The sequence below is a fragment of the Caloenas nicobarica genome, chromosome 1 (genome assembly GCF_036013445.1).
Source record: "Caloenas nicobarica isolate bCalNic1 chromosome 1, bCalNic1.hap1, whole genome shotgun sequence".
Taxonomy (NCBI): Eukaryota; Metazoa; Chordata; class Aves; order Columbiformes; family Columbidae; genus Caloenas; species Caloenas nicobarica.
In genome coordinates, this window is record NC_088245.1 from 43,313,974 (window position 1) to 43,372,852 (window position 58,879).

The window sequence follows — 58,879 nt, forward strand, 5'->3', positions numbered from 1 at the left end:
ACGAAAAACATGACCACAAGATGGAAGTGGTGTTACAGAGAAGAATCTCAAATATCTGTATGACCACAATAAGAGAACAAATTGGCCTGGGTTTATGTTACCAATTGTCCACACCTGGGAACATCTGGAGTTGTAGAGAAGATGGCATTACAGGATTGTGTCCATGACCAGTGCCATCATAAGGTAAATACGTAATTGTTTCCACAGGCTCTGTTGAAAGACCGTTCTTGAATATGCCACAAGCTTTCTATTGTGTTCTTTTCTCCCTTTTAACAAGGCAATTTCTATTTAAATACTAAGCATTGATTCAACTCTCCCTCAATAAATGGTGTGATATATACACATATATCTATTTGACACACTTTCTTATTTAAGCCCTTTCTGACTGGGTACTGAGACACAGTCGAGATACAGAGGAGGATTTTCCTATTTTCTCTTAATAGAAATTTATGCAGAAAACCTTACATAATTTGATGGATGTTCAGCCAAAGCAAGTTTTATTGATCTGCTCTTTTTTAAGAGGCCAAAGATAATGCACAAATAAAGGGAAAAGATTATCTAACTGAATTCTCTCCCCACCTCAGCCTCACATCTCTTCCCCATCCCCACACCTTTCCCCAAGCCATTTTAGAGGTCTATCAGTTGTAGGAAATTACCTACCTCCTTTAAAACCCCCCTTCACCCCAGGAAGGGTGAGGAAGTTATCTTTCTGTTATTATACACATTCCTTGTGAATCAAATTTACCTTTTTGTGTCCATTTGAATACCTAGCAAATTCAAATCCTTTTGCCTCTGCCTGAAGACGAATAGATACAGCAGCAGGTGAGTGTTTGCTCTGTCCCAAAAAGAAGCAGTGCACCCAGTGTGAGAATACAGCCAAAGAAACACAAACAAAACAAAACACAAAAAACCAAACAAACAAATAAAAAGTCAAAAATATCCAGACTTAAGTGGAGGAACAGAATGAATCAACCAACTCCTGCAGGTTACTAACATAACCACAGGGCTGCCAGGGAGATTTCTTGACTTTGAATGACCTTGAATGGGAGGGAGGTCCTCATCCCACACCACAGTTGTTCTCCTCAGGCTTCTTCCTGGGAGGGTCAATACTATTACTAAACTGAGGGTCAGAGGTAGCAAAATGACACCCCCTTCCCCCAAAAATCACCATTCACACATTTCATTTATCAAAGAACAAAAACAATATGCATTTTTTTAAAAGCTGAAATAAAGAATATATTCCATAAATATAACATAAAAATATTTATATATTTAAGATAGTACCGACACAACTGCAATCAACCGCTGAACCAGGAAAAGAACTGTTGTACAAACCTATTTGTGCCCAGAATTCATGAAAACAGAATCAAAGTTTTCAAGTGTAAGTTTCAGTAGCTGATAATTTTGTCTCCTTAAAACAGATTCCACCTCAAAACATCGAGTATTCTGCTAAGTGTGAGGCTTATAGCCACCTAAACGTATTGTTCGAGATATCTACTAGTCTAGCAGTTTAACACATTTCCTTTATTAAAAAACTAAACACCCACAAGTCTGGATATAGTCACCTAGAAATTGATATGTTGTTAGAGGATTCACTCTTAATCACTAAGAAACCACAAGCTCTTCAACAAGGATAATGAAGGGTTTTCTCAGTTTTTCACACTATATTGTACTTACAACACTTTCTTCCTTTTTCTTTTTTTTTTTTTTTTTAAACAGGGTGAAGACACCTATATAAATAGCTAACTACTAGTATTAGGCCCCATGGTCAAATTCAGCATTCCAGACAAAACTTTGTATTTTTGAAATATTTTTTCTCTCTCTGAAGGAGCAGCTCATTTGGGAGAGACATTACCAACACAACTGATCTCACTGGTCTTAAAACTGATTTGTCTACAAGATCCCAGGAGATTTTGCAGTCTGTTTCAAATAAGAATAAAGATCTGTTTCTTGCATGTGGTAAGGGTTATTGGTATATTTGGCTGTCAGCATAGTAAATGAAGCTAAAGGAATACTTCTGCCAAAATAGAAAAATAAGTATTTTTTAAGATAGAAATGTCAGAGTTCCAAAAGTATCTGCACCTTACAAGCATTAAGTTATAGAATTTGAAATCAGAGACTTTCCAGATGAAAAAGTATCTGTCAGGGTCTTGGAATTAAAATTGTTTACCAAGTCTTAAGGTAGCCTGTCCAAGATTCATCCAGTGGGTATCGGAGGCTTGATATGAAGCAAATCTTTTAATAAGTATATAAAAGAAATCATTTTGTAATTATTAGTAGAACTTCAGTTTCTACCAGCTACCAACAAAGCTTGAAAGAGATGTTTGGGAACTTAAAAACAATAATATAGCAGAATTTCAGTTAAAAAGAATGTATTATTTATAATGTAGCTATTGCTTTTCTTTTCTGAGGTTCAGAATGCCTGTCTCTTCCCCCAAGGCCAAAGAACCTCCCCCTTTTCCATCCACAGGCTAGTTTTGGACAAATCACAAGGAAACAAGTATTTTGATACACTGAACATTTATTGTCTTTCACAAGACAAAATGAAGTTTCCCCTGCCGATGAAGAGCCATTAAGATGACCATAAAGGGGACAGGATGCAAAATTCCAGTGTACAATATACGCAACAAGTTACCTCCCTGACTACCCTGGAAGAAAGATGATTGATAATCTCACTGCAACTAAAAATCCAGATTATAAAATATTTACAGAAAAGAACAGTACAGAAAATAACTGGACAACCATATGTGTATGAAACGCTGCTAACACTTTTCTGGCTCCTTAGAAACCTGTTCCACTACTCTCACCAGAGCAATCCAGATGTGCAAGGATTCAGGCAGAGCACAGCCACCCCCACTCCCACACCCCGCTCCCCAGAGCACCATTATCTCCCTCCAAGGAAGAGGAAGGACTCAAGGGAAGCAGTGTCACCTTCTCGACTGTAACTTCCTTCCACAAGTGGACATGCTAGCTCTGAAAGGAGGCCCCCAGCCAAACCTCATCTGCAGCGGTCTCTATTCAGAGCACACTGGCAAGCTAACCTGTGGGTAGGGAACAATTCCCTGTTCTGCGAGCTCTTTCATCGCTTGCAGGAGGACTTTTCCTTCTCTGCCCTCCACGGTGGTCTGATCTGTGTTCAGAGGAGCAGGAAAGCTGACTAGGACTATGACAGGTCACAGGAGACCTTCCATTTCCTTCATGAAGGCTTCATACACGTCATCCTTTGTCTGTACAGAGATAGGGGCAGATGACCCAGCCTTAGGGGCAGCTTTGGTTAATGGGAGAGCAGGCTCATCATCCTGTTTTCTCTGGGAGGCAGCGGAAGCCCCTTTATTCTCCCGGCGCACTCGCAAGGCAGTGGGCACAAAGCGAGTGATCTCTGCCTTGGGGTTAGTGATCTGCGGCTTGGCACTGATGGTGGCCGTAGCTTTCTTCTCAATGGTGGCCGCACTGGTGTCATCTGCCTTGGGGCGCTGAATCAAGCTGGGTGGGGCACTCAGTACCCCGGGATTTGGAATAGGAGCTGGTGGGAAGAGGCCAGGTGGGGCAGGTCCTAATGGAGGCACCAGAGGTGGCCGTAACATGCCTGGGCGAGGAGGAGGGATACCTGTGAGAAGAAGAGCAAACATGAGCTGACTCCACACCTGGGAGTCTTAAAATCTTTGACCAAAAAAGATGCACAGGCTCAGAAAGAAGGAAAAACAAAACAACAACAAAAAACCAACAAGATACCGTAGCACTGTCTTTGGAGGAAAAAAAAAAAAAAAAAAAAATGTTTCAAACGTTGCACCAAATTCTGGGTTGAAAATGCTGCTGATCATCAGACTTTGAAAGCTACAGGTGCCTGTGTATTGCTCCCTTTCAAATTTTGAAGTTATAATCTGAAAATAAAGTTTCTTGATGATCCATCCCATTGGAATTTCAGTGATCAGAAATGTTTGGTCAAGCAGAAAAATAAATAGCCCTATGTCCAACTCATTAAGTGGAGCACCATTATAGCACCCTGGGGTTATTCAGGAACAGTCCAGCAGGAGTTCATAATCTAAAATTCCCTTTTTGAGGACAGATTTCTTGCTGCCAAACTACGTACAGTAGTATGGAATTACTTGTTATTACATAGAAAAAGATACAGCACAGTGCAGCCACACTGACAGGAACAAAGACAAACTAGTAACCGCTTATACTTCCTGTCTTGGTCACCACAAGCAGTAACTGGGAAAATAAAGCAGGGAGAGACTTGGCACTGAGGCAAACAGAACACTTTACCTGGTGGGGCAGGAGGGGGCAGGCGAGGAGGAGGCCCACGTGGAGGAGGACCTGGGGGCAGACCTGGTGGTGGGCCTGGGGGAGGGCCAGGTGGTCGCCCAGGTGGAGGGCCTGGTGGCAGAAGTCGAGGTAAAGGCCCACGCAGTCCTGGTAAACCAGGAGGTCTCAGGAAAGGAGGAGCTCCTAAAAGCATGCACACAAATGACGAGAAATTTAGTTCACGGTTAAGAAAACCCAAAACTATTCCATCAGCTAAAATTAAAAATCTTCAACAGGAACTTGAAAGCTGTTGTAATGCTAGCCAGCCACCACACTAAATAGATCTTCTAAAAAAAAAAAAAAAAAAACCACCTCCAAGATAGGCAGCAGTTTTTAGACTCAGAGAAAAGTTTCTTCATAATAGTCAAGTATCTTTTCTCATGTGTAAAAAGGGATCTTCTCCATGTAATGAAACAATAGCAAAGAACAGCCACTGAACTGAGGTGGTTAGAATTTAAACAGCTACAAGAGAAAGAATTTTTCACTCTGGCATCTGATTGCTCTTTTTGCCTGAAGGGTAGTTTTGCTCTATTGAAAGTAACTGTTTTGAGGTTTGAGGTTCCCCCTCTAGGGAATATCAGAAATAGAACTGTGGGGAAGACAATGGAAACAACTTAGCTCTCCCCCTACTCCCCATTGCGGGGGGGGGTGGAAAATCACATTGTTAATGTACCCATATAGAATAAAATACATTAAAATCATAGTATATACTGCTCCTCACTGTAGTCCAACTATTGACCTTTGCAATGTTAAGAACCGAAGAGACAGATTTATACACTCTTAAAATTACAAAGCAGCTTGTTACTGTTACCCAGTTCAACTATATGATAATTCTGCTAATTTACAGAAAATAAATTGCTGTCTTCCTCTAAATAAAAAAATTCAAGTGTTTGCCCTCAAAAACAACATACACTATAAAAAAAAAGTTATTGACTGGCCCCATTGCTAATAGTCTCCAGGCAGTCTAATATTGTTGTAAATTCAACTTAGTACTTATTTCGTCTGAGGAGTTTTCTGCCCTAACAAGACTAAAATACATTCAGGTGGTAAAACAGCAGAAGCCTTCACACTGCAGCTTGTTTAAAAAAAAAAAAAAAAAAAAAGAGAAAGAAAAGCCAAAGCCTGTATCTCAGCAGTGGCTCCCAAACCTCTTTAGCATGTCTTGCTCAGGACAAGGTGTGAGCAGAAGAACACAAGAGAGGAGAAAAAAAAACAAAAAAACAAAAAAACCACAAACACACAACACAACACACCACCATGCTGAAGAGGCACATGGCACCAGGCCTTCTCAGTCTTCATACTTCAATGCTGGCCTCACTGCTGCCAGTCAGTGTCAGTGCCAATGAACAAACGGCCATCAGCCTGACTACAGCTACAGGTGCCTGATGCCTCAAAAGCTCAGTACAGTAACAACAGATTGACCACAGGAGAGACCAGACAGGTCTCAGCAAGTACAACACTAAGCTTCTGCACCTCATCTGTGACACATTCTTCAGCATCACAACTCCCAAACTGATAAACTGTCTTCAGTACCAATAGCCTGCATCCTTCAAATCTAAGCAAATTGAGTATTCACCTGGTGGAGGGCCAGGAGGAAGGCCGGTGGGTGGGCCTGGAGGCCTCAGTGGAGGGGCCGGAGGTGGTCCTAGTGGAGGTGGCCCAGGCATAGGAGGTGCCTGTATCTGAGTTGAAGGAACTGACTGTGAAGACTGTTGCTGCTGTTGTGTCTGGGAGGTTGCAGTAGATGACCCCGTCTCTGCAAGAGCTTCCTCACTGAGTTGTTGCTGCTGCTGCTGTTGCTGCTGTGATGTCTCTTCAGACTCCGAGTCATCTTCCTCCTCCTCCTCCTCTTCTGAATATTCCTCCACTTCTCTCCCTTCTTCTGGAATTTCCTGACCTGGAAATGGAGACATACTTACAAAAAATCAGTCCACAGGTAATATCTGTGAACATCACAGATAAACCTTAGCACACAAAAAAGATAAACTTCACTTCAAAGGAAATAAAACTGACCATATTTAGTTATTAAACAGAAAATGAAAAAAAACCCACAAAAAAAGTCACAGTTCTGGATAGCTCTGCCACCAAGAGCTATGTGTTCCTGTGGGAACTGAAACTTCTACCAAATGCAAATTGCAGCTATTTGATCTACGGTTTGTGGGAGCTTGAGAGGGGGAAGGGGTGTGCACAAGGAACAGGAAAAGAACATGAAATAACTTCCTATGATCATTTGAACACTTCCAAAAAAAAGGGGGGGAAACTGGTTTTTAATTAAAACAGAACAGGTTTTATTTAGACCTCAAAACAAACATAATGCCCATCTCCAAGAAATGCTAGTGCCTCTAAAAGATACTGAGGTGTCTTTCTGAAACAAATATACAAAATCTTCACTCTATGGGTTGTTTCTGCAAAAGGATATTTTTAGGGAGTATTAATTCCTACAGGTTACAGGCTAAGCCCATAGACAATGTCACCTTTTGTTTCACTAAGAGGTTTGCATTTCATTTGAGCAATTGCTTAAAAGTTAAGCGAGATAAAATTTAGAAGAAAAAAAATCCCAGTACATCAAAAAACTTGTAAAATGCTACTAAAACTTCAACTCTGCTTTGCAAAACACACACATGACTAGACTAAAAATAACTTTAAAAGGTAAAATGACAAACACCTAACCACAGCTGATACTCCTAGCAGATCTTACATTATGACAGTAAAATATCTACTCCAAAGAAAAACTCTGCAAAGTAAGCTTACCAGAGAAACTTCACTGGAGGCCTAATGGCATACCTCCACTTAATATATCTATCTCACTCACCTGCCATTCGTAACATCATGGCCTGGAGCGGAGTCAGTTCTTTCATGTTCTTTTTCTTTTTTCGTGACTTCCCAGGCATGTCTGCAAACCGTACACTGTGACCTGGAGAAACCAAAGTATAAGCAAGGGTGGCCAGGAGGTGGGAATAATAAAAATCGGTCTAAGTTTTCTACCTGGTATGGATAATGTATCATTCTAAGATAATGATGCTCATTACATAAGAATTAACATTGATGTTACTGATTATCTGAAGTTTTGCTAAGCCAGTGTTGTCTATCAACTGGTCTCTGCTGAGCAATCAAGAAAGAAAATATTATCTAAAAGCATTAGCAGTATGAAATTCAGTTCTCTTAGAAGTATTGTTTAACTTACTGAAGAGTGAGTATATTTTACACCGAGGCTTAATTTTTGTAGGATACCTTGCAATTCAATGTTTCAGGTGAAACATGGCTTGCAAGCTTATTAAGCTAACTCTACTGTTAAGAAAACAGGTCCATCTGAAAAGATGCTTCACTTTCAGTTTCCTTCTGATTCATTTACTTATAGAAATTCTTCTGCTGTTAGTTAGAACAGTTAGCTGCCTAAACAATTTACTTCCCCCCCTGCCTCGGCCAGGATAAGACACAAACTCTGTTAAGTAGTGTTTCTCTTTTGAAAAAATCAAACCCCAAACTATAACTTCCCATCATACCGGATTTCTTTTCTTCACCACTTTCCCTCTCCTTGTCATTATCACGATGCAGGAAGTCCTCGCCTTCACTGTCTGCATCTGACCTATCACTGTCACTGTCATCACTACTCTCATCATGCTTGTCTTGATCCATATCCTCATCTTCACTGGTACTGGACATATCATCATCATGCCCTCGCTGTCCTGCAGGAAACAAAGTATTAGGAAACGCATAAACTCCAAATATACTAGTGTGAAAGGCAGAATATTTTCTATGTCTACAGCTGGAAAGATCCCCCTAGCAACAGCATGGACATGTTGTCAACCCTTTACTGTTTAGCACATATTCTTAAAGAATATTTTGCAGAGTCTATTTATAAGACTTTCTATTAACCAGCTGGTTAATTTGCACAGCAAACAGGTAAAGACAACTCCTATCTGCAACTCATTAGTTCACTTCTATTCAGCAACCACCACCATTGAAATACTTCAACGCTTTCTGGTATGCAATAAAGCTGTTCTACCCATTCGAAAAGGTTTCTGGGGATGATACAGTAACTGTGTTAAAAAAAGAGGATCTAGGTTCTCCTACCAAATCCATATCCAAGCTTGGTTTGGATTTGGGGGGGATTAGGTTTTTTCTGTTTTGTTAGTTTTAGTTGGTTTGTTGAGGTTTTTTGGTTATTTTTTTTTTAAAGGGAAGATTTCTCAGAGAAAGGGTTTTTCCCCTTTTTTTGTGTTTTGTTTTTTAAGAGATAATATGTAGTGTTTCAGTTTTGTTAAGACTACACAGAAAAACATCCAACGTGTGCAACATAAAAAACCCCCAGGTATCCAAAATTTGCAATTAGAAGTTTCCGCACTTAAAAATACAGCTGATAACAAAATTGCAGAGATTAGGAAATATACTAGAATCACCTCAGAGGTACGATCACTCAAGAAGAGTCCTTCAGGTAGTATTAACACCCATATTGCCAGAGAACAACTTGTCTCAGGGCACATTATGTTCACGATAGTACTATCCACAACAAAACAGAGAGATCAAGGAAAACCCCAGACAGTAATAGGAAAGTCTCTACCTGCTTCAGAACCGTAAGAAATCTCCTCTTCTCGTCTTCGAGGAGCCATCTCCAAAGTGAAGCCCACTTTACGGCCATACATCTGTAGGACCTGAGGTGGGGGTGGCCCTGGAGGAGGTCCAGGGGGCTTCCTGCCTGGAGGCAAACGTGGAACACCAAGCCCAGGAGGAGGAAGCATGGACCGAACTGGTGGTCTGGAAATAAAAAAGGGAATGAGAAATGTAGGAACAAACACAAATGAAAGCAAACGTGCACTTAATAGAATTGTGTAGCCTTCTCTCACTGTTGCTTACACATCAGCCTTCTAAAAAGAAACACAAACATTTATAAAATATAGATTTGTCCCAAAAAGGTTACAACCTCATACAAAGACATGATTGCTGAAGGTCAGACAAAAGCAAGCTTTTCAGAAGGCAACTGAAGACTGAATTCCACCACAGAAGCAGAATGAGGTAACCATAAAGTTGGTAAAAACAGAAGGCTATTCAGAAAGAAATAGAATGAACTAGTACTAAACACTTGACAAACAAGTAAACTAGGAGCTTAAACTGAATATACTAGCAAGACAAAAGAACACATATATGGCAGTTTAAGGGGAATTTTTGTTCAAAGTGGCAGGGCTTTAAGTTTTACTCATATGCAGAAAGATAAATGCTAGAAGGCAGTGTATTACTCCAAGCAATTTAAAGAAAAACCTGTAACAGAAGGAAAATAGTTAAAAGGGCTTTGGTTAAAGGAAAGTACAATTCACTCACACATAATTCCCAATTTCCACTAGACAATACCACCTCTGCTTCTGCCCCTCGCTCCTCCCCAGTAGTAAGAGTGCTCTTTTTTTACTTCCCCTCCAAGTTTCTTTTTCCACTTACCCATAGGCTGATGTCTTCTTGAGGATAGAAGGTGGTTGGGCCCCTGGAAGGGGAATGTCCTGTATGAGGATGTTGGAGGGAGCGTGTGGCATATCTGGTAAGGGGATACTTTCCACTTCAACATGCTGAGCATTCTGGGGAAGAAAAAAAAAATAAAGAAAAGGAGATAATGGATTACTCCCACAGAAGCTACTGCACAACCCCATTACCTTTCAGAGTACAGAACACACAGGACCTGCCATCACTTGCTAAAGGTGTCTGTTCTTAGGGCACGTTATCTTGCAGCACTCCATGAAAGACATTTGTGAAAAAGTCAATAGTAAAAGCTTTCAACGCAAAACAAAGCACATGCAGTGCATCCATGAAAGGCTTCAGCATTTCAGTCAAAACCCAGCCAGGTTACCATCTCCCTCTAGACCTCCAGTCCCCAAAGCAAAGGGGCTGCAGACAAGTATGCCTGTATTTTTTTAAGTATCCAGAAGGCACAAATCACAGCCTGGTGCATATTCTAAAGAAAAACATATCTTGCAGATACTTGCACTTGGGCAACACTATATTCTCCAATATGGTAGGGAAGAATGTCAAATAAAGCTCTTTAAAGGAATGCCAAAGGATTCTCATTATTTCCAGCAATGGATTTAGCAGAAATTCACAGAAATATCACGTGCACACTCACAAGCTTACTCTAAAATAGAAAACAAATTCTGATATTGTCAATTTGCAGCATAAATTTCCCTTTCCCCTGTAATTTCTTGTTGAATGAAATCAGTATATTGGAGACAAATGCAGACTTGACAACTCCCATGCTGTCCTCACTGAAATGCTGTAACTGGAGATACTACGAAAATTAATACACGTAGTTAATATGGGGCACATAATATATACATGGGTGTCTTATAAAGTTCCCTTCCCTCATAACTGTCAAACCTAATGAGCAGACAAAGAGTATACACTACCACAGATACAAGCCTGAACTACAGCAAGCATTACCTTGACAGCATCAAAATACTGGCTGAGTTGTGATCTCTTCTGCTCGTACTCCACTTCCAGCTTGCGCAGTTCTTTATAGATGTCAGGATTCTCCTTCTCATAGAGCCGCAAGATACGCTCAAAAGTTTCACGGAGTTTTTTGCGTTTATCCTTCAGCACTTTTTCATTAAGTTGTGGCTGCTGTACTGGGTTAAATTCTAATCCAAGACAGAAAAAAAAAAAAAAAAATCTTAAGTTACTCTAGTCCACAACTGTGAGGAATGAAACAACCTCGAAGTAAACAACTTCCAATCCCTATTTTCAGGAAGTCTTCAGCCTTATGACAATCACCTCCGTCGACTCCAAGTCACTATCACACACACTACTAATTCTTTATATCAGCCATCTTCTTGACCAAGAAGAAGTCCTATTTGATAGCACATCAATCATAATCAATTCCCAATTACTCATAGAATCTCCCCTTCTAACAGGAAGGTTACTCTATTTTAGCCTCCCAGTCATCCCTTAAAACTGTGTTATGCATCTACATAAACCACTGCCAAAGTCCAACACCTGGTAATTCTCACTTACCCATCTCATCCAATTTTTCCATGTCCCGGATAATCTGCTTTGGATCTTTCATCTTTAATACAGCTGCTCGTACCATCATTCGTTGCTTTTTGTTCTAAGACGACCAGAGATCAGGGAGGTCAGATAAGTGTCACAGGAGAAAGAGACAGAACCTTTGTACCAAATACACCCCTCTCAATATTCCCAGTCCGCAGAAAAAAAAACACATTCTTCAAAGTGCCCTGCAAATATTAACCATGGCATACAGCAGCAGTAACAGTAATTAAGACTTCTGGGAATTTTAACTCCACTATCTTGCTATTTACAAATGCTTCTATAATGCGTTCGCTCCAATTAAAACATATAATCAACAAGATAAACCAACTGACAAAAGGTATATAGCAAAACATGCTAAAATGTATCTGAGTTTTGGGTCGTTGATTTATGGTTTGTTTGGTTTGGGTTTTTTGTTGTTTGTTTGTTTGGGGGGGAGGGTTTGTTTGGTTTTGTTTGTGGTTTTGTTGGGAGAGGGTGTTAATTCCCAAGTACTTACAATAATGTTTCAGAAAACTGTAATTGTCACAAGCTAAAAAAACAGCAGATTATGAGATATGGTTGCTCAAAAAAATTTCTGTCTGTGTTTTCCTCAACTACTTGTTTGGACAGTATTTTCCAAAGTGAATCTCAGGATATTAACCAAAACATCTGTAGTCCATTCATCGGCTGTGGCCCATTACAATCACGAACATGATACATAGTGCAGGTAACGCCAAGTAAACATTCCTGATCTCTTTATTTACCTTCTTCAGCTCCCTTTTCCGAGCTTCCTTCCCTAGAGAGGTGAGAGAAAGAGAAAATAACTTGAAAGAGACAGCCAAATTCATGAAGAACCTTTCCTTCATCAAGATTAGTGCTATTTCTCAACAGTTCAATGTTTACAAAGACTGCGGCATTTAAACTCGTCTTCCCAGTGAAAGACAGCATGAAATAGATTTCTATTTCATGTGTATCATACAGAAATAAAAGGAGATACAGTAGTCTTCATATCTCCAGAGGCAGAGGTGTTTTTACATAGAAGGGAACAACAGGCAGCAAAAGTCATACTGATGCGTGCAGTCATGGAAGGACTGCTGCACAGAAGCTGAAATAGATCCAACAACAAACAGCACACTCTAAAAATATGCAGGCTTTGAACACACATCTGAAATAAAGCATATTCACAATGGAAGTCTGGATTTCCCTTATCTGCTTTGCATTGATAACATCTGGCACGTTACCAAAAGGAAAAACACAGTCAGAAGACTCCCTCATCTCCCTCTAACTTGCAAAATTTGACATGTTCCTCATATTCCAGCCTCAGACAGATTAATGATGTCCCAAGCAGCAGCTTGCAGTCTAGCCAACAGTTAAGTACAAAGGTCTTTGAACACTGGTACCTACAGTAAAAACCAAGAGGTAAATACTGAAGAGAAGCAGCAGCAGCATGAAAGCAAGCAGCCTTCTCAGGAAGTTTTTACACCAGCCAAAACTGCGACAATATTTTTCAGAGTGAATCAGAACTGAGTTTCCCCACAAGTGATGATTTTATCTTCAGAGAAAGCTTTTTATCTACTTCCCTGTAACCCCCATTCCCATCTGCTTAGCTTTATGGATACTTACGGGCCTGATCCGTGGGATTCATGAACTTCCCACTCTTGGTGGATGATGTAGATCTCCGCCCCATTTTGACCTTTTTCCATCCGCCTCAAAACAAAAATTAAAAAAAGAGGGAGAGACCTGGAAAAGATGACATGGTTTCAGGTCCTATGCATGAGCTGCTTGAGCATGCTTATTCCTCCTCTCTATATCAGCAGCTTGGTCTGTCAAAAACCTCAAATACTTGCATGGTCGTCAGACCCTACTACAGGCTCAGACATTTACATCAAAATTACCCTACTTTAACTAAGTACTACTATTTAATTAAGTGCCTACTTACTACTACTTTACTATGTACCCACTTCAAATGAATCAACTAGTTCATTATTCACCCCAAGACTCAAAACAAGAAGATTTTGCTTATACTACAGAGGGGCACAAGGGAAGGAGAGACACACATTCTGTTTTTCTGAGCCTATCAGAGTTCTTCTAGCTTTTCACTTACTTTCAAAAGCACTCTTAAATTTTTACCTGTCTATTCCTCTCTATTTCAAATGTTTCCCACAAATTTCCTCCTCTCCTCAAACATTTAAGCTGCTTTTGATCTCTCTCCCCTGCACTCACTGTATCCATTAGCAAGCCTTCTGCACACGCATCTGTGTCGTCTTCTCCTCCCCACAGATCACTGCTATACCCGTCCTTATGCTCTCTACCTCCATCAGTGTTATTTCAAGCTGTGTTATGATGACCAGAGAAGAAAAGGTTATTTGGGAAATAATTATTTCCTGTCTTTAGATATATCTTCAACTTACAGACTACAGAAGTGTTCAAACTATAGCCAGGGCTATTGCCCCCCTCACAGATCTAATCTCCTTCCACCTCTGCCCCTACTTGCCTGTCAAAACACCATGAGGGGCTGCAGGGAAGGGGAAGAAAAAATACAATCACACACCACACAATGGATTCCATCCCAGAATCTAAAACACCCTCTGAAACTCGGGAGCTGATGGGGTACAGATTTCTAGTCACCACACTGCATCCAAATAGACTGCAACCGGAATGAAAGGATTCACAAGTTCACTCTGAAGTTCTCTGCAGACTCACTGCACTCATCATGTGCATCTTTCTTCCCTAATTACAGAAAATGCCCTTTCAAACCACTAAATGATATCCCTTCCCCTGCCCCTTAAAAAGAAATTTAAGCACAGCATCTCATTTAGTGCTTCAAGGCCTCACTGAAAGGGTTCCAAGCTTCCATAACTGACGACATTCAATGCACCGACTAGTAAAAAACTAGAGAGCTCTGCCCACAGCTCCTGCTACCAGGTAATGCTCACAATTGTCCTGCTGCCTGCAAAAGCACCTCATGATTTCTGATAACCAATAACATAAGATTACACCGATTTTTTTTTTTGGCAAGACACCATCATTTCCTTAGGTGGGACGCTCACCAACCAGAGGCAGGAGTTACATTTGCACCCCACGTTTCCCGGATTTCTAACATTTAAAGGAGTAAACTCCTGAAACCTCGACTCCAAATCCTTTTAGGACACGAAGCAAAGAGCTTCACTGAACAAGTTATACAACCGAAGGAGAAAGAGGGGGGGGAAAAAGAAAACCCACACAACCAAACAAAAAACTAAAAACTAAATTTATGATTTTTTTGGCCACTGGGGAGCGATGCAGAAAGTCTCCCATGAGGCACCCAAAAGCCTCCCCTCCTCCGTCGGCGGAGGGAAGAAGAGCAGGCGGCGGTGCAAACCGCCCTCTTCTCTTCTTCTCTCCTCCCAGCCCGGTCCCGCCGCGCTGCTCTCACCCTCCGCCCGGCCGGGCCGTCCCGGCTGCTCCCGCCGCAGCGGCCTCTATGAGCCCCGCACGCCCCGCCGCGGCCCCGCCGCCATCTTGAACCGAGTGGCGCGCTGCCGTAAAGCGCGGCTGCCGAACGGCGCTCCGGAAGTGGAGACTCCGGCGCGCCGGCTGCAACTCTGTGATTCCGCCTCCTCTTTTCTCGCCCGCTCGGAGGCTCCTCTATGGTTCGGCCGGGGCTGGTCGCAGCGGTCGCTTCCGCCGCGCTGTGCTGGGGTGATGCCGCCGTGCGGGAGCAAGGGGCGTGTGAGAAGCCTCGGAAGCACAGAATGTCAGGGATTGGAAGGGACCTCAGAAGATCATCTAGCCCAATCCCCCCACCGGAGCAGGAACACCCAGATGAGGTTACACAGGAGGCGTCCAGGTGGGTTTGAATGTCTCCAGAGAAGGAGACTCCACAACCTCCCTGGGCAGCCTGTTCCAGTGTTCCGTCACCATCACTGAGAAGAAGTTTCTTCTCAAATTTAAATGGAACCTCCTGTGTTCCAGCTTGAACCCATTACCCCTTGTCTTACTGTTGGTTGTCACTGAGAAGAGCCTGGCTCCATCCTCGTGACACCCACCCTTTACATATTTATAAACATTGATGAGGTCACCCCTCAGTCTCCTCTTCTCCAAGCTAAAGAGACCCAGCTCCCTCAGCCTTTCCTCATAAGGGAGATGCTCCACTCCCTTCATCATCTTTGTGGCCCTGCGCTGGACTCTCTCCAGCAGTTCCCTGTCCTTCTGGAACTGAGGGGCCCAGAACTGGACACAATATTCCAGATGAGGTCTCACCAGGGCAGAGTAGAGGGGAAGGAAAACCTCTGTCAACCTACTAACCACCCCGCCTCTAATACACCCAGGATGCCATTGGCCTTCTTGGCCACAAGGGCACAGTGCTGGCTCATGGTCATCCTGCTGTCCACCAGGACCCCCAGGTCCCTTTCCCCTGCACTGCTCTCTAATAGGTCATTCCCCAACCTGTACTGGAACCTGGGGTTGTTCCTGCCCAGATGCAGGACTCTACACTTTCTCTTGTTATATTTCATTAAATTTTTCCCTGCCCAACTCTCCAGCCTGTCCAGATCTCGCTGGATGGCAGCACAGCCTTCTGGCATGTCAGCCACTCCTCCCAGCTTGGTGTCATCAGCAAACTTGCTGACAGTGCTCTCTATTCCCTCATCCAAGTCATTGATTTATTCTCCATGGGGAATAGAGGCAAAGTGCCGAGAGAGCGGGAGTTCCTGGTAAACTCAGACATTATTTCTGTTTCTTGTCGGGCTCGGCCTGATGGCAGCGCTGCTCCCCTGTGAGGGGGGCTGGCAGCCCCCTGCTGGGCTCGGGTGCTGGCTGCTGTTCTCTGGGAACTGCTGGAGAAATGGATGATGTTCGTCAGGCAACTGCAGCCATATAAAGAGAACAGGAGAGTTAGCTGGGCCCTAGCAGGGCCCGAGGATCTGCGCTGTTACTTGTCTTTCCCTACATTGAAGAGAAGCTGCCAAATTAATGTATATTGTGATTAAGTTATAAAAGACATGCCCATCATTAACCAATTGACATGATAAATGCTTTCTGACCACCTGCAAAATGAGGGGATATTTTTCAAGTTTTAGATCCTTCTGTGTGACAGGAGGGAGACAGAAGATTAGGTGATACATAGTTTAGAAGCAGAGTGCTTAGTTTATATTTAACTAATAATTAATAGATGCGAGTAAGAAACTAAACAATTATAACTAACATTATCAATTATTTCTTAATATAGATGCATTGTATGTCAAAATTTTCAAAAATTGTAATGCATATGTAAAAATTATATGAATATAAGCAACACAAGAGCATCCAGTCTTTGGAGCACTTATGGAGGAGGATCCCCAGTGTTCCCCAGCACTGATAAAATAAAGAATACCACTTAACAGTATAATTGACTCTGCTATTAAGTTTATTTCTCCGCTTCAACATTTCCCTAAATTTTCCTCCTGCCATGGAAGCCCCTACAGCAAACTGGTGACCAGCCTTGCAGAGGCTGGTGGACACCTGGTGGAAACTGTTCTGCTTCATTGCCTGAAGTGCCTCTCCCAGCAAAAGTCCGGTTACATGCATGCCGCTCTCACTTCAAGTATACAGGGTGTTTGAAAAAGATTGGCCAAATTTCAAACCAGTGTATTTCACGATGGCAACATGTTACACAAAAGTTTGCAAATGGTTCAGTGATTTATCAAGTTGCGTACTGCACCACAATTACGGATTCAGTCTTCCTGAACTGCAGAACGCAAAACACCTCGTGTTGCGGGATTGCCATCTTGTGAACAACAGAGGCGAGGGGCTGCTTGTGCACTTGGAGAGGCATCTAGCAGTGATTATGTGAAACTCCATGCCCCCCCCTTTCAAGTGGTAAGAGTTTCATTCATGGGCGGTTCCTGGTTACAGAGATATCATGATTGCAAATTCGGTCCATCTTTTTGAAACACCCTGTATAACTCCCAGCAATGCAATTAAATCCCATTCACTTTCTTTCAGCTGGAGTTGGGGGGAAAGAGTTTGGGAAGGTCACAAGCTCATCAGCAGGTTTTTTATCTCAAAACCAGCTTGTTAGGGCTGGGTGTTCCCATGCGCCTCTGTGACATCATGGGCAGATCTCCCAGCTGGCTGGGAGTGCTGGCCCAGCCTCGGTGACCTCAGAGCCTCCAGCCTCATAAACAGAGGGACAGGCTGCCACCTGCCTGCCTCTGCTATCTTCAACATCTTCCAACATCTCATGGGCATAAAAACATCTGCCACACCTGCCGCTGAGGGCAAGCCAGCTTTCCTTTAAGCCCACCAGGAACAAGGATGTATGAAAAGGTGAATAGAAACTTTAAATCTTTATGTTTCTTTTTGCATATCCCTCTTCCCCTGACCCTGCCTAGAATTTGCTTTCAAGAAAATGTAGACAAACTGCCTGAAAAGTTCAACAGATTTGTTTTTATTTGACTCCACTATTCTCGTACAGCAGCAACTGGTAATCTTGCAAAGGTACATACCAAGCTGGTGTTTTTTCTTCCTAAATCACAATGTACCTTTGCACACAGAAACTCAAAAGGATCCGGGAACTCCTGCCCCTCCAACACTCAAATATTGCTGTTCTGCTGATTGACAGTCTCTTTCCTTAAACGGGTACCTCAAAACTGAGGACCACTTGAGTCAGGAGACATCACATCTTGGAGAAATTATGCCTCAGGTCACCGTGTCACCCACCACAGTACCTCATGTGAGACAAGGCAGCGCTTTTTGCCTCCTCTGAGTTGCCTCTCCTGACCCACATGAAGGGTTATGAAGCCAATGGAGAGCTTATCTGTTGTAATCTCACCCATATTTTTTTCCCACATGCAATCTAGTTATAATCATCTAATATTGAATGTTAATAAACTATGAATTTGATTATGCTTTTAGTATGGGGTAGTCTGGTACTAAAAAGGGAATCTATATACAATCCTACCAGGTTAGTCTATCATGGATATAAAAATAATTTATAAATTGCATCTATAATGAAGATTTTAAACTTTTTTTCATTATTTGTTATAAGATTGATTTTTCAGACAGAAAAAAAAAACAAAACAACAAAACACCAAAACAATATGAGTACAGGAAAGACAGGTCTTATTCAGGTACATTTTTATTAATTCTTACTTTTTTTTTTTTTCCCAAAGATCAAAGCAAAAAAAGCCAACAACAGCAAATCAGAGCAAGAGACTGAAAATCATGTTCTTGCTTCCAGCTTCGTTTTTTACAATCTGAAAAATAAGGACATTTTGTAGCATATTTTGAAATGCAGAATCTGAGTATGTTTTTGGCACTCCCACATTGGTGAGACTGGATAAAGCACGTGAAAATAAATTTAGTGCATTAATGGGGTTGTAATCCTACAGACACTTGCACATGTATATAATCCCATTTCAACCAACAGAGCAGCAATATTGCACAGGAATATTCACCTTTGGGTTGGCAGGAGCTGGTCGTTACTGAGCAAAAGAGGTTATCCACAGCCAGGCATGCCTGGAACACTACAGCACTTTTCTCTCAGTTGTTTGTGTTTTCCTGTAGACTCGTGCTTCTCTTACCTGCTAATCTACTGGGATTAAAGTTTATTTAAAGAAGATCTCTGACTGGCTCCTTAGGCAGGGATGGGACAGGAAATAGCAGTTAAATATGCTTCAGCTAGTCCTTGTAAGCACTTCCATGAACAGCAAATTCAGCTTGTCAGATTTAGCACTAATCCACACTAAGAGTTTAGCAACCACAGCCATCCTGATGAGCCCTCCAGATGATGACATGGACTGGCTTGTTGACATTGTTTTCTCCCATCATGTTGTTGTCTTCGATATAGAAACACAGTAAGAGAAAAATCACACTTTCTCACCACTACTGCTCCAGCAGTGAATATTATTGTCACTAGTACGAATTGCAGTTCAAGGTTATCTACAGTGCATTCCAGAAAACAGCTGAAGGAAAGGTACAAAGTGTTTGAAGCATTGTCTCCCAGAAGCACCTATAAACCAGTTCCGTATTAATGTATTTCAGTGCCAATTCCCTGCTCTGTCACACCTCTTGCTCTGCTGTCACTGGTAAGAAAAAAAGCCATTTACCAAAATGAATCAAAAAGGTTTCTGCAGGTGTAGCTGCTGCAGCTGCTGTCACAGCAGATGAGAGAACTCCAACTTCATTCACAGAACTCCAACTTCATTCACTGAACCTGCTTTCTCACCAAAGAAGTCACTTCACGTATGGCACACTGGTACTTTTCTGAGGCTGCTTTAAACTCAGCCAAGTGCTTCTCGTAGCTTCTCACAGCCTCCAGAAGCTGATTCCTCTCCACGGCTCCCAGGATGGCATGGAGGATCATTTCAATGCCGAGCCCAAGAATGGTGATGCTGATTCCTCCAAGAACAGATGCCCCAATCTGTGCAAGGAGGCTGACGAGCTTGCTCACAGTGAGAATTATAAGATTGGAGCTGAGTAATTTGACAGCTACCATCCCAGCTGTTGAAGTCGCTTCTCCAAGAACAATGGAAAAAACTTTCTGAGCTATTGCAATTTTCTCCAGCTCAGGCTCTTTGATGTTATACAGCTTCTGGTACAGCACAGGCTCCAGCTTTTCCTTCATGTCACTATCAATCTTCTGTACCTGATGCTGAATCTCACTCATCGCTTGAATGATAATGTCACAGTTTTCCTTGACAGTGCTGCTTTCTCTCATCTGAATGCGGGTAAGGGTACAGCCCAGGTGTTCATTCAGCACTCCAGCCAGCTCATTTGTTGCATGGAAATTCATGGACATGCAGTTGAGCAATTCCTGGTGCAGATGGATCAGTTCTTGCCGTCTCTTTGGGTTATCTGGGTAAAGGAGGTCACTCAGCGCCATTCTTCAGAAATAGGCTTCTTCAAGAGAGAAAAGAAAACTTTTACTCTATTCAACACCCACAACTCTCACCCTTAAAGAGCAGTGAAATGTTCTTTGTCTCTACCTCACTGATTCTCCTTATACTCAGAAAGTCAAATCCCAAAGCGTAGCTCATAAATATAGAAATCTTAATTCTTGTTTGGGATCTTTAGCCAAATGATTGGAAAAGGACTTTATGAGATGTTGAATATAATCAGAGCAACAAAAATAGCTAACAAATATATAATTAGAAGATTGGTAAAATGAACATGTGTCATTCAACACCTTGGAAACTGAAGATGGTAGAAGCTGAACTAGTTCACTAAAAACCAGAACAATCTCATTTAATCAGCAGAATCTAAAATAAACGGTGGAAATGAAAGGCCTGTTCTAGACACACTTTTGTATCAGCCTTCTTTTTTCAATTAGTGGCATCTGATTTTTAAACAACTGTGTTGACCGGTGGAGTGGGCACAGCCTGTAGCACCGTGTTTTTTATGCCAGTGTAGCATATTTCTACACACATTCAAGTGAAAATGTTACTGTATAAACACTCTGTGCTTATACTAATAAACTCACACTTGGGAACTCATAGAGAATGGTAAAATTATCTATAATAAATGCATCCTAACCTATATCACCTTGTACATGTCTCGCACTGTGTTTTCTTCCCTGATATTTAGCCCCTCCTCCCTCATTGCTTACTCACCTCCCTAATACTGTGACTCCCCATTGTTTTTTCATTGGTGAATATCACACAGCCACAGGCAGCCCCATGATTTTCAGCGTGACCTGTGAGCACCGTGAGCTGCACCTACTCCAGCAGGATGTCTGTGACGGCAGACTGCCTTGGAGCAGCTTGCAGGGAGAGCTCTGCTTGTGCAGCCACACTCTCTCCATGCCCAGGGAGTTCTGTGTGGGACTAACACCAGTGGGTGCTCATCAAGCTCCTAGGACATGACTGGGCAGAATCTGACCCTCCATTATCACTGTACATACCAGAGGACAAAATTTAACTTATTTGATTCCCACCCCCACACCAAACACTTGTTTCTAATCATTATGGTCACCATTATTCTCTGAGCCATCACTGGTTTGACAGCAAAAGGGCATATTTAATGCATTTTCCTTCATCACCTGCATATCAATATGCAGTCTCCAAAGTGACTGAGTCACCAGTGATCATGGAGTTACTCCTCATCACTCAGCTTCTGTAATCAACTCTGTGCCACTTCCAGCTGCAAAGTAAAAATGCTTTAGCATCATTTTGACTTACATGCATCTGTCTTACTTTGCAACAGGGGCAGACTTTGAATGAGTAGGATGACTAGTTTATTCGTTGGTATTTTTACATTCTTGGCCCTCTTATCATGAATCTGGACCACTTTTATGCAATGCTTCGCATTTTTCCAAGATAAATCTCTTGTTGCTATTGTCGCCTATATATCACAGTTATAGCTACGAATAGTTTTGTGTAGGAGACGAACTAGATTTTTCTTCTTAAATTATACCTTTGTGTCATTTTGGTCCTTTGTAGTTCTTGCATTATCTGCTAACTGCAAATCATCTGACACTGACCCAGCTGTATTTTACTAAACACACCCTCCCCCACAAGACCACTGTAGAAAAACAGAGTGATTTCAACAGTCCTGTAGCCAACTTTTAGCCTCGGTATTGAAATACAAGCCAGTCTGAATACAAACTTTTCCACAATATTTTGTACAGTACAGCATATTTTTTCCAGCTACTTACCTTGTAGATCTGTCAAGAGAATAAACTCTTTAACACATCCTTCTCTTTCTTCAAGCTGAAGGGAACAAAGTACATACACAGTAAAGATTTGTGATTGTCAGGAAACATAAAACCATGTCAAGGCAAAGTATGATTTCATATCAGTCCTGCTTCAGGGATGTTGCTGGCTTGCTCTCTGACTCAGTGTGATATTAGATCCTTTCCACTCCAGCGATGTTGTGTTGAAAGATCATTTGTTTTTTCTGATTTGTAGAAACTGAGAGGACAAAATATTCTGAGAAGAATAGCACTTCGACAAATATCTTACGTAATAGACAGGTGTTAAGCATCTATTCTTTATGCATTATTATTTCAGTTTCCTATAACTGCCCTATTTTTATGTTTCTTAATTCTAAAATTACCTCTTACTCTTCACATTAACACTTTTACTAGTTTTCACTTTTGCTTTCTAGAGTTACGCAGGCCACATACATTTCCATATTTCTGACAATTTCTCCAGCTCCGGGGAGATTTTCTCCATAAGTTTTTCTGATTAAACATTTAGACTGCCTACCTGATTTTGTTTGAGTGCTCCTGCAGTCAGCCGAAATGTGTGTGGGACAATGACTACATCTTCTTTCCCGTGTTCCTCTGGTGGTTTCCAGCAGCATGTGATGAGTTAGGGATCCAGAGCTGGGCTTCAGCTGGGTCCTGTTGCCTGCCTGCTTGTCATTAATTCTATTGTATGATGTTTACCCAGATTCATCTTTTTTTAGTTCCTCCTTTCCCATCCCTTCCAATTTCAACAGTTTTCAGTTTATTTCATGCTAGTTCCCACTTGTTAGATCCTCCAAAATCTTTCTGTTCCTGGAGAGAATAGGTACAACATGAAGCCCTCTGCCCATGATAAAGGTTCCTACAGCCATGGCTGAAAGGGGATGATGTTGTTTGCTGGTCTCAGAACATAAAACATGTAGGACAGCACTTTTAATTCATACAGATACAGGATTAGGTTTTGTACTGGGATTTATAAATCTCTATTGTTCATAAGTATAAAGAATAAACACTAATGCTTGCAGCTTTTCCTATGAATTGTTGCCATGACTGATTTTGTACACTTGCAAATTATGGAAGAAAAGCTCAACAGTCCTACATAAATAGAAAAATATTAGATATAGATGCCACAATAATAGATACCACAGACAGTAAAAACAAGCTTTATCTGTCACAGCAAGACAAACTTGTACTTCTGCCTTCATCCAAGCCGTACATCTTTCATGCTCCGATCCTTAGAAAGACGGACCCGCTGCTCACTACTTTCTGGTCATGAATACTGCCTCCCCAGTAGAGAATGGTTGAGTTCTCAGATGAAAGTAAAAGATCAAGCATAAAATGAGCACTCTGCAATTGCCAGCTTGTTTTCCCCTGAAAGCTGAGCTATTGTGTTCAGCCCGGAACCAGAGTACCAAACTCCCTTTATTTTCAGAGCTGTAGGCTCAAGACGAGCTGAGAGAGAAAACTAATGATCTAACTGTTACATTTCTGCAATTGTCAATTAGTTATGACTCCTGTTATTAACTGAGAATACCATACAGTCCTGAAATATTTCTTCCAGTTATTGGACTGAATTTAATTGATCAGGCTGGCAGCTGCCTCTATATCACGTTCTGTAGGCTGGAAACTGATTTCAGGTTTTCAAGATTTGCAGTGAATGCAAATTCTTCTCTTCTAGAGTCTCTATCATTTGGAACATGACAAAATCATTTAAACAATAAGCAAGCTGTTTTGTTCCTACTTTACTCTGGGTATTTAGGGAAGATTAATAGCAATTGTTTCAGACCTATTAAGTTTGAGGGAAGGACTTCATGTGGAGTGCCTGTCACCTTTCTTTGCTGCAATTTGCCACATCCTCTCCTCTGATGCCATGAGAGTGGAAGAAGTGGTGTGGAGCCCCAGAGCCAGCTCTGGCTGAACAGCAGTGGAGGCTAAAATCAACTTTGTCATTTCACACAATTCACCCCGCTTTCGCTATGTGAGGGGAAAAGAGTAAGAGGCAAAGGGTTGATCTGAGCACTGAGAGAAAAATCTTAAAAAGTATGAAGTGGGATGGGAAGTTGCAACTGCATGAACACATCTGACTGCACATCTAACCACAGCAATAGCTGATGAAATGTCTGCTGCCACCAGTCTGGCTTTCCAGGGCTCTGGCACAAGCAAAGGCAACATCAGCAGCCGTGTGCCATGCATCCCAGGATTGTGCCTGCAGTTGGCCTTGGTAGAACTCTTAGGTGCAAGCAGAAAGATATAACTTCCTTAGTAGTCGATACAGTAGCAAGACAGGAGCCCAAGCAAGGAAAATGTATTGTTCTTTCATCTATCAAGGGGTGTTTGCAACATCTAGCCGCTGTATGAACTGACAGATGTGGGTCACATCACAGGAAACTGTAGCCTGAAAAACGTTGCAGTACTTCAGTTGCCTTGCCTCTTGAATGTAGATGTCTGATGCATTTGACTTTGCTGTGTGTATTGCCCCCTCCCGAGAGTATGAGTTTAATTCTGTGTAGGCCCACCGTTATATATAATACAAACTGAAGGATTTTAGTTCTAAGGATGATGTAGAATAGATTGTTTGCTAGGACTCCCATACATTTGCCAATAAACACCAAAAGGCAAGAATAATTCACTTACAGCACTTCTATTGCTTTTCAGATTGCATGCTGCAAGTCAAAGTCATACTTCCCGCAGCCATAAAAGATACTTGCAGCTGTTTGCACCATATTTTGCTGGCCTGCTTGGTAAGACCCCTGCAAAGACTGACAAAGTGCTTTTTCTGTTTTTTTCTAACCGTAGTGTCTTGGAGGAGGGTGGGTCCAGTGGGTAGATAATTTGTAATATTGATTTCAGAAATGTAACATTATAGCTGAAAATACATCCAGTTTTATTCCCCTTTGTCTTCTGGATTTCTTGTGTTTGCTTTTCAGAGTCAGACCCCACTTCAGAAATGTTAGCTCGCCTTGGTTTTCAAAGTGATAAAGAAAGGCTGGCCGCAGCCTGCCAGAATCTGTATGAATTAGTGCACATCTATGTCTCCTCAACAAACACGATATTCCAACTCCTCAATACGCATCTTGGCACCAGTTTCCCCACCTTGGCAGTAAAAGAAAACTTCAGCATTAAAGAGAATCTGCAACTCCTGGTCAATGCTTTGAAAGATATGCAAGCCAGCATGGAAACAAAAGACAAAGACATAGAAGAAAGCATCAGCCACCGTTTGTATGCTAAGATTGCTGGTCGCATCACCTCCCTACAGGACAAGGTCACTGCAGTAAAGGAACTTTATGAGAGTTACAAGGGGGTTGTAGAAAGCATCAAGCGTGTACTTGTTACAGTGATGTTGAAACATGACCGTGTCCCTGACACAGTAGAGTCTGCTATTGGTCAGTTGAGTTCACCTGCTTTATCTCTCCGAGTATCAGAACTTCTCATGGACTATGCTGATATTATGAAGATGCTGCAAGAAAATGAGACACCAGGTACCACAGACGGCAGCTCCTCCTCAAGTGGAACATCACAACAGCTCCAGCTTCGCTCTCTACCCTCCTCCTCTACACTTGCTTTCCTACAGGCTATCCTTCAAGGACACAGATCCATAAAGAAAAGCCTGAGAATAACAGCTGAGTGTTTAGAGGAGGCTTTCAGGGTGCTGAAGCCACCTTGTGACATATTCCAAGCCTTTGTTAAAACACTTCAAGCCTGCATCCTAGAAATAACAGATAAGAAGCAAGAGACATAAATGTGCTGATGTGTCAGAAATCCATCTTGATTCCTGTTATTCTGACGCAGGAAAGAGTTTAAGCATGTTTGAACACACATACAAGAGGTATCTACAGCAGCTGCTTCTAATATTTTCATTCTTTTTTGAAATATGGGCTTAATATCTTTGAGCATCTAGGGGTCAAATTCAAGCTCTGACAACTTATTTGAAATAACAGGTAAACAAAGAGCAAGAAGAAAGTAACATGAAATATAGATAGAAAACAAGCTAATAGTAAAATAGTTGTGTATTAAATCTTTTATAGCTGCCTGGGCAAGCACTTTGATAGCTAACTTCTTGTTTACCATTTCAGACAGGGGATGGTGAATAAAGAGCTCCAGCTTCCTTCCAAGATCAGCAGATACTGAAAGCTGGGGTCCTTTGTGAAGTGTGTCAGTGAGTTTCAGTTCAATTATTTGTTGACTCCATTGAAAAGCTAAATCATCATGACTAGTCTCCTTGGACCAGTGAGATAACCCCTCTGACAGTAGCCTCAGCCCAGGGCTAGCATCAGTGGAGGTGAGGCGCCAGAGGTGAAGAAGCAAGCAAGACATGTTGGAAAGGGGAATTGCAGGCAGAAAATGTTTCTTATCATTTCTATACTGTGATTCTTTGAAGATGGGAGAACTTCATAGCTGTTCTGCCTTGGGTGTCTAAGGCTCCAGAAGTGCTAAATGAATGCATAAAAATGAGAGGAATCTACAGATAAATCAGAAATTCCGCCTCCAGCTTGATGTTGATTCAACCTCCAGCATTAGACATTGCAGACTGGCAAAGTAGAATAGCAGGTAAATGAATTTCAGTCATATTCAGCACCCATGAAGACAGCAGCAGGCTCCACAGGCTGTCCTTCACTTCAGCGTGAAATGACCAGGTGGTATTCACCAGCCACTAGAGGACTATTATGAACACAGAATCTGCCTGAGGTTTTCAGAAGTGCTGAAGTCAAACATGAAAGCTGAAGACAGGCCTGACAAGTCTCCTGATCCTCTCCTGCTAAGTTCCATGTCTCAAAGCAGCTTTATGCTTCTGTCCCACATGTGCGAGATGCAGAGAGTCAGCGTGAGATGAGAGCTCTGGCTTTGGTGCATGGGATCAGGCAGCAGGGAAAGGCCACTATGCAGCAGCCACAGACTTTACTGTCCCCTGGAACCCTGCACTCAAAGGAGATATGCAAGGCTGCACGGTTACCCACTCAACTTTACCACCATGGTGCCTTTTTCATCCCACAGACAGACTCTTCCTTGCTAAAAATAAAGGTTCTAAGAGATCTGTAAAGAGTCCAAAGTCCATGTGTGCCTTTCCTGAATGTCTAAGGAAAAGCTACCTATAGTGAAGGCTGTCACTGACCTTCTCTTCAGAAAGGCCATAGGTAACTGCCCTCCTACCTGACTGCATCCAGGGAATGTCTGTTTTAATGAAGCAGGCTGAATGTTCCAGTGTCAGCTGGAGAGCTGCAGCTGAAAGCAAAGGCAGGGTTGAACCTTGTGTAACAGCACGAACTCCAGACACTGATTTCCTGTGAATTCTTGCATGCTATTCCAGTGTATATATCTGGATGCAGCCAGAGAATCAGTCATTGTGGGCCAAGCACATGAGAACTCCAACTACACTAGGAAGAACAGCAGAGGCGAGGGCAGTGAAACCACTGTTCTTGCTTCTTGAAGCTGAAAGAAAGTCAAGAGAGTAGTCATTTAGAGCTCTTTTGGCTGCCTAAAGCTTCCTGCACTCCCTAACACAGCCTTTGCCCAGAAAAGCCATATTCTCAAGTCTGCTTGCTACTTTGGCTTAGGTCCAGGCGCAAACTCTCATTCCTGAATGATTGTTTTGTGCTCAAAGGTTGCATTGAAGCACTATTGTCCAAAGAGACAAAAACAAGAGTCCCATATTGGTGGTGGACTCACAGAAGGACAGGGGTGTGGAACAGGCCCAGTGATGTCTTCCAGCACAGGGTTAACTCTGTAGCCACGAAACTCACAGTGTGCTTTACCAAAGGAAGCCCTTCTTCCCTTCTGCCACAGGAAACACCACTATCTGAATTTAAGCTGCCTGCAAATCTCATCTACCCTTGCAATAGGGGTGCTAGGGACACAAAAGCATGTATCCTTTGACATCCTTGCCATGGCAGATGGGATAAATAGAGGCTGCAAAGAACCGTAAGACCCCCCGTGTATCAGGTGGATTCACCTTTAGTGAGCTGTGGAGTGCTCCCAGGTTTCGCAACAAACAGGTAAAAACTGGGTCGTGTGGCTCTCATAGGTGAACACAGTGGGCAAGCTACAGATTGGGCCTTGAGCGTGGCCCCATGTAGGTGCAGCTGGTGAGGGCTTTTGGGGGCACTTGAGACCAGACTGTCCTGCAACCCCCTGCATGAAGGGCTATGTACAATACCTTCCACAAGCTGGCAGTGGTACTTGCTGTAGTTCCCCACAGAATGCAGATGCAGCCGGTTACCATGCTGTGACCTAAAGAAGTTTTTGACAAGGAATACCTCATATGGGGGAATGAGGACTTCCTTCTCGGATGTGTGGTAAGAAAAGCCTTGCACAGCTGCTCCCAGGCAAGTGGTCACTGTGAAAAAAGTCTCATTCCCAAACCTCTGGGCTTCATTCCAGAGGCGGGAGGTGGAGGTGAAACGGCCAAATCGCACCCTGCTGCCTACCGTGGCCTCAATGTATAAGTCCTTTACACCCCTGTGCACCCGGTAGCACTTAGGTTTCTCCATGCTCTCCTTGCTGCTCTGCCGCTGCTTCATTATCTGGATAGCAGTCGTTAGGTAAAAGTGAAAATATTTGAAACTGAAGTTATGTCTGTAGTTCTCTGGAGAGCTTCCTGCTGTAGATGTAGCCCAGTTGAGCTCAGAGTGCAGGGAAGAGTTCATGGTGTAAGCCATGAGGACTATGGCATGGCTCTCATGCATCTCCCTCAGGAGACCTACAGGGCTTTTTAACAAAGCCTCCTGAGCCTTCTTCCAGAGACTCAAATAGTCCATGTTAGCAGCTATTTCCTCTTGGAAATAGTCTCCTCGTTCCAGTTCTTCAATCATTTGGTCTCTGCACCCCAGATACTGGTCGTCAAAGGAATGCAGAGACATATCCATCATGAGGTGAGACACAGCCTGCAACATAGAAGCAAATTAAGGTTAGTATCAGAAATGTTAACTTTTCGTGTATCTCTGTGGATGCAAGCCAAATTTTTCCTTACCCTCTTCTTGCCTCTTTGTCATGATTGGCAGAGCAAGCACAGCAGGTAGGCATCTTTGACAAGACCTTCCTGAGCAACCTCAGGTTATTATCCAAGCCCCACCTCAGGCACATGCCAGATAGGATGCCAGAGTTCTTATTTGATATGAAGCAGTGGCATTAAAAACTTCAAAAGAGTTGGCCCTTCAGAGGGTGATGGTCCAGACCCTGCGGGACAGATGCATGGTCTATTTATTTCAATATCCTGCTCATGATTAATAAGCAGTTTTGAAGAAGGAAAGAATAAGCAAAACTATGCGCTAGGGGCCATGCAGCCTGAACACTCTCAGAGGTCAATTTCTTCTTCCTGTCTTGTCATACATCTCAGACATGTTTTGGCTCCTGAGAACGATGTTCAGTAAAGGACAATATAGTAGCAATGTGCCAAAACTTTTGTTCATCCAGTTTGTCTCGGTGAGGCCAGTTGGACTTGTCATGTAAATAAACATTAAACACATGAGTAAAGATTTATGCAACTGGATGCTATAACACAAAAATAACCTGTAATATATTCTGCCTATGAAATGACACACTAATGATCTGTTTCTAGCATTTCTAATTAATAAAAACTAGTGTGATAAGAAATTATGTGAATTGTGGCATTTTTCTTTTTGCTTTTTGATCTCCTAGTGGACTAGTGAAGTACTGTAGGCAGTTGGTAATTGAATTCTATGAGTAGATATTCACTGAATTTCAAATAGTCATTCTAGACACATAACCAAATTGATACTTTTCTTAGCCTCTGAAGTTATACTGGTCCATAAACTATACATGGATTCAGTTTATTTTTCCATGATACTGTAACTGCTTTGAGGGAAACCTAAAAGGCAGTCACAAGAAATAGAGCAATGTTGTCACTGTCCCATCCATATAGATTTTGTCAGAGCCATGGCTGAGACAGGCTGGAAAAGGAGAGGAACAAGTCCGAGAGATCTACTCACAAAAATACCCTGGGAAACTATCTGGCTCCAAACGAGAGGAAATTTCCAACCAAGTAATTAAAAGAAATTAGGACAGGTAAGAAATGGAACAGAGCAACTGAAAGCAGAAGAGTTGAAACTGAACCCAAAGGCCCTTACAGAACATGTTTCAAGTGGAAAAAAAAAAAAAAAAAAAAAGTTTATTCAGTGGGATAAGCAATTTCACCATTTCAAATAAAGAACAATGTTTACCCCTTTTACCAGCATTTGTGAGGAGATCAACAACAGAAGGCTGGTCAGCACCACTGGCATCCTAGAGTCCACCTGAGACAGTGTAGAGGTCATTTACATCTGCTTCTTTCCCTTTTTTCTTGAACTGGAAAATTCTGCAGTTTGTAACTTGCACTCAGGTTTTCATGGCAATTCTTCAATGAAAGATCATTCACCAGATTCTTACAGCAATTCAGAAGTCATTAATCCAGACAATTTACTGGTAGAAGAGTGCCCACGATCCGTAAGGCAGGGTCTGGTTACACCAACTCCAGCTGGTGCACGTGACCTTCACCTCGATAGTTCTCTTAATACCAAGGTATCTGGTGTTCTTGTTCTTGTGAAAAGGCTGAAAATTCTGGCTTGGAGAAGTTTATAGTGGTTGTCTCCCAAGGAGTGATGTGTCAGGATGAAGTGGAGAGCGTTCCTTGGTCAAGAGCTTAAAAAGTGCTTTTAAAGAAGTGCAGAGCTCTGATAAAGCCAACATAGAAATGCAGGGTAGGTTGGAATCCCATCTGGAAACAGAGATAACGTAACTATCTCTCTTCTCAGCTCCCCCTGGTTTCTAATAATGTGCTGCCAGTCCTACCTTTATACCACTGCAGAGTGGCACCGTGTTGAACTGTTTACATTGAGTACACTCAGAATGAGTCTGTCAGTACAAATTCTATACTGAGACTAACCTCTCTCTAGTAGCTGCTTTCCATCACCCTTCCCAATAAAGGGCAGCGAGTTACCTGCAAAGCCCCATGGCCTCTGACAACTCTTCTGCATGGAAAAAAGAGCCAAGAGGAGGTGTCACGGCCTCGTCCTGACTACAGATAAGTCCATTTTCCGTTGCCTGCTACTGATAGGCTCAGTGAGGGGGGCACTTGTAGCCATGGTGTGATTCCTTGGGAAAAGAGGTGTCTGTGCAGCTGCTGGGATTCTGTGGACAGAAAGCATTTGCAGAATATTGCTGAAACAGAGTGAGAGATGACATAAAGGTCTCACACTGGTTTGCTTTTGACTATTTACTACTACTTTTTTGAATTGCTCTATCATCTTGGGCTGTATTTTTATGGCTAAAAGTGAGTCCAGAGAAGAAGTTGTGAGTTTATTCAGAGGCATGTCCTCTTCTATTCATGCAGAGATAAAAAGGAGCTGAAAGGCTCCAGCGGGAGCTTGACAATCAGGATAAACAGCCCTGTTAGAATGTCGAAATCACTATCAATTCAGCTGCATATAATCCAGTTGCAGATTAGGTCCCTATTTTTCCCTTCTGGCATCTTAGCATATGTTGTAGTATGAAGTGAATAAGGAAGAAAGCCCCCTGTATTTACATTTTGAGATGCTTCCAGAGCAAAATTATGCGCTTTTTATCAGATGGCAATAAATACAAGGGCCATAAGAGGGCAGCAGAGGATTTGTAATGGTACTTAAAGTGGTATTGACTAGGTGAAAATCGAGTCCCTCCATTCCAACAGTAAATTTGTGATCTGACTCGTACATCAGATCTCTATAAGGCCGTAATGATTTCAGCCCACGCAGACATCTAGTGACACAACACAGATGATGTGATCAAGGCCTTCATGTGCAACTTCCTGAAAAACATATTTACTGAAAGGGAGAGAAAAGTACAAAACTAACAGAAAGGTGCAAATGTAGACAGGAAGCATGATTTTCTTTTTTTAGCAAACAAAACCATACAACAACAACCTCCCTAACTTGTTAGTGCAGCAGATATTAGGATTTCACTAATCTCTCCAGTATTTTTCCCAGCAAAATTTCCACTGCTTTCAATGAGCACTTTGTTCATTTTTACTAGGTGGCATTCAGAGGAAAATTTTGCTGTGAGCGGTGAAGCCCTATCAGTTTATGCCAATAGAGGAACCAGTCCCAGGTGTTTGACCAAAACAAGCAGAAGTACTTATTAACTGTTTTCTCCTTGGCCAAGATCAGCATATCCAGTACAAGTCATAGCAGCTTGCCAAACGAGATGCTCACACTCACACTGGCAGCCATCTCTATGGACTTATCCTGTGTCCTTACTTCAGAGCAGGGTCTTTCAGAGAAATGCTGAACTTGGTAGATGGTCCATCAGGAAAAGCCTGACCCTCCTGTCCCTCACTGTCATGATGTGCCGGGATTGTGACCTGAATTCTACAACTACCTGAAAGGAGGTTGTAGTATGGAGGGTGTTGGTCTCTTCTCCCAAGTAGCAAGTGATAGGACAAGAGGAAATGGCCTCAAATTGCACCCAGAAAGGGTTTAGATTTGACATTAGAAATTTATTTTTTTCACAGAAAGGGTTGTCAGCCACTGGAACAGGCTGCCCAGGGAAGTGGTTGAGCCACCATCCCTGGAGATGTTTAAAAGATACATAGATGTGGTGCTTAGGGACATGATTTAATACCAGTGTTGGGTTAACTGTTGGGCATGATGATTTTGAGGCTCTCTTCCAACCAAAATGATTCTATGATTTCAAGGTAGTCTGATTCACATTGAGGCACAGGAGGGGAGAAGGAAGCCTCATGCACCTGGATCCCGCTCTTCAGTGTTCATAGGAGCAGGCTTTATCTTCTAGGCATCCCTAACCTCAGATGAAGGTTGTACAGAAGAACAGAGAGAAGCAGCACACCAACCTGCTTTACATAAGCAGTATTTATTGCAGTCAGCAGCTGGGGATGGCTGCACCAGTTCACATGCAACCAGAGACATTCGGTCTTTCTCAGTCTCCTGAGGGTCAGCGATCCCTGACCTTGGAGATAAGATCTGCCACCTATCTTTCAGGGAAGGAAAGCCGACAGAGCACATCAGCGGAAGGACAGAATGAAGTCATGCAGAGGGAAGAGTATTTGTATATAAACACACACCCCTCGTTATTTATTTTTATATAGATATATGTATGAGAGAGATACAAGCTGTCTTGAATAAATCAAATGCTGACCCAACTTCAATCTGTCGGTTCCTTTTTTGTTTATTTCATAAAGTTTATTTCTTTTTTTGTTTGCTTGCTTTTATTTTTGAACTGTTTAGACACTGTTAGTTTCAAGTATAAATGCTAAAGCATCCGAGAGGAACAGATTATCTCTTGTTCTGCTTAGGTATATTCAGTTTCACCAGAAACTAATTGTAAAAAAAAAAAAAATAAATAAAAAAAGAGAGAGATTTCCAAGTTATTTTTTAATAGATAGTCACTGAATGCAGCATACAAAGGAAGGGCTCAAACACACTTTTGGGGACTTATCTGGTTTTGCTATATAGGCAAGTTTTGTGACAGAATAATCAGAAGAGTGTACCAGGAATGGATTTCTGGCTATGTAACCATATTTCTACACTTCTATCTTTGCAAAATGGCACATATTAAGGGTGACTATTCTACCTGAAAATATTGAACTTTCCTAGTCATTGTCCCTGGAGGCAGCAATTCCAACTTCTTCCCAGTGATCATCCCAGGATCAGATCCATCACACTTACACGTGTAGTGACATTCTCCTTCTGTAATCCTCATGCATTTTACAGGAGATGACGAATGTCTTGCCATGTTTCTAAGATATACATTTTCTCAAGAGGAGTCACAATTTTTTCACCTATTGTGTCATGAGGATTCAAAGGGAAGGAGGTAAGACAGAATCCTTTCAATCATTCCTGGTGAAGCTCAAAATACTAGAAAAGACAACTAAAGAGAAGCTTTTTTAATGAAAGGAAGAAAGCTAATGCAAGCTCAACAAATGGGATAATTATTGCCTTGGTGTTCCAGCTGGTTTGGGAGACAACTGAAGAAGTCTCCAGCTCTCCTTTCCACCCATAGCCTTCTTTCTCCTGGGGGATTCGGAGTCATCCCAAGGCAAATGAATGAAGTGACTGTCCCATCCTTAGTACCTCCCAAAGAAACGGTTGTAGGCCATGGCAAATCCTATTTGGTCAGAGAGATAGTCACAGGGGGGGTAGTTTTCACATTGCTCATGCATCTGCTCCATTGGACTTTTGTAATACTCAAGGTACCTGGAGTAGACAAAGAGAGAGATGCCATTCTGCAGATTCAGTCGATGCAGTTGGAGAGGGTTCACACCCCTGATGACACTGACATGAGAAGAGTGACTCCCCAGGGTGCCCCGACAGGGAACTTCTCATGAGTTAAACATCTACTTATATGTGGACAGACTACTTGATCAGTGCTGGGAAAAACTGAACCCAACTTAAAAAGGAGACCCCAGCAGCAGTTAGGGCTTTTTTAATTTTTTTTGTCCCCAACTCCATTCCTCAACTACCCAGGAATCTTTTTTTTCTTGTTGTTGTTTTTGTTGTTGTTGTTATTATTATTATTATATTTTATTATTTCCTGCTCACATGATTTGCACCTAATTTCTGCTCACTTTTCCACTAGCCATTATTTTCCTTTAGCTTAAGCAGTTTCTTCTCATTATCCTCACTTCTGTTGTAGACAGTAACACTATCCCCACTCAGCTTTTGTTTTGTGATGCTAAGCAAGCCTAAATCTTTCAGTCTCAGCTATACACTCTGGATGCCATTCTGAACTCCTCTTCTAAGTTTGTTTAATCATTCCTGAAGACTATACACACTGCTATAGGAGTCCCACCAGTATCTCATGAATTATTACTTTATTTCTGTATTGGAAATACCCTGCTGCACAGTTGAATTCCATTTGTAACATCCATATTTCTGGACCATACATCATGTTTAAATAAGTTGGAATGCCTGTCTACCTCAGTCCTTCCTGATTAATGCTTACAGCAGAAGCTACTTTTATGATGCCCCATCTATAAGTGGGTAGTCAGTACAGATAGTACAGTTGCTGCTACTGAATTTCATTTTGTTTTTAATCACAGTGGGTTTCAGTATCAGCCAGTTCCTCTGCTACAATACTCTGATCCTCTCCTCTAGAGATGGGGCCTCCAAGTCTTCTATTATTAAAAACAACATTATCCTTCCAGTCCAAAGATGGATTGAATAAAAATTCTTTTTGCATAGGCCTACATGAGACAGTGGCTTAAAAATCTCTTCCAGTAAATATGTGAAGATCATTCTTGCGGTACCTCAAATATGTCCAAGTGTTTATAGCTACTATTTCTCTAAATCTTTGTGCCTAGGATCTTTGCACAAATAGATGCAGGATCTACAGCTCCAGAAAGAACAGCCAATCTGATCTAGTCTCATCCCGGCAACAGAGCTGTGCTTCCTTTGTGGAGAGACAGAGGCAACCACCAAGCGCCTCTGTGACGCTCATTATCCTGGAAATTGGCTCTGATGAGCCTTTAGGTTAGAGCAGCTCCTAACTGGTATCCTGCTGTCCCCATGGCTACCCCAGACAGCTGGTACTGTCTTCCTGGGAGGAATAACAGAGTCCAGCTATGAGCTCTTAAAAGGATATTTACGAAAAAAGAACCATTTATCTATCAGTGTTTCCTACAACATTTTTGCTTCTACACATGAAGGTAATAATATAAATGTACAACAAATTAATGCCTTGTCATGTCCCATTGCCTTCCCACCCCCCCTTCAGAACAGGTCCAGAGTCCGGTGTTCAGCCTGACTCCTGAGTTGTTACCGTTCATACAGACTGGATCTCTTCTGCCTCTTCACAAAGGCATTGGCAACTTCCTTTTTAATCTTGATGCCTACGAAGAGAGAGCACAGTGGGTTAGAGATGCAGGGCCAAGGTCTCTGCAAAACAGAGACCAGTCTAACCTCTGAAAATGGATAGTCTACTCTCTTCACAAGCAGATGACTGCCACAGCCCATCCTAATTGCTTGTCCATCTCTTCCCACCCCACTGTCCACTCAAAGCCCAAAAGATGGGCTCCCTCCTCACTCCACCATGCACATTTGCATGGAGCAAGGGCCTTTTCTATCATAAGCTACATCCCCTTTTCACATAGAATGATATAAGTCCATGGCAAATGTACAGAAGGCAAAGTCGTGACAGCATAAAATACAAATAAGAAGAAAATTGAATGGCACCATCTCTGCCTAGCCTAGGTAACTTCAGAGTCTTGGCTTCCTTTCTATATTTTGACTCAGACTGAAAGTGATGTGGATACCAGCCAACAGGCCTTAAAATGCCTCCAATGAGCCATAAGCACCAGGCGGCACACGGAAATACCAATGCTCACACGTGCAGAGTTCCACAAAAGGTTAAGGGTATAAAATAATGACAGTAAACAACACCCAGGGAGAAATTTACCCACAATGTCCATAGATCCTGGTGTTCAGTCACCTAGAGAACATGAGAGAGCTTTCTGCCACGACAGCATTGAACTCTGGTCTCCACTAACACACCATGGCAGCACAGTTTCTTGTTTGCTCCCTTGGATTTGAGGCTGTGCAAACACCATGGTGCTGCAGAGCACCCCACAAAGAGCAAGTAGAGACACTTCACCCCCTAGACCCAGCCAGGACTCGGCACAGCCTCACTCCACAGGATGGACCCAAACCAAGAGAGGTGTGCACAGATGTCAACACACCAGCAACACAGGTAGCTGCACACTAACACGTTTCAGCAGAGAAACTGGAAAATTGTTGCTGTCTCTGGGGGAACACAGTTTCTAAGACCTCTGCCTGTGGGGAGATGGTGGGATTTGTGCCCTTCCCTCATCATTGTGGAGTGTTAGATCGTGTTTGTGATTGGCAGGTGAGAGGTACCGCTTCTTAAACAAGCTGGGGTTTAGTCTGGATCAGAATAACAACTACACAGAAACTGCCAATAAATGAGCTGTCAGAAATCACCACCTTTCCCTCAATGCATTTCCCTCTTTGCATTTTTTTTCTTCTTTCCCAATCTGTGCTTGTATTGGCTCACTGGAGAAATACCAGCTTTCATGCTCCCCAGCAGCAATGTTATCCTTTAAGGTGTGAGAAAGGAGAGACAGGGAAGAACGAGGGGATTTTCCATACAGATTTCTGCCAGGATCAGCTTGCTGCAAAAGCTGTGGAAAACCCAAAGTATGCAAATCCCCATGTCCTGGGTGACCTGACAGAGGAGGAACTGCAGCCTTCAGAAGCAGCCAAGGAAGATGCTTGCTTTCAAGCTGTCCCAGTTGTGAGATTTGGCAGGCATGTGACAGCCTGTTGTCATGTGGCACCAAACCTTTCTGCTCTGTGATCCTGCACACCAGACTGGCTGCTCAGCAGATCTAAAAGACCAGTGCCTGGAGACCCTGAGGCAGGTTCCGCTCTCTTAACAGGCTGGCGACACAGCACTTTGGCTGGGTCTTTGAGGCCAGTTCAGAAAAGCAGAGACACAGACGTATTTCTCCACCCACGTCACCCTGTTTCACAGAGGGCAGATGCACCCAGCTGCTAACAACCTGCAGGACTCATGTCTTGCCTGGGAGCTGCTCAGAGTTGTGGAGACACAAACTGCAGCACCAGCACACCCAGAGTGATGCTGGGCTGCTGGTGTAGGAAGGCTGACCTCCCTCGTGTCTCCCGCCCCCGTGGCTGTGAAAGGCAGCCCCTCTGTTTGCTGCAGGTGCTCCTGCACCTCAGGGACCTAACTGCTGAGGGAGGAAAAAGGGAACAGCTAGGGGGAGTCAGTATGGTTCTTGTTTACTCCTTGAACCTATGAAAGGAGAGAAAGGAGATAGGTGCAGGAGAATGTAGCTGAGCATCAGTCACAACGATATACTCACTGGCAGCCTGGGGAGATCCTGAGAAGTCTTTGGGATCTGGAAGACAGACAGAAAGGAGTTTGCTTGTGAGTCCTCCTCCTCTGCTCCACTCTGCAAATGAATCCCTCTGCCTACTGGCTGGGTCCAGCTCCCCCCACTTTCCCAGAAGGTCTGTTCCTCCCAAAAACAGTTTTATTACCACCTGCCGTTAGAGACAGCCTTTTCCACCACAGCAAAATTCACCCATTATGCCTGGATTTGTTGAATTTCAACTTCCTCTGAGCCAGATTAAATGATACAATAAACATAACCACTGTGGAAGCAGGAGGGAGACCTTTGTCCTTCTCCTTCCCCACCCTTGCAAGGACAGCTAGAGCTAGGGGACCATTTGAGCAAAACCCTACATTTGGACAGAACCTGAAGGTAGCTGAGCATCTCCTCTATCTTTCAAAAGAGATGCTTCCTGAACTATAGGGAGAAATCACAAGCCATTGATAGGGAAGAGAAACAGGACTAAAAATTAGGAACAACTCTGTCCTCACAGCTTTGTGGCTGAGAGTTGAGGTCCTGGCTCAGCAGCCCTCCCAAGAGGAATTTGTACACTGTATTTCTGTGTTCAGTCCTAATCTTAATCCTCAGTGCTTCCTGAAAACACTGAAGGAAAGCATTCTCTAAGAGAAATGGAAGGTCTCACAATCCCAGCTCTCCCACACTGCCCTATTTCACAATTTCTTTCTTCCACTATTTCACCATACTTTTTTTCAACAGTGTCAGTTCCACCCAAGTCAACAGGTATTTGGCATAAGTGTATTTATGGGCAGAAAGAGGACCCTAGAGACCAAAAACATAGCATCTGTGCTTAAACAAAAACTTTATGTGAAAAGGGTTGTGTGTAGTTCTATTTTTAAGCAATGTATACATTCTCTGCATTAAAAAAATTAGAAGTTACTCCAAGGCCATTAAGCATTCTGGAACATAATAATGACTAAAAAACCCCTCAGATATATACTCAAGAGTGAAAAAATGAGGAAGAGACTGACAGAAGGAGAACATCGATCAAACAAAATATATGTGCCAGTACTCAATCATATCTGATACCATGGACTGAACAAAATTTGACTCTAAATGAGACAATACAGGAAAAAGAGCTCTCTCCTGCTCGGCTTCTCTTTTCCTTCTGTGAAGGGAAAACACTTGTTTTTCAATCTTCTCCCCCTCTTTATCAACTATAGAGCTGCCACTAGATTACTATCTCTTCATCATGTAGTCACCATCACTAAATCACCTTCAAATGTGATGCGCTCTTATTTCAATGGGATGGCTCCCTTTTTTTTAGCCACCAATAAGAGGCTTTTTTCCCTCCAGAAGTTCTCCACATCCCACATTTCCCTGCAGGTGAAGGCTTCACTCCATGCCTGTCTCTGTGATCCTACAGCACTCCAGGTCTGGCAGGCACAAAACCCCTCTCTTTGTGGTCAATACAAATCTGCCTGCAGCTCAACCCTCTTACTCAAAAGGGAGCATCCGGCATGCCTTTGCCAGTTCACCTAAATGCTAAACTGGTTTAATGCTTAAAATGTTTTAATTTTCTGCTGCAATTCAATGGTGCAATTGAGGGTTGAAGGGCGGGGGCGGCTGACCAGTGAAGGACAGTGTCCAGCAAGAGATGAGACTATCTGTCACCAAGCCACCTCTTCCATGACTGTCTCTTCAACAGAGATCTGAAGTTGTGCGATGACCAGGGTTGCACCTCCTCCTCCCAAAGCTGCGTGTCCCTCCCAGCCCGAAGGGAAGCTGAGGACAAGCTGCAGGGTTGAGCAGCAAGCACTCCTGGGAAGACATCCCCTTACCTTCCTCACAATAGCAGAGCGCTGCCAGGGCCAGAGTCACCATCAGCAGTGCCAGCAGACTCCTCATGTCTTCTTTGGCTGTGCTAGTATCCCCAAACTCAGAGCTTTTCCTGGAGGTTCTCTGGAGCTTGCTTTCGGGCAGCAGTTTATATCCTGTGATTGCCTGGAGAGATCGGGGCTCTGGCTTCTGTTCCTGTGTTTGAGCTCCAAAACAAAGCCCATCCTTTGGGCCAGGAGATGTCAGGTCCTGGCAGCCATTTTGGCATCCATCGCAGGACTTGTGGCATTTCCAGAAGATTTTATCTGATATTTTTGAATAGGACTGTTGAAGAAAAACAACTGGCTAAAAAAACGAATTTTATTATAAACATGAAAATCATTCAGCTTCTTGCTGAAAAGCCAGGGGAAAGACCACTGTACCCTGAAGCAGACCAGCTCTTTTTATGTGACCGGGCTCTCTAATGTGGAAAATCAAATGAAACTGAACCAAATGGTGACGCTTTTCCCCCACCCCACCATGACCCATTCCCATGAAAGTAAAGAAACCCATGAAACAGTTTGCATAGGGCAAACACACAGTAGATTTTTGCTTCAGACAGTTTCACCAAACCACTTCGGAGAGCTGAAAATTTTATGCTGTTGAGAACTTTGGAAGCTAGTTTGAAGGAGGGTCTTTCTTTTTCTTCCTAGAAATCTTCACAGTTTGGAGGCTTTAGTCTGGCTTCTCTTGTTGAAAAATCAAATAAACTTTTAGACTCCAAAAGTGCTTTATTCTTCAGGACTTGGGTGGCTGTGGTTATTGGGTACGTCAAGAGCCCTGCATGGGCTCTTTTACAACCTCTCTACCAATAACCCCATACTCCCCAAACCCACCATCCAAGTTCCCAAAGCTATGTCCCAAAACCAGCATATGGATCACATCTTCCTCCGCCTCGTATCCAGTCCTTCTCAGCCCCACATGCAGGGGACATGTCCAAGAGTTACAGAATTAAAGGCTAAAAGGCTCCCAAGGGCAGTAAGAGCTATCAGGGATTTTGCCAGTCCTTAGAAACACTGTCTTTTAGCTTAGAGAAATTTTGGGATTTAAAAAAAAATATATAAAAAGGGAAAAAAAAAAGGTTAACTTTTCAGCAGTCCAGGAAAGACCGAATATATATACTAACAAGTTCCAGCAAAAGTATCTTAAAGAGCAACAGTGTAAAAATAAATATCTAAAAATAATAGGTATTCTAGGAAAGTTATGCTTCCAAAAGAATACTTGAAAGAATATAAATATAAAATTGTAGCAATCCAAACAGCTTTATTTCCCAACTTTTCTCAAGCTTTCTAACCAGCATGTTGTCTCTTAAACATGTTTGGTTATCACTTACACTAATGAAATCCCACGGAAATCTCTGGTATTATTGATTATTTATACTAGTAAACTGGAGGTTGGAATAGAGAGATATTTCTGGACACAGATCCAGACAGCACTAGCCCTGTGCCTCCTGTTTTGGTAGTGTCGCAATGTCAAGTCAAACCCAGACACTGCAGACTTGTTGACTTTAGGGTATGAAAGTTTTTCTCTGGTTGGTGCTCCTAAGATTCACCTATTTGGGAACATGCACAACAAGTGCGTATGCAAATATACCTAATGCATATGGCTTTTTTTCCTTAAACTCATTTATCTCTCCCTTTTTCCTTTGGACCAAACTTTAGCAATGGTCAGGGTGGAGTTTCCTATCAGAGGTGTTTTCAATAAATAAATCACATTTCTTTCCAAAAGTTCATCTTCAAAGCAAGCAAAGCTTTGAAGCATATTTTTGGAAAAAGATGCCTGTTTCTAATGTGGCAGGCAGATTTGGCTCTAGACTTAATTTCACAGATTAGTCAACAGTTCGATACTTTATACCGCATAGCCTTTGATAGAATGCCATTAATCTTTACCACTTCTATAATTCGTGTTTGCCTGTGGAAGCCTGGAGAGGGAATATTGAAACCTGCTGAGCTGAGATGGAAGGTGTTATGTCTCCTACACACCCAACACCAAGGAGCGCCTGAGCTGCTGCAGCTGCTGACCAGCCCAGAGCAGCATTGAATTCTCCGGCATGTCAGCACTGGTGCCTCTTGGCCTGGGAACAGGCTCTGTGAGGTGCCCTGGTGCTGGTGGTGGTGACAACCCCAGAGCGGTCACACTTGCTTCTCATGGGGCTGGGAGGTGCTCAGCAAACCTGTGCACAGAGTCGGGCCACAGCTTGGTTTCAAATGAGTTATGAATAGTAAAATGAAGTTGTTCTATGTGAACAAAGTTGGGCTTGAACCCAAACACAGGGCTTATTTTCTTCGCTTATTTACCACCTGGAGCCTTTCTTCAGCTTTGGTTTCTGCAGTTTTCCAGTACTACCAGGATCATTCCAAGTGGAAGTAAGGGCATGAAAGGGGATTCCAAAAGGAAATATGAGTAAAGTCTGGACCGCACACTCCTTTCTACGAGAGCACCCTACATTAGGACCTGAGGGTAGCTGGAAAAACAAGATGCAATTTACAGGCATTTTTCTGTCACTAGCTCTCACTCTTTGTTTTTAAGATTAAACAAATGCCTTCTGGATTTTGTTTCCCTAACTGAAGAAAGACATTACAGATTTCATTTTCAAAAAGTGCATCTCATCCTGCCTTCTGAACACCACACCAGTTTAAGATGTCTTAAGAAGAGGGACTGAAATTTGCCAGCGACCTCTAAAAGAAGCCACTCATAAACCCTGCAACAGAAACATTGTAGGTCCTTTCAAACTCATGTGATTGCAAGGTAGTGGCCTTTTTCTGTAATCCACACCAGATTCTACGATAAACGAGCTCAGCCTCTCTGTGGAAAGTTGCACACCACCCCCCAAAAACAAACTCTGACTCATGAGAAGATAGTATCAAACCAGCAATTTATTGTGTAGTAAACACCCACATCCCGAACTCTCTCTGATCTCTGTTACATCAGCTCAGCACTAATTAACACAGTGTAGGAATCCATGGCTACATGGGAGAGAAGCAGCAGGCAGGATAACATACAGAGATAGAAGCAACTGAATATGTTTCAGAGCCATTGCATTTTTTGGGAGTATACCTTGGGCTCCAGGCCCCAAGGCTGGGACAGGTCATCCTTTACTTAGTCCTCCTCCTCCCAAAATAGTGCTTGTAAGCAGCAGCATAGCCATGGCGAAAAGCATACAGTTCACAGGGGTAGTAGTCCTCACAGATCTCCCTCTGACGTTCATAGGGCGCCTTGATACGCTCCCGGAGCCTGCAAAAGTAGGAGAGATGAGGGGTAAGTCCTGTCATCTGAAATATCTGTGTACAGCCCTTTCCTGCCCCACAACCACCTACAAGGATTGAGGATCCATCACCAGATTCCATTATCCAGATACCAAGATCTTAGCACACCAGCTTCTGTGCTCATCACACCCAGGGAAGCAATGTGACTACTGCACGAATGACTTGCCTCCTCAGGTAACCTTTCATTTCAGGGCTTAATAGGGTGTTGGGGAGGGCGGGGGTGGCTCCTGCCTCAACACTGATTCCCTCTCCTTCCATTGGTGTTTTCTTCAGACAAATTAAGCAGAGCCCTCCCAGCACATGACATGTCCTCAAACATAAGGTCTTGCTCTCAGCTGAGTTCTGGCTTCTCGCAGGACTGGGGACTTCACAGGCATGTTACATTGACAGAGGGGCTGAGACTTCTCAGAAGTCACCATGGCTGCCACCCACCTGTGGTTGGCAAGGAGAAACCTCTCCCCACTCCCACTCTCAGTGTCCTGAGGCCATAACATACCTCTCCTGAGAGATGCCTTCTAGTCTTGTGTCAGCTTGCATGAAGCCATTGGCCCTTCGCCTGTTGATGAAGGGATCTGAGAAGGCAAGGAGTTGTTCAGAGTAGATAGACACTTTTTCAAGGCCAGATTTCAACAAAAGCTAGCTTGCACATTTATAACAACCTTCTTATCTGCCCTCCCATACACAGTGAAACCCAGGAGCTTTTGGTATTCCCTGCTGTCCACTCCACGGGTCCATGCACAGGCTCTCCCTCTGGCTTGTGCAGCCTGTTCGGAAGTGCACATGCTGCTCTAGCTCCGCTGTTCCTCAAGACACATGGGGTAAAGCTACTGTGGTTTTTCTGCCACAGTCCTTCTGAGTGAGTGGTGCTCGCCCAAGAGGCAGGCACCAAGCTGCGCAGACTGTGGGAGGTCTGAGCATGCTCAGTAGAATTAGTAGAATAGTGAGATTATACGTGAAAACAGGAAAGGCCTGAGTAAGTCTGTCTCCAAGGTTAGGTAGTCACTGAGCAGGCTATGTGGAATTTTTCTGTCGAGGTGCCTGAAGGTCACTTCTTTCCTTTTTGAGAAATATCATAGTCCTATTGCAGAGTTCAGGACTCTGTGGATATCTTTGGCATTGGCTCCCACATGTGCCTTTGCGCTTCTGACCAGCTATTTTGTGAAGTCCTTCTCCCAAATGGTCTAATTTCTTTTTAGTTTCAAACCATCTGTTCTCTAACCTCCCCAGGTTATCGCTTGTTCCATGGTGAGACACTTCGCGCTTTCATGCTTCTCCTGTGACACTAAATCTCTCTTCCAGACCAAGGATCCCTCCTGCCCACACATCCCACCTGCTTCTTCCAAGGTGTAAGGACTAAGGCTCACCCTGTCCTTGGGGAAGTACAAATCTTGTCACTGGCTTCTGCAGTACATCTTTCTATGCTCATCACAGAGCTTTTCTAACAATGTCCTTTTCTAGTGTCACTTAACCTGTTTTAGGTGGATGCAGCAGGGATCTAAGTTCATAATTCTTTGGTTTCCAGTTCTCATTAGATTATTTGCAAAATAAATTGGTATGCACTTGTGCCCAAACACATGAAGTCTTTTGTAACTCTCTTCCTATTTATCCTGTAACTCCACCACCTAGTAAATTCAGCTCCCTGGACTGAGTGGTTCTGCCTATTTAATCTCCACAGTAAAGTACAAGTAAATGGTCTTGGAGATGCATATAGCACACTTCAAATTCAAAAAAATAGCAAAGCAGTCTCTTACTGAGATACTCGTGGGATTCCATGCTCTCATGGGACTCTGGGAAAAAAAAAAAAAAAGTAAAACGTGGTAAGACACTATATTATTGGGATTCACAGTCTTTCACATATCACAGATCAATAGAACATGCACACAGAAATCAGAGAAGCCAGGTTTTAAGGTATTTGTTTAAAAGGAGAAGAGAAGGATCAGTGTCATGACCTAGCATTTATATGAGGACTTTAGGGTGATCAGGAGTTCAGAATGGAGCAACCTGTTGTCTTAGACAGGACCTCAAGGCTTGGTCTTCCAGTGTGTGATTCTCAAGCACGATTCCTCACCTTCATATTCCACCATAGTGGATATGATACTGCCTTACTTCAAAGCCTGCATGTGTGCTTAGGGAATGGATTAGCACAGTGAAATGTGCTTGATTCTTGGATGAAACAGCATCTTAATTCCATCAGTATGGAACTGTATGCCTGACAGAAAAAGGGGGCTGATATTACAAAAGGAGAAAGGGAAATCTCCCTGTTCTCAAGTAATAATTAAGAATAAGAACTCTTATTGTAGTCCAGACAACAGAGAGTCAGAAAGAAGAGGAGCCTGTGAGGTGAGCTGGAACAGAGAGGAAGGGGCTGGAGCATCCTGGACCATAAATCACAACTGAAGCTGACAGCTCTGGAGCAGGGCCAGGAGGGTCTGACACAAGGGCAGAAAAGCAGGCAAGAGATCAAGTTAAGGGGAAAGAAGACACAAAGTTGAATAAAAAAACATCCGAACAGACCCAAAGATGTCTGCAGGTTTGGAGTTTTCACTCTAATCAGTAAAATGGTCACCTACCATAACAAGTAGCAATCATCACCAAGACAGCCAGGAGCGTAAAGATGATGAGAGTGCGCATTGTACCAGTACAGGGAGGAATCTCTCAATTTCTGTCTTTTGCTGTGTCTTGCTCTTTTCCCACTGAAAGCAGCTGGAGATCCTGGGCCTCCTGCAAAATTAGCAGTGGAATGTTTATTATGAAAACAGAGCCAGGAGGGGGCCCATGAAAGAGCCTGGGGAAGGCAACGGCTGGTTGGTACACACTCTTTATGGAGCCATTGCAAAACATCCCCTATTAGCAGATTAAATCAGGTTTTGGGAAGAAGGGGGCATGCCCCCTTCCTCTCCCAGTTCACGTCTGGGGGCCATAATTCACAGGTAAGCATGTCACCAGCACTTCAATCTCAGAAAAGCTGGCACTTGCAAGTGGAAGGAATTTCAGAGGCTGTCAGGGGCCCAGGGGAAGAGGTGTGTGCTGATCCCAAAATGTAAATGTTTGCCTTTCTAATTTTTCCTCTGATCTGTACTCTTTGCCTTCACCATCCTCTGTCTGGATACACCCAGCCCAGGCTCTTCTGTCAGCTTTTACATCAGAGACAGGGAGAATGAGGCTTCAAACACTCCCTCCCTACTCGGCCCCTCTCCCTTCAGCGAGACCTCGCTGAAGTTCCAGCCTGACAGTCATCAGAGGAGGAATCCAACCCTACTGCCCCTTCCCCTCTCCTGCTTTACTGCTCCAGGAGTGACAAGCAGCAATCTAGAAGAATAGCTTCTCCTGGAGGGATCATGTTTTCTGCATTGAGATGACAGCAGCACCCGGAACTCCATCTCTGCAGGTCCTCACTGTGGTCCTGCCCCTAGACTGCTCTTTCAGCCCAAGGGACAACATCTTGGAGGCAGAGGTAACCATATCTCTCAGGACTGCTGCCTCTCTAGCAGTCCTTGCCCCACTGGGCACTTAAGTCAGACATCAATGCAAGGTTTTTCATCTGGGATGAATATTCCAAGACACCAGTCTCTGGGAGCATTATCGCAGCTTCTAGCACCCAAATTGCTTATCTGGCACCAATGTCATGGACAGTAGTGATGGACAAATGATGAAGTGTTCCCCTCTTCAGCTCTGTGGTACAGTAGGAGGGAGTGAAAGAAGGGAGGAGTTACAGAGATGGCCATCCCTGCTGGGTGAAAAGCGAAGGGGAGTAGTTTGCTAAAGGCAAGGCAAGGAGGGAAAGTGTGCAGACTGGGGCAGTCGGCATGCTGACAATTACCCCTAAGCCAGTGTGGTGTTGTCACTGCTGTCACCTGCAGAGGCTGGTTTGGGGAGCACTGCTGCAGGTGACACAGCTGAGAACTACAGGGACAGCTAGCCAGAACCTAACACTTCCCAATGGGGAGTGAAATTTCAGTGGAACAAGATTACTCTGGGCTTTACAACTTACCCTTTCAATGCCAAACTCATGGCCCTTGTCTGAAGCCTGTGATCTCTGGGAGAGAGACTGAGCAGTGCCTTCAACTTCAGACCAAAGAGAAAGAGTTTATTTTCTTCCCCATTATCCCACCCCATGCAGAGAGACATTCAGTTCTGCACCATCAATGCCCCTCATACCATCCATGTCCTGCCAGTTCAGTGCTCAGCCTGAGACAAGGAAAAAAACCTAGGTTCTGCTGAGGCAAAAGACAGAATTCTGCTGTAGACACAAGGTCAGAGAAGAACTGAGACTTTTCTACTGTCTCTCTGTGCCCTGCCACTCTCTTTAAGGAAATTCTCTGCTCTGGGATTTTTTGCATTCCTTAGAGCCCACGCTTTTGGAGTCAGTGTTGAATGTGGATTTTATAGGTTTGTTGAATGTCTTATACACCCTGGGGAGCTCATGGGAGCTGCCAACAAAGGGAGGCTTGAGGGAGAGGCTGAAGGAGAGAAACCAGTGGGAAGGCAATGGGGCACAGGGAGGAAAATGCTGGGAGTACTTTGGAATGAAGGTGAGGCTGCACAGTGGGAAACTCCAACATGTTTTCCAGCCAAACCCTCTTTATTTGTCTTCACTCAGGGCAGAGCACTCTGCTACCTGGAAGTCTCTGCTCCCATTTCAGAGGACTCTGACCCTGGAATGCCTGGAGCATCCCCTGCCATCAACCACAGGAGAAGAGCCACAAACACCACTCTAACCCAAATGTTCCATTTTTCACCACAGAGGCAATGCATTTTTCCAAGGGATGAAAGAACATGCCAGCTACACAGCCATATATCAACAAATCTCCTTCGGGGAACACTTTCTCCTGCAAAAGTGCATCTCCTTTCTACTCCCCCTGTACTCCATACTTCTCCAGCACACATCTCCACTCCCCAGCATCAGTGGGCTTCCCCAGAGGTAAGACACCATGCAGTACAATGAGCCAAATCCCCCTGCTTTCTAGCAGCATTCAGTGGCTAGAAATAGAGAAAGAGGAGCTAAGATGAATTGCCTGTAAATGCCGGGGAAATCTCCACACTCTCCCAAATGAAGGGGAGATCAGAAGAGCAGCTGTCTCCTACTGGAGTGGAGAATCCCAATATTTCGCACACCATAGCAACCACTCCTAACATTTTGCAACTGTGAAGCACCAGCAAGCTATTAATAACAAGCAGCCATCCAGGAAAAGCAAGGCGGTCCCTGCATACTCACTAAGCCGTTGCTTCCCCACCAGCCTGCAGCTCTTGTCTGAGGGGGCAGCTCTCCCGGCGTCCTGGACCCTGGACTGAAGAAGAGGGGCCTTTTATTTATTAGCATTGATCAGTGACTCCTCCCCTCTTCTGTCTCCCACTCTCGATCCACCCCCGGGCTACTACTTTCTCAGTCAAAAACACCTTCTGCCCACAGCCAGGAAACCAACAACCTCAAAGAACTGAGCCAAGAGAGTGAGGAGGGAGCCAGAGCAGACACCAGGGGCTAGTGGGGTCACAGCCACATCCAGGCTGCCTTTCTGTGCCCAGGAGAAGTGAGTGGGCAGAGGTCTGAGGACAAGCTCCAGTCTCCCTCTTTGCAGCAAGAGCCCCCCCATTTCCGCCCCTTCCTTCCCTGGCCATGCTCTAACTAGAGCTGTGCTTCTGGCCAGGGCACCTGTTCTTTGATGAGAAGCAGGAGAACAGGAGCCTTCTCCTATCTCCTTTCATGCTCCTTTTACAACAATCTGATCCCCCCTCTCAGCAGCAGGCTAATGTCAGAGTGAAATGAGGAGCAGCTAAAGTCACTTGTTTTATTCAGCCTGGAGGAGACTGAGAGGAGACCTCATTGCAGCTACAGCTTCCTCACAAGGGGAGGAGGAGAGGCAGGTGCTGATCTCTTCTCTCTGGCAAACAGTGGTAGGACCCAAGGGAATGGCAGGAAGATATGCCAGGGAAGGTTTAGGTTGGATATTAGGAAAAGGTTCTTCACCCAGAGGGTGGTGGAGCACTGGAACAGGCTCCCCAGGGAAGTAATCATGGCACCAAGCCTGGCAATACACAAGAAGCATTTGGACAATGCCCTCAGACACCTCGTGTGAATTTTGAGGTTGTCCTGTGCAGGGAGAGGAGTTGAACTCAATGATCCTTGTGGGTCCCTTCCAGTTCAGAACATTCTATGATTCTATGAAAACTCACATAACAAAAGTGTCTGCTTTCGGAGGCAGCTCTGAAACCTCCAAAAGTGACAAAAGCAAAGAGCTGACTTACACAAACCTGGCCACCAAGATGCACCCTCGCTGCTCACACCATGTCCACACAGTGCTGGATGACATCAGACAACCCAGGGCATGTGCTTGCTGCGCTGGGCTATTGGGCTTCTGGCCCCACCTTCACCCAAGCCAAGAACACACATGCACCATGCTGGGATGCTGAACCTGTGTGAGCAGCAGCTCGCAGCAGTGCTCCTTCACTCAGCAGACACCCACGCCTCACGCATACTCAGCATAGGTGCTGGCAGGTCCAGTCCTTAAGTAAGGGTAGGCACAGCCTGAGGGACTGAGCTCAGCAGAGGTGAGATGGAGGGAATGACCAGGTGCAGAATCAGTGGCTCAGGAGGTTAAGAAAGAAAACCCATGAAATCCATTAACCAACCAAACAGCTGGTGAGTGTGGCTTGTCTGGTCCAGGAAAGGATCAAGTGTGGCCTGACTTCAGCCCTTCTTACAAAATGAAAATAATAGTATAACCATAGAGTTGAAGAACCACCAGATGATTGGGACAAAGGTGGGATTTGCTGCTTTTTTATAGGACATCTTGTCACCTTACAGCCAAGACACACATTTTTGATCTATGTTCTTTTTTGCCTGGTTCGCAAAGAACAGCGATGGGCTCCTGTCCAAGAGTGCGATCTTTAGATCCTGCTGTGCTCAATGAGTTTGGGGAAAGTTCAGACCTACCTGTGGCAAGAAGGTACCGTGCTATATGTGTCCTTGTACAAGCAGCTCTTGGGCCTCAGAGGCTGAGAACAGCAACACTGAGCTCTCCTCAAGGTATAGGGTGCATAGTCATGAGCCATATTTGAAAAGCATTGCAAAAAGGAGGACGTTTCTTGCCCTCTTCTACCACCCTTCAGAGACAGCTGAATATTCAGCCTTGTAACTTGCTGACACCTGAAAGAAATCAGTACCCAGAAGATCTGATCATCCTCATCTACCTAGATATTGGAAACGCTTTGGCCCCAGTGCCACCTGGCAAGTTTTCAGTTAAGTTGGAGAAAATGGGCATTAAACCTGAAATTCTGAGATGGTAAGGAACCAGCCAAAAGGAGCAGAAGTTTGAGCAGTAGAAAAGTGAAATGTTGAGAAATTACTATTTGAGTTTCTCTTGGGACTAGTTTTACAGAATACTTCCATTAATGACTGGTTTAAAAATGGAACACTTCTTGAGGAAGTTTGTTGGTAACACAAAGCAAGGCAGCAACATCAGTGGAAAGGAGGTCTGAGAGATCATACAGGAGGAAAGAGATGACCTTGAAAGCTGGAGTAACAGAAACAGGGTAATATGCAATAGTGCAAAGGCAAGGTCTTCCATGGGGATTAGCAGTAAAAATCTTGCTGTAAATTAAGAGCTTATATACTGGAAGTATATGAGGGACAAGAGTTACAATTATGAACCAACAGTCATAAACGTCATCACAGAATACTGATTGTGAGATGTCTACTGAGGACGTGCCAGTAGAAGTGGGCACTTGTAGTGCTGCTGAAGAAGATACCAGTGAGACTTCAGCAGGAGTCCTCTGTATGACCCAGGTCACCCATGTCCATGGAAGAAGAATTCCTGTGGGAAGCAATGTAGATTAGGACTAACAAGGCAAGGTGATTTGCAGTCACCCCCAAAATGACAGACCTTTCCACCATAGCCTGTGGAGTCACCAAGTCTTTCCTTCCCTGCATTGTCCACAAGGCTTTTCCAACAGGACAATGGACTAGCAATTAGGTTTTGTTTCCAGTACTCCTCCAGGGGCTGCTTCAGCACCCACAGCTCTCACGATTAGGAGAAGTTCTAATGCCAGTCTCTGTGTCTTTAGGGCCATAATCCATATCCACGTGTCCCTCACCAAGTGCCCAGCTCATGCCAGGAAGACTTCAGCAGAGTTGCTGAGTGCAAGGGAATGAACCCTATCAGCTCTGCAACAGAGCAGAGTTTCCAAACGCAGGTTGCCCAGAGTATCAAGTAACTGGACTTACCGATCTGGACAACCCTTTCCAAGCTTGCTCCTGTTGTTTCAGGATGTGAGTTAGTCAACCGCCACATGGTCTATGGCTTAGGAAGTGATTTCTCAACATGATAAACAAGTGCTTTTTGGAACAGCTCGTTCTACATCACATGAGAAAACAAGACTTTATTTTTACTTTTTCATTTAGTCCTAAGTAATACCTAGGAACTGGTCCAAGAAGCAAGTATAATTGAGCCACTAAGTCACAGTGTCAGAGTATCCACAATATAATTAAAGTCAACAACCTCATGGAATAAATCGAGCTGAAAACTAGCATACTGACACTAAGCTTTAGAAAGGGAGACTTTTTTAAACACAGGAGCTAGTCAAAAGACTATGAAATAAAAATAAACTGAACACATTTCAGGCATTTAAAGAACTTGATATACCTATCTGAATGTGTGTTAGCTCTGGCAGCAAACTCACTCAGCTACCCAAAATTAACCCTAAAACTAGTTCAAAAGCTAGTTCAACCCGGGAAAAATACAGATTTAAACATTTCAAAAACAGATTTTAGAAAGTTCCAAAGATGAAAAGAAAGGGGAAGCACATAAACAGGATAAATCTAGTTTCGCAGCAATCAACCATTTTTTTTTTCAAAATAACTGAAATTATTCATTTCCATTTCAGTGCTGGGGTGGGGAAAAGGAGTAATTTCATAACAAATAAATAGAGGGGTTTTCACAAAAAAAAAAAAAAAAAAATCAGAACACATCTTTGAAATCTGTTTTCACCTTTCCCCAGAGAAGTATTTTCCCCCAGCACTACGCCTTTGTGCAAAAATAAAAGTTTATCATGAAAAAACACATCTTAGTCCTAATTGAAACTTCTAACTAAGTGAATCTATGCATAGTCTTAGGAGTATTGTAGAAACCACTGTCTGAAGCTTACAGATCGCATCAGTCTCCTGTGGGGGAGGAAGGTTCCCATGCCAGCTTACAGCTGTTTCCTTTCATGCTTCCTCCAATGTTTTGGGCTGGGTTGCATCTTAGAAACCCTCCTTTCCATCCTACACGATGACTTCCAGTGACTTTCTCCTGCCCACGGATGTGGAGCACACCTGCACGTTCAATCTGAGGGGTGTCACTCTGGGCTCTGGGACAACAGGTCACTCAGTAACACAGTGCCAAGGAGCAGGACTGAAATTAAACATCATGAAAAGGCCCAGATCCTTCCCCTCTGACCAAAGCCAGATGGCGAGAGGACAATTCTTCTTCCACCTGCAACGTCCTACAGAATTTGGGCCTGTCTGCACATTATATATGACCATAAGGAGAGCTTTCCAGTTGGTGAGTTCTGGCATTTGTTTGGCTGGTTGGTAAACTGCGGAGTTTTTTAGCCATATCATTCTGTTGGTGGTGGCAAATGCTTAATCTATTGAAATTCAGAGATCAGTGACCAGACACAACCTCATAGCCATGGTCTATGGAGTTGTGATCATCTACATTACTCCTTGAAATCCATCAGACTTTGAAATGAAGCCCAGTGTCCTGGAAAAATCACAGTCTGGATATAAACACAGGAGCATTTGGGGTCAGCAGTACAGCTCAGTGGGAACTCATTGCTCTCCATTCCTGCTTGCTACAAAAAGAGAGCCTGGCTCAAGCCATTGACTCCAACATTCAGCACTCTCCATGGGATATCACTGAGTTACTTTAAAGACTGACTCTCTGTTTGGCCAGGACTTCCCAGAACAGCTGCCTTTGGCTGAAACAATGAAAAGAAGATTACTGGTAACGGGAAGTTCATGAGCACAGAAGACTAAAATTTCATAGAAGCCAGACCAAGTTTATTTAATTCACTGAAGAAAGCAACCAAAGCTTTCAGGACTAAGAGCTAACTCTCTCGCTTCCTCTGGCTTCACCTCCACCCACCCACATGTCTATATACACTGATCAGCCTATTTCTCTTGCTGTCTGGGAAGGAAGGAAGGAAGAGGATGTTGTTAATATTATTTGGAAGCTGAAAAATTTGGCGGAGGCTCCTGTGTAGGGATTAAATAATCCATATAAGTGACTAGAATTGCTTGTACTTCAAGTATCCTATGAAAAACTGAGCAAGCAAAAATTTGTACTTTGACTATAAAAAAAAAGCGTCCTTCTGGTTTGCACTCTTATGGGAAAGGGCAGCAGAAATCTCTCTTCCACCCTCATTTGTCTTGCTTCACCACATGAGCACAAAAATGTCCTGACCTGATTCATTCTTTGGGATCAGATGAGATTTACCCGCCTTATTCCCTGTCCAGACATGCAGAGTGATAAGAAAGCAGCTGTGGTTTCACTCTGCTTATCCATCTGGTAAATAAAAAATAACAATAGTGCCTCTATTATTCAACAATGAACTTATATAGCATCTTAGATCTGAAATCTGTCAGTCCTTGTGAAGCCAAGATTGGAACAAAATATTTCTGTTCTGTCTTGAATGCAGGAGGCCACTGAAATGTTTACAAGCATCCCTGTCACGTTATGTATGTTTCCTTGTTCTATCACGGGTTCGGTATCTATAGTATCATGAATTTTGTCTTTAGTAACTAAATAACATTTTCTGTGGCACACCAAGCCCCTGGTCTTGGCCTCTGTTGTCAATATCTGATAGAGTTCAAAGGAAGGCTAGGAGGTGATGGGAAATGCACAATACCCAGCTAACTGTGAAATGCTATTTGTGGCAAGAAGAAAGACATTCTTATTCCTTGAAGCATGAAATCTGATTACTCTTATTTTCCTGTATATAACTACTAATGATATTAATGTTCCTAATATCATATGTTAGCCATTTGACTTGATGACCTTCCTTAGTAACAAATTTCACACACTAATTATATGCTCTTTGGATACAAAATTATAGTTTATTTGCATTAAATTTGACTACTGATTATTTTTATGAAGAAATATCTTGTTCTCATAAAGCGGAAAAGAATTTTTAAAGGAGAAGGCAAGATAAATCAGATCAATTTTTATTGCTTTTCAGTTAGTTTTTCCTCCTTCTTACAATGGCACTGGACTCCAGAAGTCACCACTTTCCCAGGGATATCTTTGTCATTAGTGCTCATAATTTCCTTTAAATTGTAAATTGTAAAAGAAACAATAACAGTAGTATAAAGAGATATAAAGTTGTGAAAACACTGGGAAGAAAGGTAGAAGAATGACTACAAGAACAGCACATATTGATCACACCTAAATGAGCAGATCATTAAGACCCCAGCATATTGACACACAGATCCTCTGGACATCCAGACTGGGAAAAACAAAGCATAGTTTAAAACCAGATATGTCCTAAAACAAGGGACAGTATACATCTACACCAAAAAAAAAAAAAAAAAAAAAAAAAAAAAGACAATCTTGTACCATTAGAGATTATGATGCTAAAATAAAGAACAAGACTGAGCCATAAGATACCTATCTGAGGAGGCAAAAGACAGTGAGACCTAATGATACTCAAAAGTGGGAAAAGATGGAGAGAAAAAAGACCAAAATTACTGGTAGCTCCTGAAGGATGCAAAACATGCATCTAAAATGAGCATTTGGTGGCCAGACTAAGAGAAAACCCGGAGATATGATGAGGACTTCAGAACCCAGACCTTGAATATTCTGTGTGATTCCAAGAAACCCAAATAGTGTGAACAAATGCACCTTGGTGCTTGTGAATATGTGGTTATGAGGGTGTTAGTCTAAATACAAGTGGTGTGGCTTAAAATAAAATTACCTTCCCTTTCTGCAGTGTCTCACGTTGATCTCTTTTACTCCAATATTGCAACAGTATTTACTATAAAATGAAGTATCAAAAAGTAGCATGAAGACTTTTTATGATGTCCTCAGTATGGAAAAGTCTTCATCCAAAACCATCTCACATCGTTCTGCAGCTTTGGCAGTGGTCTGCATGGTAAGAAGCTTCTTTCAGAGCACTTTCCACTTCGGCTCACGGTCCTCTTAGCCAGACACTGGGAGGAAAGCCAGGACAGATGCACAAGAAAAAGAGCAAAGCACTGGTGCTGCAAGCATGAGGTGACATTCTTGGATTCAACACCCTCCTTTACTTGGCTTGGTCAACATTGTTTGGGGTCTGCTGTGCTGAAACTATCTGCCCTTTTTTCTCTCCATATATGATAAAGGAAGGTATTTTAAGACTCAATACAGGTGTCAAAAATCACATAAAATCACACATATCACTTATAGCATATATTAATATCAGTACTAGAAGTTGCATAGAGCTTTTTCCATAGCAGGACCTTTCTTTAAAGACTCTTGCCAACAAAGACACTTTTGTCTTTCCTGGGCTTTAGCTGATGTTTTTTCCTCTCTGTTCCAGTAATGGGATCTGTTTACAATACTTCCTGGCTCCAATTGGGCTGTATTATTTAGAATTTCTCTTGTCACTGTCTCCCACCTACAGCCGTGCCTGCACTGGAAAATGTTGCTGTGTATTTATCAGCAAAATACACTGCATGAGTCAGATGTTGGGTACACAAGCATTTACAGCCCTGCTGGCTGGCTAAAACTAGAATTAATGAGGATATTGTTTAACAGCACACATTTTCCTAAAGCAGACACTGTATGAGAATCTCTGCCGTGCATATATTATTTACCAAACATTTGTACATATCTGTAGAACAAGCCTTCTCCCATGTTACTTGGCCAACCATCTGCTTGTCACTTCAACTCCTTAAGGTAGGCACCTGTCCTTCCCGATGAGCATTTCACCTGCTGGAGCACTCAATAAATAAAACACACTCACTAGTTCCTAAAAAGACCCTTGTCTGTTTTGAGACCTGAGCATACAGCTGAAATGAACTGCTAACTCCCCTAAGGACTGCCATCAGGACAGGCATTTCATTAAATTCCCTGGGGACCTCATTAGGAGGAAAGTCTGGTTTGTGTCAAGTGCTGTACGAGCCCCAGAAGGGAGAGATGTGTGGTTATGTGCCTGTCCTCGCCCCTCCATGGGAGAATAGGCCTGTCTGGCCAGAGCACCTTCCTCAGCCAAAGATCCTCTTATCACTGCCTGGCCTTCCCAAGCCTGGAGCTTGGTGATGACAGATGATACACAGGCGTCCCAAAGGCTTGGACACCAAGTTCACCCACTTTTTAAGCCCCTGGGTCTCTTCTGCATTATCTGATCTCTCTGGCTCCCTCTGCGCTATCACTATAATCATCATCTGTTGCTGACTCCCAGCAACTTTTGTAGGCATTGAGCTGCTAAACAGAAATCTGCTGTCATTATACCTCAGCTGGGGAGATGTTGAGATAGTAAGAATATAAAATAATTTATCACTTCCAGAGAGAGGCACCATCGGTAGAAGAGCAGCAGGAGTGTTACGAGGAGCTCTGTACAGCCACTGAAGAGAGATCTGCAAGGCTGAAGTGACAGATGAGAGCTTGGCTTTACCTCTTTCTTTTCTGCCTTGAAAGCGAGCACCCGAGATTGCTTTGGTCAGATTTCTGCCTCCTCCATAAAACACTTAGCACTGAGGCACAAAGCTGACCTTAAGCTGCTCCTGAGAAAAAGGCTCCTGCTGGCTTGCTGCTGAGGCTGTTTCCTTCCCATCCCTGCCCGCCCGGTTCTGTCCTTCATTCCTGCAGTCTGCTGAATCGTGTGAGCTCCCTGAAAAGCTGCTAGGCCCCAGGTATGGTTTCTTCTGCGCTGCTGTCCTGCAGCTGCTGCTGCGGTGATATGAAACTGCTCCAGCTGATGCCCAACAGCTGCAGTGGAGAAAAGTGGCTCAGGAGATGAGGGAAAAGGGCACAGGGTCTTTCTTGACAGACACCAGGCTCAGATGACCACTGTAAGCTAACTCACAGGTGTGAGTCTGAACTCCATTTCAGCAGTCTTTGATTTTGTTGGGAAATTAAGTTGCTAAATAGGAATGAAGTCATAAAATACCCTTGTGGACCTGAACAGGTAGCAGAAGACATGGATTCCAGTTAACTAGTTAGATCTAAATCCTCATATCAAGGTCTCCAAGGAATCAGAGGGAAAGGAGTGGTGAGCAGGACACTGAGGGCTGCACGCAGCAGCAGGGCCATTCCACAGGCTAAGGCCAGCTGCATTCCCAGGGCGGAAGGAAGAACAACAGACCCAGCAGTGACTCTGTGTTTACAGCAAATGCAAAACAAGGTGAATGTCCAGCTCAGCAACTCTAGGCAAGGCAAGGATGCTAACACCAGTCACAAGGACCAGCTCACCCACTCCAGCCTGCAGAACAGATGGGCCCATTGACCTGCCCTTAGCTATAGGGTGTGAGGGGTCCTGCCCTGCCTGTAACATTGCAGGTCCTCTGCATCCCCCCTCACCACTCACTCAAGCACCCCAGCTTCTCCTGCTCTAAGTGCATTTCTATGTGTCCTCCTGAGCATGCATTTCTTTTACCTGATCTGCCTCACTGTCCAGAAACTGAATCAAAAGGTACATCCAGGGTGTACTTCCAGCCCTTTTCTGTCTTTGGGGTTGCTGATGATCATGATGAACTTGAGCTTACGACTGGTACTGGCTTTGGGACTGCATTCACAATGCTGCAGAGAGCCACAGTGTAACACGGGAACAGCAGCCCTGGGCAGCAGAGGAGTCAGGCTCCTCATTCTGCACCTGCTCATCATGCTCCAGACATGGAGCTGGACAACAGTAGCTATAAAACACAGTCCACAGCCAGCTTCAGTTCCTCCCATCCCACTTTGCTTCCTCTCCTCTGCATCCTTGCCTCACGTGACCAGTGGGACACACTATGGCACCAGCCCCATCCCCTTCTCCAGGCTATCTGTCCTCTCCACCATAGATACATCACTGCCACTTCCCACCTTCCCCAGGCCCTGTTCAGCCATGGGCAAGAGCCTGCAGGAAGGTGCCATGGTCAGGGGAGCATCATGAAGAGGGGTCCCAGCTGCTGGGGAGAGGGTCGGGGGAAGATGCACAACCAAGGCCAAACTGACAGAGCAAAGCAGTTGCCAATATCAGCTGCCTAACTAACAAGTAGGTGTCTTGAGGTCTTGATACCCTTGGGCCCATCTCAGGACCCTGGTGTCTCCACTCTACATTTGGGAGCATTTTGGGACACATAACCTTGCCATTCCTCCTAGCCCCCTACTCCTTACTGTTAGTGGGAGCTTTTGCTGTTTTTGTCAGTGATCTGGGAATTTGCTAAGTGGGTGGTGAGGCTGTGGGAGAAGCAGAGAAGAGTGGTTGTCCAGAAATGGAGCCCCCTCCCACATATGCCACCCATCTGTGGCATGTCTCTCTGTCTGTCACAGAGAAATTCACAGAGACAGATTTAACATATTAAACACAACAAACCAGCATCAAACTTTTGTCTGATCATCACAGCTAGAAATAGAAGCCAGCCACTTCAGGGGCTTTGAGTTTGCATGCTCGTTGGATTCCTAACACAAGGACAGACATTCAGCTAACTCCAGTCCAAATCAAAGTAAACACTCCTGCCTGGATTTTCAAGAAGGGGGCACAGAGGTGAGCTGGAGAACATTGGTGCCATTCAAGGTAATAGGCTAAGAGCAGCTCCCAGTCAGCTCATCCTGGGGGGGTGGGCATCTGAGGGTACCAGCGAGGATGTGAGGGCATGTTATAAGCAGTACCACAGTACTCCTGGCAAAACAAAGCTAATGATGCAGCTTTTGGGACCTTCCTTCTCTGCCCAACTCCTAGTCTCACAAAACCAGGAGGAACATAATACCTTAGAGACCATTGCCCTGTTGTCAGGTGTGTCTGAGC

General features: G+C 43.5%; 5 protein-coding genes across 6 annotated transcripts; all 5 read right to left on the reverse strand.

Moving 5' to 3' along the window:
• Positions 1-2,503: 2,503 nt before the first annotated feature.
• Positions 2,504-14,828, reverse strand: WBP11 (WW domain binding protein 11). Its single transcript, XM_065637341.1, has 12 exons — positions 14,726-14,828; positions 12,934-13,050; positions 12,075-12,106; positions 11,296-11,389; positions 10,726-10,922; positions 9,736-9,869; positions 8,867-9,060; positions 7,809-7,991; positions 7,118-7,219; positions 5,882-6,202; positions 4,267-4,449; positions 2,504-3,607 (listed from the first exon to the last, which is right to left on the reverse strand). The coding sequence occupies exons 2-12, from the start codon at positions 12,995-12,997 to the stop codon at positions 3,174-3,176; spliced, it is 1,938 nt and encodes a 645-aa protein (XP_065493413.1). The 5' UTR covers positions 12,998-13,050; positions 14,726-14,828; the 3' UTR covers positions 2,504-3,173.
• Positions 14,829-18,545: 3,717 nt separating this feature from the next.
• SMCO3 (single-pass membrane protein with coiled-coil domains 3) lies at positions 18,546-25,659 on the reverse strand. The gene is made up of 3 exons (XM_065658413.1): positions 22,479-25,659; positions 21,926-21,980; positions 18,546-20,172 (listed from the first exon to the last, which is right to left on the reverse strand). The coding sequence occupies exon 3, from the start codon at positions 20,153-20,155 to the stop codon at positions 19,478-19,480; it is 678 nt and encodes a 225-aa protein (XP_065514485.1). The 5' UTR covers positions 20,156-20,172; positions 21,926-21,980; positions 22,479-25,659; the 3' UTR covers positions 18,546-19,477.
• Positions 25,660-26,912: 1,253 nt separating this feature from the next.
• On the reverse strand, positions 26,913-30,546 carry ART4 (ADP-ribosyltransferase 4 (inactive) (Dombrock blood group)). Of its 2 annotated transcripts, none has more exons than XM_065658412.1 (3): positions 30,142-30,546; positions 28,110-28,836; positions 26,913-27,385 (listed from the first exon to the last, which is right to left on the reverse strand). In XM_065658412.1, exons 1-3 carry the CDS (start codon positions 30,223-30,225, stop codon positions 27,291-27,293), a joined length of 906 nt encoding a protein of 301 aa, XP_065514484.1. In that variant the 5' UTR covers positions 30,226-30,546; the 3' UTR covers positions 26,913-27,290. The 2 variants fall into 2 exon arrangements, with proteins under 2 accessions (XP_065514484.1, XP_065514483.1); XM_065658411.1 differs by having other exon boundaries at positions 30,133-30,546.
• Positions 30,547-32,805: 2,259 nt separating this feature from the next.
• Positions 32,806-39,744, reverse strand: BGLAP (bone gamma-carboxyglutamate protein). The gene is made up of 4 exons (XM_065649198.1): positions 39,614-39,744; positions 37,785-37,820; positions 35,702-35,771; positions 32,806-34,137 (listed from the first exon to the last, which is right to left on the reverse strand). Exons 1-4 carry the CDS (start codon positions 39,678-39,680, stop codon positions 34,008-34,010), a joined length of 303 nt encoding a protein of 100 aa, XP_065505270.1. The 5' UTR covers positions 39,681-39,744; the 3' UTR covers positions 32,806-34,007.
• A 2,764-nt stretch (positions 39,745-42,508) lies between these two features.
• MGP (matrix Gla protein) lies at positions 42,509-48,234 on the reverse strand. The gene is made up of 5 exons (XM_065658507.1): positions 48,132-48,234; positions 45,487-45,637; positions 44,668-44,703; positions 43,413-43,488; positions 42,509-42,884 (listed from the first exon to the last, which is right to left on the reverse strand). The coding sequence occupies exons 2-5, from the start codon at positions 45,545-45,547 to the stop codon at positions 42,746-42,748; spliced, it is 312 nt and encodes a 103-aa protein (XP_065514579.1). The 5' UTR covers positions 45,548-45,637; positions 48,132-48,234; the 3' UTR covers positions 42,509-42,745.
• Between the last annotated feature and the right edge of the window lie 10,645 nt (positions 48,235-58,879).

Coding starts and splice junctions, on each gene's coding strand:
- BGLAP (XM_065649198.1), bottom strand. CDS start 39,680: ATGAGGAGTCTGCTGGCACTGCTGATGGTGACTCTGGCCCTGGCAGCG. Junction 37,821..39,613: donor GCTCTGCTATTGTGAGGAAG/GTAAGGGGATGT, acceptor TCTGTCTTCCAG/ATCCCAAAGACTTCTCAGGA. Junction 34,138..35,701: donor AGATCCAGTCTGTATGAACG/GTAACAACTCAG, acceptor TGTCTACTCCAG/GTACCTTGAGTATTACAAAA.
- SMCO3 (XM_065658413.1), bottom strand. CDS start 20,155: ATGGCGCTGAGTGACCTCCTTTACCCAGATAACCCAAAGAGACGGCAA.
- MGP (XM_065658507.1), bottom strand. CDS start 45,547: ATGCGCACTCTCATCATCTTTACGCTCCTGGCTGTCTTGGTGATGATT. Junction 43,489..44,667: donor GGAATCCCACGAGTATCTCA/GTAAGAGACTGC, acceptor TTGCCTTCTCAG/ATCCCTTCATCAACAGGCGA. Junction 42,885..43,412: donor GAAGGCATCTCTCAGGAGAG/GTATGTTATGGC, acceptor CTACTTTTGCAG/GCTCCGGGAGCGTATCAAGG.
- ART4 (XM_065658411.1), bottom strand. CDS start 30,225: ATGACCTCTACACTGTCTCAGGTGGACTCTAGGATGCCAGTGGTGCTG. Junction 28,837..30,132: donor CACAAATGCTGGTAAAAGGG/GTAAACATTGTT, acceptor TCTATGTTGCAG/GCTGTGTCTCACCTCATGAT. Junction 27,386..28,109: donor CCACTGCCAGCTTGTGGAAG/GTATTGTACATA, acceptor ACTTTCTTTCAG/CTTCAAGAAGCAAGAACAGT.
- WBP11 (XM_065637341.1), bottom strand. CDS start 12,997: ATGGGGCGGAGATCTACATCATCCACCAAGAGTGGGAAGTTCATGAAT. Junction 10,923..11,295: donor GGAAAAATTGGATGAGATGG/GTAAGTGAGAAT, acceptor GTCTTGGATTAG/AATTTAACCCAGTACAGCAG. Junction 7,220..7,808: donor TGGTGAAGAAAAGAAATCCG/GTATGATGGGAA, acceptor TGGTTTCTCCAG/GTCACAGTGTACGGTTTGCA.